This window comes from Nicotiana tabacum, chromosome 6, assembly GCF_000715075.1.
Source record: "Nicotiana tabacum cultivar K326 chromosome 6, ASM71507v2, whole genome shotgun sequence".
NCBI classification, from domain to species: Eukaryota; Viridiplantae; Streptophyta; class Magnoliopsida; order Solanales; family Solanaceae; genus Nicotiana; species Nicotiana tabacum.
The window spans coordinates 207,279,213-207,351,301 of record NC_134085.1 but is presented as its reverse complement, the minus strand read 5'-3'; the positions used below and the strand labels follow the sequence as shown (position 1 = coordinate 207,351,301).

At 39.2% G+C, this 72,089-nt stretch overlaps 1 protein-coding gene and 1 long non-coding RNA gene across 3 annotated transcripts; both read right to left on the bottom strand.

Annotated features, from left to right (window-relative positions):
• Positions 1 to 47,379: 47,379 nt before the first annotated feature.
• LOC142181541 (uncharacterized) lies at positions 47,380 to 48,853 on the bottom strand. The gene is made up of 2 exons (XR_012710191.1): positions 48,486 to 48,853; positions 47,380 to 47,578 (listed from the first exon to the last, which is right to left on the bottom strand). It is a non-coding gene; the product is annotated as an uncharacterized LOC142181541 (long non-coding RNA).
• Positions 48,854 to 51,067: 2,214 nt separating this feature from the next.
• Positions 51,068 to 62,804, bottom strand: LOC107802711 (uncharacterized). 2 transcript variants are annotated; one of them, XM_075256576.1, is made up of 12 exons: positions 61,458 to 62,804; positions 61,094 to 61,228; positions 60,810 to 60,954; positions 59,948 to 60,247; positions 58,534 to 58,792; positions 57,897 to 58,063; positions 57,692 to 57,802; positions 56,707 to 56,758; positions 56,508 to 56,614; positions 56,294 to 56,422; positions 56,028 to 56,117; positions 51,068 to 51,357 (listed from the first exon to the last, which is right to left on the bottom strand). In XM_075256576.1, the coding sequence occupies exons 1-12, from the start codon at positions 62,663 to 62,665 to the stop codon at positions 51,307 to 51,309; spliced, it is 2,754 nt and encodes a 917-aa protein (XP_075112677.1). In that variant the 5' UTR covers positions 62,666 to 62,804; the 3' UTR covers positions 51,068 to 51,306. The 2 variants fall into 2 exon arrangements, with proteins under 2 accessions (XP_075112677.1, XP_075112676.1); XM_075256575.1 differs by lacking the exon at positions 51,068 to 51,357 and adding an exon at positions 54,414 to 55,275.
• Between the last annotated feature and the right edge of the window lie 9,285 nt (positions 62,805 to 72,089).

The window sequence follows — 72,089 nt, the reverse complement described above, 5'->3', positions numbered from 1 at the left end:
CTCCTTTTTTTATTACTTATTCGACCAAAAAATGATATTATAAAATTATTTTTTAACTAATGCAAGACATTAAATCTAGGTAAGTTCATGCTAAACCTTTATGGTATTGGGCCACTTATTTTATCTATCAAAAGACAAACAGTCGATTTTAAAGAAAAGCTCAACTTACTTTCTATTGTCATTATACCACATATTTTAGCTTATTTGACTCATGTTGCTTAAACTAAGTAAACTTGACAGAATAAAATTTCAATCACATACATAAAGAAGAAAAGATAATTTAACTAATTTCTAAAAGATTTACATGATGATAATACTAATATAACATTCATATTGAAACAAAATCAGATTTAACATGTTCCATCAACCCAAACCAAATCAAATCCTTCTTATTATCATCAAGAATCTGCAATATAAGAATTTGAAAGTTACCTAGTTTGTAGAATAATAAAATACAGCAGTGCAGCAACAAAAAAAAAACTCAGCAGCAAATACAGTAGAAAAGGGCAGCAACTCAAGTGTTAAGACAACCCAGAAAACCTTACAGAAAAACCCAGAACCAACTCTAAAGAAGACTTATACTTTTCTAAAAAGTTTGCGCTCTAAGATTCAATCAGAAAGCTCACAATTTCAGCTTGCTATCTTTATGTTCAACTGCTAATTTTTCTCTCAAGTTTTTTTTGTCTGTCTAGATCTCTTGTCTGTAATGTAAGATAGAGTGTCCTCCTTTTTTTAAGGTGGTTTTTTTTGCCGATTGATATAAAGAACCAAAATAGAAAGAAGAAAAACGTGGTAAAGCTACAGTCCAAAAATAATCAAATGTAGGTGCTCCATTTTTCTCCTTCTCAGATTGCTTTTCCAATATTTCAATATTCTTTCCTATTTTTTCAACGTTCTTTTCCTCCTTTTTAAAAGATGCCCCCTTTTTTCTCATGTTGCCCCCCTCTTTCCTCCTCCCTTTTTGACTTTTGTTATTTTCCATCTTTTCAAAAGCAAATCTCTCATTCTTCCGTGTTGTTTTTCCTCCTCCCTTTTGACTTTGTATTGTGATTAGTTTATTTAGTAAGGGAGAGTGGGAAAAGTTCATGCATGGTCAAAAATTAGGCGCTCACAGCATGCCCCTCTTTGCTTGAAAACATGAAAAGTTTTCACGCAAAGACAAGGTGAGCCATGTGGCTTATTTTTAATCAAATCATTATTAAAAAGGAAAAGAAATAAAAGATAAGGTGCAACCGAGTCTTGATTTTGGACGGCCTACATATCCCGGGTTATAAAAGAATTATGTCGCGTGTAGTTCAAGAAAATTTGGTAGCTAAGACTACCGAACACCTGAGTTAATACTGCTGTCGTTGTTGTTGTTGATGTTACCGTCACTTGCTTCTTACATCGAAAGAAAGAAAAAAAGGTAGCTATATAAGTCTAAAATCTAAGAGTTACAAAATTCCTATCTATGCGTCAAATCTTGATTCGTGTCCTGCACGCTTGTGTTGACCTCAGATTGGATCTTGACGCCATTGAAGAAAAGATTATGGCTCATTTTCGATTGCTTGATTTGCTGCTCGGAATTTGGCAAAGTGAAACTTGAGAAGTTGGGTTACTGACACCTTATCAAACCTAACTCCAACTATCTTGTGAACAAAAGACTACTTTCTTCTGGTAAGAAAACTGAAACTTCAATCTTTAATCGTCACATGTGCTTTACTGCGGGGCCTGCAAAGATATCAAAGACGAACAAAACGAACAAAATTTTTCTGCCCCAGTTTGCACTAGAAACATTTTGTGATTATTATAGAAAGTTATAAACTAATCTAACTTATTGAAAGGAAAACAAAGACAACAATTTACCGAAAAAGGAAATGTAACCAAGTGTTGGTGCCCTATATTATTGAAAAGGATGTAACCAGGAGTTGATGTCATGTATTACTGATAGGGAATGTAATCGGGGGTTGGTCCCCTGTATTACTTAAAGAAAATATAACCAAGGGTTGGTGCCCTATATTATTGACAAAGTGCTGAAATCCCTCTAGGCGAAAAGATTCTACCCGAGTTAAACTACATAAAAATAACTTAAGCGAAGACTACTTCTACCCGTAACTATGAGCTGGATCCCTCTAGGCGACAAGGTTTTACCCGAGTTAAGCTACGCAAAAACAACTTGAGCGAAGAGGACTTCTATCCGGAACTATGAGCTGGATCCCCCTAGGCGAAAATGAATCTACCTGGGTTAAGCTGTAGAAACTAAGCCTGGGCGAATAGTACTTCTACCTAGAATAATGAGCTATATCCCCCTAGGCGAAAAAGAATCTACCTGGATTAAGCTGTAGAAACTAAGCCAGGGCGAATAGTACTTCTACCCGGAACTATGAGCTGGATCCCCCTAGACGAAAAGGTTCTACCTGGGTTAAGCTGTAGAAACTAAGCCTGGGCGATGAGTACTTCTACCCGGAACTATGAGCTGGATACCCCTAGGAGAAAAAGTTCTGTCTGGGTTAAGCTACGTAAAAACAACTGGAGCGAAGAGTACTTCTACCCGGAACTATGAGCTGGATCCCTCTAGGCAAAAAGATTCTACCCGAGTTAAGCTACAAAAACTAAGCCTGGGCGAAGAGTACTTCCACCCGGAAATAAGAGCTAGATCCCCCTAGGCAAAAAGGTTTTACCTGGGTTAAGCTACGAAAACTAAACCTGGGCGAAGAGTACTTCTACCCGGAAATATGTGCTGGATCCCCCTAGGTGAAAAGGTTCTACCTGGGTTAAGCTACGTAAAAACATCTTGAGCGAAAAGTACTTCTACCCAAAACTGTGAGCTGGATCTCTCAAGGCGAAAAGATTCTACCCGAGTTAAGCTACGAAAACTAAGCCTGGCGAAGAGTACTTCTACCCAGAAATAAGAGCTAGATCCCCCTAGGAGAAAAGGTTCTACCTGGGTTAAGCTGTAGAAACTAAGCCAAGGCGAATAGTACTTCTACCCGGAACTATGAGCAGGATCCCTCTAGGCGAAAAGGTTCTACCTGGGTTAAGCTGTAGAAACAATCCGAGCGAAGAGTACTTCTACCCAGAACTATAAGCTGGATCACTCTAGGAGAAACAATTCTACCCGAGTTAAGCTACGAAAACTAAGCCTGGGTGAAGAGTACTTCTACCTAGAAATAAGAGCTAGATCCCCCTAGGCAAAAAGGTTCTACCTGGGTTAAGCTATAGAAACAACATGAGTGAAGAGTACTTCTACCCGGAACTATGAGTTGGATCCCTCTAGGCGAAATGATTCTACCCGAGTTAAGCTACGAAAACTAAGCCTGGGCGAAGAGTACTTCCACCCGGAAATAGGAGCTATATCCCCCTAGGCAAAAAGGTTCTACCTGCGTTAAGCTGTGAAAACTAAGCATGGGCGAAAATTACTTCTACCCAGAAATAGGAGCTGGATCCCCCTAGGCGAAAAGGTTCTACCTGGGTTAATCTATGTAAAACAAGCCTCGACGAAAAGTAATTCTACCTGGAACTATAAGCTGGATCCCCCTAGGCGAAAAGGTTCTACCTGAGTTAAGCTGTGAAAACTAAGCTTGGGCAAAGAGTACTTATACATGGAACTATGAGCTGGATCCTCCTAGGCGAAAAGGTTATACCTAGGTTAAGCTGCGTAAAATAACCTGAGCGTAGAGTACTTCTACCCGGAACTATGAGCTGGATCCCCTAGGCGAAAAAGGTTCTACCTGGGTTAAGCTGCGTAAAAACAACCTGAGCGAAGAGTACTTCTACTCGGAACTATGAGCTGGATCCCCCTAGGCGAAAAGGCTCTGCCTGGGTTAAGCTACGTAAAAACAACATGAGAGAAGAGTACTTCTACCCGGAACTATGAGCTGGATCCCCCTGGGTGAAAAGGTTCTACATGGGTTAAGCTGCGTAAAAATAACCTGAGCGAAGAGTACTTCTACCCGGAACTATGAGCTGGATCCCCCTAGGCGAAAAGGTTCTACCTGGGTTAAGCTACGTAAAAACAACCTGAGCAAAGAGTACTTCTACCCGGAACTATGAGCTGGATCCCCTAGGCGAAAAGGTTCTACCTGGGTTAAGCTGCATAAAAATAACATGAGCGAAGAGTACTTCTACCCGGAACTATGAGTTGGATCCCCCTAGGCGAAAAGGTTCTACCTGGGTTAAGCTGCGTAAAAACAACCTGAACGAAGAGTATTTCTACCCGGAACTATGAGTTGGATCCCCCTAGGCAAAACGGTTCCACCGGAGTTAAGCTGCGTAAAAACAACCTGAGCGAAAAGTACTTTTACCCAGAAATATGTGCTGGATCCCCCTAGGCGAAAAGGTTCTACCTGGGTTAAGCTATGAAAAACAACTTGAGCGAAGAGTAGTTCTACCCGGAACTATGAGCTAGATCCCCCTAGGTGAAAATGTTCTACCTGGGTTAAGCTGCGTAAAAATAACCTGAGCGAAGAGTACTTCTACCCGGAACTATGAGCTGGATCCCCCTAGGGGTAAAAGTTCTACCTGGGTTAAGCTGTGAAAACTAAGCTTGGGCGAAGAGTATTTCTACCCGAAAATAAGAGCTAGATCCCCCTAGGCGAAAAGGTTCTACCTGGGTTAAGCTACGAAAAACCTGGGCAAAGAGTACTTGTACCCAGAAATATGTGCTGGATCCCCTAGGTGAAAAGGTTCTACCTGGTATAAGCTACGTAAAAACATCCTGAGCGAAGAGTACTTCTACCCGGAACTATGAGCAGGATCCCCCTAGGCGAAAAGGTTCTACCTGGGTTAAGCTGTAGAAACAATCTGAGCGAAGAGTACTTCTACCCGGAACTATGAGCTGGATCCCTCTAGGAGAAACGATTCTACCCGAGTTAAGCTATGAAAACTAAGCCTGGGTGAAAAGTACTTCTACCTGGAAATAAGAGCTAGATCTCCCTAGGTGAAAAGGTTCTACCTGGGTTAAGCTGTGTAAAACAACCTGAGCGAAGAGTACTTCTACCCGGAATTATGAGCTGGATCCCTCTAGGCGAAACGATTCTACCTGAGTTAAGCTACGAAAACTAAGCCTGGGCGAAGAGTACTTCTACTCGGAAATAGGAGCAGGATCCCCCGAGGGGAAAAGGTTCTACCTGGGTTAAGTTGTGAAAACTAAGCATGGGCGAAAAGTACTTCTACCCAGAAATAAGAGCTGGATACCCCTAGGCGAAAAGGTTCTACCTGGGTTAAGCTATGTAAAACAAGCATGGGCGAAAAGTACTTCTATCCAGAAATAGGAGCTGGATCCCCCTAGGCGAAAGGTTCTATCTGGGTTAAGCTATGTAAAACAAGCCTCGGCAAAAAGTAATTCTACCTGGAACTATAAGCTGGATCCCCCTAGGCGAAAAGGTTCTACCTGGGTTAAGCTTTGAAAACTAAGCCTGGGAAAAGAGTACTTATACCTGGAACTATGAGCTGGATCCCCCTAGGCGAAAAAGGTTTTACCTGGGTTAAGCTGCGTAAAACAACCTGAGTGAAGAGTACTTTTACCCGAAACTATGAGCTGGATCCCCCTAGGCAAAAAGGTTCTACCTGGGTTAAGCTACGTAAAAACAATCTGAGCGAAGAGTACTTCTACCCGGAACTATGAGCTGGATCCCCTAGGCAAAAAGGTTCTACCTGGGTTAAGCTACGTAAAAACAACCTAAGAGAAGAGTACTTCTACCTGGAACTATGAGCTGGATCCCCCTAGGCGAAAAGGTTCTACCTGGGTTAAGCTACATACAAATAGGAGGTGTGAACAATAGTGATGTATACCGAAAGTAAAAGAAAAATGGAGATTTTAAGGAGCTTACATTTGATGACATTCATTCTTTTAGAATCACCATTCTACATGCTTTGTTTCTGCTTCAAACAAAGAAAAATTTGTGAGTTTTCAAAGTGGTGGTTGGTTTGTGGCCTTGATGCCTTGAGTAGTTTGATTCGCGACACTGCCATCGAAAAACCGATTTTGTCAGCATGGCACCGAGATGCTTGACTGCTTTGTATTATTTTCTGGAGACCTTGGCTTTCCAAACTCTTGCTGAGATGGTTGGCCACGTGGGATTCAACCTTTTCAACTTCATTTGCCTTTATAAGCACTTCAATTTGATTTTCTCCTTCCAAGAGTTTTGATTTCAAAGCATCGGCTGCCATGGCCAGTCGAGGCCGACTTATGCCCCCTGACGAGGCTGGGTGCCTTTTTGCATATTAGCTTGTATCAAGTGAGAACCCTATAAATCAGTCTTACCACCCTTTCTTTGTCTTAGTTTCGGAAGAGTTAAACCGAAAGGGATTCAAAGAAAACAAACAATGGAATGTAGAATGAGTTTAAAACAAGAAATGTCCCTTTCGGGGAAAGGAAAGAAAGACATATTTGGAGTATATGCGGACTTCAATGAACATGGCATGCCTTTTGGACTGGATGCCTGATCTGTGTAAACCGTCCGACTCTCAAAAATTCATTACAACTTTTGCCTCAAAATTGAGAAACCTAGCCAGGACTCTGTCGATGCCGATGGCTGTGAGAATCATCTTTTCGATCAGGGGTGCCCTTTGCGGGTTTTCACGAGCTGACCTCTCTCATTTCTCTACCCACCATCGCCTTATAGTGCTCTTTGCAAGTTTTCACTAACAAGACTCTCTCATTTTGACTTCTTTGCTTATTGGTCGCCTCACGGTGCCCGTGTGGGTTTTCACCAATAAGACCTTCTTCTTTTTTTCTTTGCTTATTTTTGCCTCACGTGCCAATGTGGTTTTTCACCAATAAGAGTCTCTCATTTTATTTCTCTCATTTGATTACATCGGATCCAAGTAGTTGTATCCTCCAATTTTGGACATCTTTACCGATTGATCGGAAGGACTTGAACAGGATTTGGGGTAAAAAGAGTTTGGACTGAATTACAACTTTGGAACCTTTCAGGCGAACCATCACCGAACCATTATAACATCTGCCCCAATTTCACTTTTGGGGGAATTTGAATTTTTATTTTGGTGTGACTGAACCCCAAAGAGAGGCTGTCTATGTATCCTTTAGGAATCAAGTCGAACGTAGTTCAGGACGACTTGAACTTGTTTTGATTTTTTTTTCATTTTTCATTTCATTTTTTTGTTTTTGTTTTTTCAATAACACTTTTAAGTTCCAAAGAGGGTAATCAAAGAAAGGTAACCGGCTCAAAGGTTTGGTAAAAAGGATTGATGGTGTTTGGGTAGCGAGAATGAAAGCCTTCGTCATCCCAATCAGAGAATATTAATGTTGCACAGGGAGTTAAACATAATACCTGCATCCGCATTGACAGTTGTATCGAGGACATTTTCTTCGATGTATCCTAAATACAACGCTCATTTTGGCAAGACTCTTGTTATAATATATGGACCTTTTCCAATTTTAGAGCAAACATTTCTCCAGCTTCTTCATGATGCGAGATGATACATCTTAGCATGAGTTGCCCTACTTCAAATTTTCTGCAACACACTTTCTTGTGATAGGCATGAGCCACTCTTTGTTGGTACAACTGCTTGTGGTAGATCGTAACTAACCATTTTTTCAGCCATTCAAATCAACCATTTTAACCAGATTTTGACACAATCTTGATCCTTGATCTCGGCTTCAACAAAGATCCAAAAAGAGGAAATTTCAACTCTTGCTGGTATCATGGCTTCAATGCCATAAACCAATCACGTAAGGGCAGTTTCATTTGGACTTTATTTATGCTTACTATTCCAATTCTCTGTATATTTCATTACAAGCCTTATCTTCAATACATTCTGCTTCGTGATTCATTATTTCGGGGTCTGACAGCATTTTAGGATCTGGGCGTGAAGTCCGCAAGCATGTCATGTCATTAAAATCTGCATTAATAGAACTCAAAAGAGAATAAGAAAAGTGACAAGATTAAGAAAAGAGACATTCCTAGACAATGAAATATTAATTTCATTTTATTTTCTTTTTTAATTTTAAAGATAGAAGGGTTTACGTCAGAAAATAAGACAATAAAGTGAAACATCCGGATTACACCTTGAAATAATCTGAAAGCAGAAAGGATAGCAAGACCGGCTACCGAGACTCCCGTCTGATGGGGACCATTCAGATTTTTTTTGTCTCGGCAATGGTTGTGTTGGCATTTAGTGCCGGATCAAATCCTCATCTTTATAGATCATTCCAACTACTAGTCCATTGGTGTGAGCAGGCAACACATTTGGGTCCCCTTCTCCCCTAAGAACTACTGACTTGGTCCTCTATTTCTCTTTTGAAAGTCCAACAATCTTTAGTATCATGCTACACTGCTCTAGAGTGGTATTCACATTTAGCATCAGCTCGGTGTGAGGGGGACTCGGGGTTCAGCTGGTTCAGGGCCACTAGCTGCAATAGATCTAGCCTGATTAGCTTTTGAAACAAGTTTGAATATGATTCACCAATAGGGGTGAACTAATTCTTTCTGAAAGGATCTCGTGGGCGAGGATTATATTGGGGATCATTTGGTTGAGGATTATATGGAGCTTGGTAAGGATGGGCATTTCTGGGAAGTGAAGCTCGGTTTTGCGGATATTGTTGTGGCTGTGGGTAGGGTTGTGCGTTCATTACTGTATAGGGAGGCGGTTCCATGGCATAAGCAGCATCTTGAAGGGGATAATAGTATGGTGGGACCATATGAGGCACATATGACTGGTTGAATGACCTGCGGGCCCCCCTCGAGCTTGAAACCATCATGGTTGCTTCTTCAAGCCCATTTTTGTTCATCAAACCCTCCAAACCATTCTGAATATCTGGTGATGTAGCTTTGAAAGAAGCATGACTCAAGATTCGACCCATTTTTAGCCCACTTTCTACCATCTCCCTAATTTTGATAGCCTCCGTGAATGGCTTACCTATAGCGGACATCATGTTCTGGAAGTAGTCCGCCTCTTGGGCCTGTAGAAAGATCGTGACCATTTCAATTTCATCCATTCGAGGCTTTACCCTGACAGCTTGCTCACGCCATTTGACAACTTATTCGCGGAAGCTTTCCGCGGTTTTCTTTTTCAAATTGGACAAAGAGTTTCTGTCGAGAGTGATGTCCACATTATACTGGAACTGACGGACAAAATCTCGGGACATATCGTCCCACACGTGCCAATGAATAATGTCCTGATCCATATACCATTCAGAAGCGATTCCGATGAGGCTTTCCCCAAAATAGACCATTAGCAGCTCCTCTTTTTCACTAGCGCCTCTCAACTGGTTACAATATCGTTTCAAGTGAGCGACTGGGTCTCCGTGCCCGTCGTACTTTACAAATTTTGGCATCTTGAAGCCAGCTGGAAAGTGAACATGGGGAAACATACAGAGGTCAGAGTATGAGACACTCTTTTGACCGTTCAGACCTTGCATGTTTTTCAGGCTTTGCTCCAGGCTCTTCATCTTCCGAGCCATTTCCTCTTGCTCGGGATTTTTAACAACTTTTTCTTGCTCCATCAAGAGATCATATTGCGGAGGTTGAGTGAAAGAGTATGCGGTCACATATGTTATTTCTTATTGAAGTCGTGGACCCTGAAAGGTGAACATTGAAGGCTCAATTTACGGTTGTGGTAAAGCTGGTTGTTCTCCGGTGCAAACTGGTGCTGTAGAGAACAATATTGGAGGTGCCCAGGAAACTGCAGCCTGAGGGCGAACCACAGAAGGCATGCCACGATCATTGAACGACATTGGAGGGTGCCCGCATGGGATAAGCAGGTTGGGCACAGGGGCGTTGGTAACCTCACTTGATCTGGGGATCAATTCAGGAACCTAGGGATTGCACTTGGCGGTTCCCTACCATTAGACCAGGCGTCCGACATTTCCAATAAATGGAGATGCAATATCTTATTCTCTTCAGCAACTGTTGATTCTAGCTGCAGAATAGCCGATGTCGGGCTATCCTCGGGACCGATGATTGGTAGATTGCTTGCGGAGGCCATCTGTGCCTTTGGATCTTGTGAATGAGGGGAGGCTAGACTACCAATAAAACCAACCACCAAAACCTTGCTCTAATTTGCAAGCCTAACAACCTTGTTAGTTTTGAGATGCTTAACAGATAGGAAATCGTATATTAGGATGCAATGCACCTAAACAGTTAAATATTTCTACTATGTGTTTGAATGAGTTGCATGTTTCAACTCGGCCTTAATTATCCCTTTTTTTCAATCTGCACCTTTTTTCTTCATTTTTGTTTCTCTCTAATCACTCTTGATTTTTGTTTTGTTTATGTCGCTCTTCTATTTTGGCACTCCCTTTTTTTCTTTTTTTTCACTCTTTTATTTTATATAACTCTCTTTTTTCATTTTTTTTCACTCAAATTTCTTTCTTTTTTTTTTCAGTTTATTTTTCACTCAATTAATTCTATGGCTGTGATCGAATTCAATGGGGATTGCCTACGTATCATGACACCGCAAGAATCAGATTTTGCGTAGTTCGAGAAAATAAAAAATAAAGTAAACAAATTAACTCTCATTTTCTTACTCATATACAAATAACTTCAAAGAAAGCTCCTAACAAGGAAAATATTTTAGTTTTTTTTTGTAGAAAGAAAGGCTTCAAAAGAAAGATTTTTTTTTTGAATTTAATTTTTTTTATTGAATTCTTGAAAAAAAGACTTCTAAAAAAAGATATTTTTCTTTTTTAACATTTTTTGATTTGTTTTTTGAAATTTTTGAGAGAAAGACTTCTAAAGAGAAAAATAAATATTTTTGAATTTTGAAAATTTTTCCTTTCAATTGTGAAAGAAAAAATATATTTTGGAATTCAATCCTTTTTTTGGAATTTTGAAAGAAGTTTTTTTTTATTTAGTTTTGAAAGAAATTATTATTACTATTTTTTGGATTTTTTTCATTTTCTAAGGAAAGATTTCTAAGAAGGAATTTAGGAAAAGGAGAATATGTTTGGATTTTTCTTCATCTTCCTTTTTTTGAAAAATTGGGGGTCGGAACCTATGAGGTTTGCCTACGTATCTCACATCCGGTGAGAATCAGACCCGCGTAGTTCGGTAAAACAGGGTACTTTCTCTTTTGATTTTTATGAAAAATTAATTTTTTACACCTCACGCCAGACTACTACAAAATCTTAATAAAGAAAGGTTTATTTGTGCTAAACTAAGAGAGTTTTTTTAAAAAATAAATCCACTCAATCAATTTTCTAAAGTCGGTCAACAATGCAAGCAAGCCTTCCAAATGATGTAATAAGTAGCATAAAAGTGAACATAATGGTCTCAAAAAGGATACTTGTCTTATACGGACCCGACCCCTGTGCCGAGTTTTGCTAAGTCAAATGCACGTGATGCACATAAAGCGAACCTAATAGGGATATCCAGCATGAGGTTTGTTCTTCTAGGTTTTAATCCTAGTGGAGAGGTATCTAGACTGGCTTACTCGAGCGGACAACTCGAACCGAGGAGGGTTAGCATACCGGTAGCATTGTTTTCCGACTCAACTGGTGGTGCTCCCCGCCTAAAACATGTGTGACTAAAAATCCTTCACCGGATGACAAGCATCTCGACTATCTCAAAGAAAGCGGGCTATGTCAAGCAGATACCCAATTTTTAATTTCAAGAAGACTCAGAGGGGGCGCGTGAGAAAATAATTTATATGTACAGTTCAACAATATCAAAGCGGTAAAAAGCGAATAGGTAGCACATTAGGCACAAACAAATCACAATATATACAAAAATTAATAAAGCCAAATAAAAAGTTAACATGTACAAGCTCGAATTCTTGAAAATCCTCAGCAGAGTCGCCAGAGCTGTCATACCCCTTTTTTACCCCCTCCAAAAAGATATGTGTGTTATGGATCGTGGGTTAAAGGGTTTTTCCAATTAAAGTGACAAACTTGAGTACGGATTATTTTATTTACAGAGTCGCCACTTGAAATTGATTTTTGGGTGTTCCAAGTCACCTTTTTATTTGAATCCCTAGTCAAAGGAAGGTTTGACTCTATTTTTATCGGTCTGTGAAAATAAAGTTCGGGTAAGGAATTCTGTTGATCGGGGAGAAGGTGTAAGGCATTCACCGAGTCTTGTGGTTCTAGCACGGTCGCTTTATTGACTACATTTGGCTTAAATTAATTTTGGATAAAATTGTGATTTATTTGATTTTTATGCTTTTCTTATGTCCGCTTTTATTTATAAAAATAAAATAAAAAATAAAAATATTTTAATAATATTAAATTGTCAACAACGCGCCTAGTAGTTGCCTAGTGTTAAAAAAAATTAAGAAGTGCTTAAACTCCTTTTTTTATTACTTATTCGACAAAAAAATGATATTATAAAATTATTTTTTAACTAATGCAAGACATTAAATCTAGGTAAGTTCATGCTAAACTTTTATGGTATTAGGTCACTTATTTTATCTAACAAAAGACAAACTGTCGATTTTAAAGAAAAGCTCAACTTACTTTCTAAGAAAAATTGGTTGAAGTTGTACGAACGCATCCCTCGTGTTGTTTTTAAGATCGTAACCATGTCACGCGAACGTGTCCACGACCACGATAATCTATTAAACGTGCCTAAAGCAAACTACGATAATTGGTTATCTGTTGTATCTAAATCATAAGAAATTAGTAGAGGGCCATGCATTTGTAATTTTATTTGGCACAACATACCTTGATTTGTTCTAACTTCTAGACTTAACTGTGAGAGTCATAACTATTTATGTTAAATGTGGAACGCCTCAACTAATTAATGAGCATAACTAGTTGATTAAAAGACGTAAGATGATTTCTACTTATTTTTATGTTAATGTTTAAGCTAAAATTTAAATATCAACGAACTAGTAATAGACGATCCATATTTGATTACGAAAAGGCCCAGGCTGGTTAGAGGCCCAACGGCCAACTGCCAGTTACTACAGGACCAGCGAAAGAAGCAGTTGGGCTTGACGTGAACCCAGATGAAAATCCCATCGCTGAAAAGAATTTCGGCATAACTGGGCCAAAGAAGGCAGCCCAGTTTCACGATTCAGCGCCAATGTTTGAGGCAAATTGCATCATTCAAGAAAATCTGAGTTTGAACCAATTCTGATAATCCTTGACTCAAATGCAAAGCATATTTTAATGCTAACATCTTCTAAAGTGAATATGCAATTCCTAGTGAGATTTATTTCAACAAAACTCAACAGGCGATCTCCCTATCTTGCCAAAATAGAACATTCCATGCCCAAATAACAACAGACCCATTACCAATCATTACTGAAATTGAAACACTGAATGAATCTTCCCTAGAACATCATTATCGTTCACACAACTAGCCTAGCTATCAAACACAACCAATTCTTATTTCAATTTCCATCAAAATACCTGAAAGGACCTCGAAACACATGTATATGTTTGACAATATGGCTTCAACAAGAAATTTCACTCTATACCCTCGAAATCCCTTTTAAAAATGCAAGAAGCTCATACACAAGTAGAAGCAGAACTAAGTGACACTTTGACATCATTGGACTAACACATATTACACTGATTAGACTAAGGATCACGATCCTCAACTAACACATATTACACTAAGTCTAAATAAATACTCCTGAATCAACTACATTCAGATAAGGTTCAGATTCATTACTTAAAACAAATGTAATATCAAGGAATGGAGTATGCAAAATAAGCTAGACTAGGCAAACATGAAATAAATAAAGAAAAATGACAGAATCAAGCAGTAATCAACACTAATGTTTGTCATTTAACTTCAACTCGGTTTACAGATCTTCACACAGAGACTCAATCAGGCATCATTTCCAGTCATAGTTCAAAAGAGTACCTGATGCAATTAGAGCAAAAGAAAAGGTGAGAAGATCAGCAGTAGAAGTGGATGCACTTCAGAATTTCAACAACAGCAAATCCAGCTTCTTTAAACCATTTCGAACCCAGAATGAATCAGAGATTACTTCAAAACTTGAAAACCCCAAGAATTGCAGAAAAACTTCAATGTAATAGTGATTTTGTGATTTTTCTTTGTATTTTTTCTGATTATTCAAACCCTTTCAGTATTTTTCAGCAGTTTCCAATGTTCTCTACTTTTCAGTTCTTAATCCCTACCTTCTAAGGCAAGTAAGAATGCCTTTATAGGCCAGCAAATAGGGCAGACACAAAAGTTTTCCTTTGCACTTCTAGTCCCTCCCTGATTTTCATTTTTGCCAGTTAGTCCTCCATTTTCTGACTTGTTACCCAAGCTAAAATCTGAAATTCCATAAAAGACCCCTACTAGAAGCTTCTAAGTTAGTTACCCAAAAGATTCTTTAGCTAGATTACCTACACTACCCTTTAAAAACTCTGAAATTACCTTAGCACCACCCGGGTCAACTGGTCAAGCTAATTGGGTCAAGCTGATTGGGTCAACTGAAACCTAGTTCAACTCTCTATTGGGCTTTTTAATCTTGTGAACCCAATCAATACTAGATAAAAAACCCAAAACCCAAACGATTAAATTAAGAACCCTAATGACTCGGAACAAAGTTAAGCCCAAAACGATACAAATTCAAACTATCCGAACTTGAACACGAGACCCAACTTACAATCACACACATCCTAAATCTAACATGCAGATACGGAAGATAAAGAAGAATGATAAATAAAGAAACAGAACGAAAATCAAAAAAAAAATAAGATAAAGAGTAGAAGAAAGTGAGGATGAGGAGACAAAATACCAAAGGGTAAAGACAAAATACCTAGGGATCTCGGACAAACAAGAACTATCGTTTACGCCTTGAAATCTTCAATTTCCGGCCCTGTCCGAGATTAATCATATGTTCTTTGTCAAAAACACGCGATTAAAGTCGGACTGAGCCTTAAAGTCTTCAACGAACCCTTGATTTGAAACCTGGGATTTTACGGTTCAATTTCTGATCTAATATTCGCGAGGATTGGGTGACATTCGAGGGAAACGGAGTTGGGATTTGGAACGAGGGGATCAGGGTGGTTCTATGGTGCGTTTTTGGTGAGGATTGGAGCCGGCGCCGTCGGGCTATGGCGGTGGGAGTTAGGGCGGCGTTGCTAGGGTTTGTTAGGGGTAAGGGAGTTCTGAGGGGTGAGGAAGATGAGTGAGGGGTAGGGGTGTTTTGGACACTTATATATAAAAAAACTCACTTTCCAGCCGTTGGATCGAGCCAACCTCGACGGCTCGGATGAGTTATAACATAAACGGGGTCGTTTGGTGTTACTGGGGTGACCGGACGGGTATGGCGCGGGTTTGGGCCGGGTTTCATGGGTTTGGATGGGTACGGCGGGGGAGACTTGGGCCTGGGCATATTTTCACTGAAGGTAGCCTAAATTTGGGTCTTCTTCCAACTCTTTTCATTTTTCCTTTCTTTTGATTTTTCCTTTTCCCTTTTTTTCCTTCCTAATTTCTTTTTTTTTAAATCAAATTAAAAAATTAAAAATAAGACCTAAATTAATTTCTAATCAAATTATCCTATCAAATTGAATTAACTAACTCTAAATAATGCTCACCACCACTAATTAAATGCCAAGTTAAAGGAAACCAACAAAAATTCAAAAAATTACAATTAAAGTGCGAAAATGAACTATTTTTTTTTGTGATTTTTCTCATTTTTATAAAACACTAAATTAATATTTAATTCAAAACTACAAAAATTAAATCCTAAATGCTAATGCAGCGTATTTTTTTTGTATTTTTCATTAATTAAACAAAATAAAAATGCGCAGACAAATGCAAGCAATTACCAGAAAGTGCCACGAAAATCCCCAAAATTGCAAACACTGAAAGAAATTGTTTTGTTTTGAATTTATGGGAGTAATTCATATGGGGCAAAAATCACGTGCTCACAGCTGCCCCTCTTTGCCCAGAAACACGAAGAGTTTTCGTGCACAGATAAAGTGAGCGGATACGAGCGATTTTTGCCCGTCTGAATACTCTGTGGGAAGCATTTTAAAAGATTTGACCGCACCTTGCTTCCGAGGTTGCCTACATATCCTTGGATAAAAAGGAATCAGGTTAGTGTAGTTCAGGAATGTTTGGTAGCTTGGACTACCAGGAAGCTGTGATTTCGTTGTTGCTGCTACTATTGTTACTGCTTACTGAACCCCCTTATTACACCATGTCAAATAAAATAAGAAGCTAGACTAAACTATGGTCTATGGATTACAAAAGTCCTATCTATATCTTCAAACTTGCTCTTGTGTTTCTTGTTGCCTTGTTGTCCTCCATTCTCCCGGAGACATCCATTTGTTGCCACCTTGAATTGTAAACTGAGATATTTTTCCCTTCTTCAGTTGGGCCTGACTGCTGAACTTGATATGTATTCCCATGCTATCCAGGTGGCTCCTGACTGCTGACTTGAAATGCATTCCCTGCTCTTCAGGCGGGCTCCTGACTTCAACATAAACAAAGCAAAGAATTTGAAAGCTAAAACTTAAATGGTACTCCTTTGTTCTCCAGGCGGGATTCTGATTGCTGACTTGAAAGTATTCCCTGCTCTCCAGGCGGGCTCCTGACTTCAACTTGAAAGTGCTCCCTACTCTCCAAGCGGGCTCCTGACTTCAAGATAGACAAAACAAAGAATTGGAAAGCTAAAATTTAAATGGTACTCCCTTGTTCTCCAGGCAGGATCTTGATTGCTGACTTGAAAGTATTCCCTGCTCTCCAGGCGGGCTCCTGACTTCAACTTAAAATGTATTCCCTACTCTCCAGGCGGGCTCCTGACTTCAAAATGAACAAAGCAAAGAATTTGAAAACTAAAACTTAAATTGTACTCCCTTGTTCTCCAAGCGGGATCCTGATTGCTGTCTTGAAAGTATTCTCTACTCTCCAGGCGGGATCCTCACTTCAACTTGAAATGTATTCCCTGCTCTCCAGGCGCGCTCCTAACTTTAACAAAACAGACAAAAACAAAGAAAATTTCTGCCCCAGTTTGGCAGCTGGGGACAGATGTGATTGTAAAACTAAATCATATTACCAAGTGTTACTAAGGATTTGAAAGCTAGGTCCCATTATTCAGGGGTGTCCTGACAACTCTCAACTAAACGACAATTTAAAATCTAAGTTATATCTTTTACAGGTGTGACTTCTGCTAAAACTTGCTATCTAAGAGGATCTTTAAACTACTCCCCACTATCCAGGAGGGTCCTGAAAATCAAAGGTCAAATTTTATCTTACGGGTGATAACTTTCATGTCTGAATTATACTACCCTACAGTAGAATTTATGCTAAATGTTGTTATCTAATCGAAATCTTAAAGCTAAGTTCCATTATTCAGGAGGGTCCTGGAAACTCCTAATTGAATCCTATCTCGAACATGCAAATTTCTAAGCTAACTTATATTCCTTCGGGATACATTTATGCTAGATTATGCTATTTCTAAACTTTAAACTAGGTCTCATTTTCTAGGAGGGTCCTAAAAATCAAAAATCAAACCTGTTTGGTGACTGCCTTTCTCCACGGAGAGTTTCTCCGAATCCAACAAATTTTCTGCCCCTATTTCAATCAAAAAAAAATTTGTCAGTTTAAAGTGGTGGTTAGCTGATGGCATTCTTGCTAAAGATCTTTCTACTGCAATGTTTTGTTCTGGCTGGCTTCTCTGAACTGGCCCTGAATCGCTTTGACTTTCTGACTGACTCTCACATCCCATGACCTTTGACGAACTGAGTGTTCTATACCCATGCTGTTACTTTACCTCTGACCTTTTTATCTGAGACTTTGCATCTCCCATGACATTACCAATCCATTCCACCGATGAAACTTTCGATGATTCCTTGTACCCCTCTCTTACATCATGTTATCCTTAGTATGCTTTGACCACTCCGTGCTTGCAATTTTGGGAGTTGGTAGTGAGCTTTGAAACTCTTTTCCATTTACTTGGGACAAGACTGACACTAAAACCTCTTAGACAAATAAACCCAAAGGAAAGTGAAATGCAATGACTTTGCGGGTTAAGGATGAGAAGAATCCAAAACCAAATAACTGCTACAAAGGGAAAAAGAAAAAGAAAAAGAAAAAGAAAAAGAAACTTATCTGAGTGGAACAGCTGGTACCAATGATCATGACATGCATTTCGGATTAATCGGCCCAATTTGTCCAACCAATCAACTTTCAGTTATCGTACTTCGTTGCCCCGGAATTTCCATGACCTGATTACTTTACCCAAACCTTGACCTTGTTCATCCTGCAGCACCTTGAAAGGTTTTCACCAGCAGACCTCTTTTATTCGTTCATCTCTCAACTCACTATGGTGCCCGCGAGGGTTTTCACCAATAAGACTTTCTCATTTTAATCTCTCTCAATTCCCATCGCCTTACGGTGCCCGTGAGCGTTTTCACCAATAAGACTCTCTCATTTTTACTTCTCTCAACTCCCATCACCTTACGATACCTGTGAAGGTTTTCACCAATAAGACTCTCTCCTTTTCATTTTTCCTGCTTGAACCAGAGTGTTGCCCCTGACATGACTTACGTTTTATCTAATTGACTTGGCATTTCTCAAAGACTGATCAGAAGGTCTTTCTTTGGATTGTAATGTAGGCTTCTGGACAGGGTTAGAAAGAAAGGGTATAAGAGGCTCAAGGCAATACAAATGGGTTAAAATTACAACTTTCAGAATCAAGTTTCTCACAACAACCACAACTTCTGCCCCAGTTTCTTGCATGGGGACTTTTGGATTTTGTTTTGATGGGACCGAACCGTGAGGCTGCCTACGTATCCTTAAAAGGAATCAGATCGAACGTAGTTCATGACATAAATTATTGCTTTGTTGTTGTGATTTTTCCTTTTTCTTCTTTTCTTTTTTTCTCTTTTTGCTTTTCTCTTTTCTTTTCTTTTCTTTTCTTTCTCTTTCTTTTTCATTTTTCTTCTCCTTTTCTTTTCTTTTCATTCTTTCTTTTTCTTTTCACTTACTTATCCTCCGCACTTGCGTTTCTGAATTGTGCCGTTAATTCCGAAAGAGGGGTATGAAAGAAAATAAATAAGGCTCAAAAGGGGTGACAAGGGATAAAGTGTTTAGATAGTAGAACAAAAATGCCTTCGTCATTTTAATCTTCAAATTATGCCAAATACAAACAAGTACAATCAAATAAAGAAATCATACATAGTATCTCTTGACTGCATCAGAATTGATATTCATTTCTACACATTTCCCTTCTACATCTGTCAAATATAACGCGCTGTTGGACAACACTCTTGTTACAACAAATGGCCCCTACCAGTTTGGGGCAAACTTTCCTTTTGCTTCAGCCTGATGAGGCAAGATACATCTCAACACTAATTGACCCACTTCGAACTTCCGTGGACGTACCTTCTTATTATACGCTCTCGCCATTCTCTGTTGGTACAATTGGCCATGACACACTGCTGCCAATCTCTTTTCATCAATCAGACTTAATTGCTCCAAGCGGGTTTTGACCCATTCAACGTCATCAATTTCTGCCTCAGCGACAATCCGAAGAGATGGGATTTCAATTTCTGCGGGTATTGCTGCCTCCGTGCCATACACCAACAAATAAGGAGTGGCCCCTATCGAAGTGCGAATAGTAGTGCGATAACCCAGAAATGCAAACGGAAACTTTTCATGTCACTGTCTAGAACCTTCCACCATTTTTCGAAGTATCTTCTTTATATTCTTGTTGGCTGCCTCGACCGCTCCATTCGCCTTAGGGCGGTATAGGTTGGAATTGCAATGTATAATCTTAAACTGTTGACATGTCTCTGTCATCAAATGACTGTTGAGATTAGCGCCATTGTCTGTGATGATTACCTTCGGAATCCCAAACCGACAGATGATATTTGAATGCACAAAATCGACCACTTCTTTCTTGGTCACAAATTTGAACATTTTCGCTTCAACCCACTTAGTGAAATAATCGATGTCTACCAGAATAAATCTATGTCCGTTTGATGCTGCTGGCTCGATTGGCCCAATGACATACATGCCCCAAGCAACAAAAGGCCATGGTGCAGACATTGTATGTAATTCAGATGGTGGAGAATGAATCAAATCTCCATGCACTTGGCACTGATGACATTTACGCACAAAACTAATGCAATCCCGTTCCATAGTGAGCCAGTAATAACCTACTCGGAGAATCTTCTTTGCCAGAACGTACCCACTCATATGCGGTCCACAAACTCCGGAGTGTACCTCAGTCATGATTGTTGTGGCTTGTCTGGCATCTATGCATCTTAACAATCCCAGATCTGGAGTTCTCTTGCACAATACCCCTCAACTAAAGAAAAATCAACTTGCCAATCGTCGAATTGTTCTTTTCTGATCACCAGTGGCTTGTACCAGATATACCCCTATCCTAATGTATTCTTTGATATCATGGAACCATGGCTCCCCATCCAGTTCTTCTTCCACCATATTACAGTAAGCATGCTGATCACGAACCTGAATCTGCAAAGGGTCCACATAAGCCTTATCTGGATGATGTAACATTAACGCCAGAGTGGCCAAAGCATCGGCGACTTCATTATGGATCCTCGGGTTATGCCTGAATTCTATCGACTGAAACTGCTGACAAAGATCATGCAAACATTGTCTGTACGGTATGAGTTTCAAATCCCATGTTTCCCATTCTCCCTGAATATGGTGCACCAGAAGGTCCGAGTCACCCAAGACCAAGACTCCTTGGACACCCATATCCATAGCTAACCTCAAACCCAGAATACATGCCTCGTACTCAGCCATGTTGTTGGTACAATAAAAACGAAGCCGAGCCATAACAGGGTAATGTTGCCCTATTTCAGAAATAAGTACTGCTCCTATCCCCACGCCCTTCATGTTTGCGGCTCTATCAAAGAAAAGCTTCCATCCCGGCTTCTCGACTTGTTCCAACTCATCAATGTGCATCACCTCTTCATCAGGGAAATAAGTTTTCAAAGGTTCATAATCTTCATCGACCGGGTTCTCAGCCAAATGGTCCACCAAGGCTTATGCTTTCATTGCAGTTCAAGTCACGTAGACAATGTCAAACTCTGTGAGCAGGATCTGCCACTTTGCAAGCCTCCCTGTAGGCATAGGCTTCTGAAAGATATACTTCAATGGATCCAAGCGAGATATGAGATAGGTAGTGTAGGATGACAAATAATGTTTCATCTTCTGCGCCACCCAGGTTAGGGCGCAACATGTCCTCTCAAGATGAGTGTACTTGACCTCGTACGGTGTGAATTTCTTGCTGAGATAATATATGGCCTGCTCCTTCCTACCAGTGATATCATGTTGACCCAATACACAACCGAATGAATTGTCCAATACTATCAAATATAGAATCAAAGGTCGCTCTGGTTCTGGCGGGACCAACACGGGTGGGTTTGACAAATACCCTTTTATCTTATCAAACGCCTCCTGATATTCATCCGTCCACTTGAACGCGGCGTCTTTCTTTAACAGTTTGAAGATAGGCTCACAAGTTGTTGTGAGCTGAGCGATGAACCTGCTGATATAATTCAATCTCCCCAACAAACTCATCACCTCGGTCTTGTTTTTCGGAGGTGGCAATTCTTGGATGGCCTTGATTTTTGATGGGTCCAGTTCAATACCCTGGCGACTGACTACGAACCCCAACAACTTTCCAGACGGCACCCCAAAAGCACACTTTGCAGGATTAAGCTTGAGATTGTACCTGCGAAGCCTTCGGAAGAACTTCTTCAGATCCCTGACATGGTCGGACTGCTTTCTAGACTTCACGATCACATCGTCCACGTACACCTCGATTTCTTGGTGTATCATATCATGGAATATTGTTGTCATTGCCCTCATGTAGGTTTCTCTAGCATTTTTCAAACCGAATGGCATGACCCGATAGCAGTACGTTCCCCATGGCGTGATAAATGCCGTCTTTTCTGCATCTTCCTCATCCATTAAGATCTGAGGATAACCCACGTGACAATCCACAAAAGAACCAATCTCATGTTTGGTGCAATTGTCAATCAAGATATGGATGTTCGGCAAGGGAAATTGTCTTTTGGACTTGCCTTGTTGAGATCCCGATAGTCAACACACACCCTGATCTTGCCATCCTTCTTCGATACATGCATAACATTGGCTAACTAGGTGGGATACCGGGTGACCCGAATGACTTTGGCATCGAACTGCTTGGTGACCTCTTCCTTGATCTTTACACTCATATCCATTTTGAATTTTCTCAGCTTCTGTTTGATAGGAGGGAATGCTGAGTCAGTGGGCAACTTGTGAACCACTAAATCAGTGCTTAGACCCGTCATGTCGTCATAGGACCATGCAAAAACATCTTTATATTCGAACAGTACTTTAATGATCTCTTCCCTGAGTTGAGGTTCCAGATGGACACTTATTTTAGTTTCACGGACATTTTCTTGGTCCCCTAGATTAACTGCTTCTGTGTCATTCAAATTAGGTTTGGTCTTTTCCTAAAATGACTTAGTTCCTTACTAGTTTCTTCATAGGCCTCATCATCCTCAAATTCCAACTCGTCATCACACTCAATTTCTTGTATTATTATTTCAGAGTTAGATTGGCTTTTAAAACTAGGCCGAAGATTCCTCACGCATGTCATGTCATTGATATCAGCATAAAAAGAACTGTACAAAAGAAGAAAACAAAATAAAATTAGAAAAAAATGAAGTAAAAGGAACAATTGCATTTCATTAAATATAAAGATAACATGGTTTTAACACATCCAACTGGATGGAACATAATATCTGAATTACAGACCCTGGAATAATCCAGACAACTAAAGAAAATCAAAGCCCACTACCAAGACTCCCCCCGTATAGGAAGAGGAGTAGTTTCCTAGTTGTTGATTTTTGCACGTGGTCCCACAAATTGCACATCTGCCTTGCTGGACCCTTCCCCAGCCTGAACCATGTTGACCTCTGCGAATAACCTTTCGAACCCCTTCTCCAAGTCCCCATCGACCCCAATCAGTGGTCCAGGGACCTTTGACAACGGTTGCTTTCTGATATCCGGCCTGACGAATGACCTAGACAGACGCGGGATTGGTTTTGGCAATGCCCATGCTTTCTGTTTCATTATTCTGGCTCTTTTCACGTCTGCAACGGTAGGCTTGAACCCCAGACCAAAAGTATCCAGTTTCTTTGGAAGAGAAACTGGCTACACAATACCCTGCAGAGATGCACATAAACCCTTGCCCCGTACGAAACCATTTTTCAACATTTCAACAGCCATCATAACTGATGTCGCAGCCATCTTTGGAGTTGGAGCGCATTTTCCTTCCGGAATTTTCTCTACCGATACTGTGTCGAAAACCTGATAAACCCATGGTCCCTTGCCATCGTCAACCTCTATGAACGGAACAATGTCACCATTGGGCACACATAAATTATCTTCGTCATGTACAACGATTTCCTGTCTATCCCATTCAAACTTGACCATTTGATGCAAAGTAGACGAGACTGCTTTGGCAACATGGATCCAGGGTCGTCCCAACAACAGATTGTACGAAACAGCCACATCGAGCACCTGAAATTCCATAGTAAATTCAACTGGCCCTATTGTCAGCTCAAGCACTATGTCCCCGACTGAATCCTTCCCTCCACCGTCGAATCCCCGGATGCAAATATTGTTCTTGTGAATCCTTTCATCCTCCACTTGCAATTTGTTCAATGTGTAGAGAGGATAGATGTTCGCACTAGACCTGTTATCAACCAGCACCCGAGTAACCACAGAATCTTCGCATTTCACCGTCAGATAGAGGGCCCTATTGTGCTCGGTACCCTCCATGGCTAACTCATCATCAGAAAAAGTGACTCGGTTTACCTCGAATATCTTGTTAGCTATCTTTTCCAAGTGGTTTACTAAGATTTTGTCAGGAACGTGGGCTTCGTTCAAGATCTTCATCAAAGCACGACGGTGTTCGTCTGAATGGATCAGTAATGACAAGAGCGAGATCTGAGCTGGTGTCTTCCTTAACTACTCCACAATGGAATAGTCTTGCGCTTTCATCTTTCTCAGAAATTCTTCTGCTTCTTCCTCAGTCACTGCTTTCTTCACCAACACTGGATTATCCTTTGAGGTCTTAGCTTTTCTCAACTCTTCGGGGGCAAAGAACCTCCCCTATCGAGTCAAGCCATGGGTCTCACACACTTTTTCTCTGACCTCTTCCCCCTTGTAAGTTACTGTCACTCGTTCATAGTTCCACGGGACCGCCTTGCTGCTGATCATTGGAAGCTGAGTTACTAGTTTTATGATAACAGGCTCTGCTCGAGCACCCTTCACGACCACAACAGGTTTACTTGTAACCCCTGGTACCACCACTTTAGCTTTCTCTGGTTTCACTGCAACGGTACTGTCACACCTCCTTTTTCCGCACCCGCGAGGGCGCAGGGGGAGTTTTTTCCAATTAAAGGACAATCGAAACGGGATTTATTTATTAATTTCAGAGTCGCCACTTGGGAGATTTAGGGTGTCCCAAGTCACCAATTTTAATCCCGAATCAAGGAAAATAATGACTCTATATTACAGTCTGCGTACCAGAAATCTAGATAAGGAATTCTGTTAACCCGGGAGAAGGTGTTAGGCATTCCCGAGTTCCGTGGTTCTAGAACGGTCGCTCAACTGTTATATTTGGCTTGACTATCTGATTTTAAATACAATATGAACTTATGTGCAAATTTTATCTTTTAACCGCTTTATTATTATTGTTTTTACGAGAATGTGAACGTCGCTTAAAACATATGTCTTTGGACTGCGTCACATGAAATGCACCCACAATCCGGAACATATTTTATTTGACGTTTTGGGATTTGGATTTGGGTCGCATGAAATGCACACCCCAAGTTTTAAGAAAGTAAATCATTAAACACGTGCCTAAAAAGACTATCGCGTCATTATTTTGCGGAGGCCGTGAAATTCGCTAAACGACCCTCCTGAATTCTAAGTAATTTTAAACAAGTATTTACTGAGGGCCCCGCAATTTGCATTTTTGTTTGTCGAGGCTCGTCTCATTCTATTTATTTAAAGGAATTTGCAACGTCATGGAAATGCATCTCAAACCACGTCACAATCAATGCACCCGTGATTAGAGACATATTTCGATTTCGTTGAGATTTGGATTTGGGTCACATAAATGTGCACCCGAGTTTAGGGAGATACATTATTAAGACGCGCCTAAAGCAATTAGCGCATTATTATATTGGGTAGGGCCGTGAATTTTGTTAAACGGCCCGTCCCGGAATCTAAATATTTCATACATATATTTTGTGAGGGCTTCGCAATCTGTACATTTTTATTTGGCGAAGCTAGTCTCGTTTTCTATTTATTATTTACAAAGGCAAAACTAATGGCAGCTACATTTTTCTATTTTTTGCGAGGGCTACGGAAAACCCAACCAATGGCACACCTCTATTTCTAAAGAGTTGAAATTTAATTAAGGTCCATGAGTTATGGAAAATCCTTACAAAAGGGAATGAACGACTTAACTGTTAAAACCCAAAAGACCTATCGTAAATAAAATCTTTCAAAAAAAAAATTCTTCCCTACAAGTTACTTTACAAATCACAATGAAACAGAAACGGAAATTAATTTATTCGAATCATCATTCCATACCCAAGATGCATGCCTTAAACAGATTATTTGCCAAAAATATAATTATAATATGAGTGATTTTTCTCGCCTGCACCAACGATTCTTAATACTTGACTATCCTAATAATTAAGAATTAAACCCTATTGAATATCCATCACAACAAACTACAAGTAAGATAGCATTTGAATATAGTAACAACACTTATAAGAAAATAACTTTATTCAACTGTCATTCATCAATTTTAGGAGAATAAGATGTCAAGAGAAGGATTAGAAGCGGACCTTACTTTGTCCTCAACGTAACGGACAACGACGACCTCAACGGAACCGACGACTCGAACCAAGATTGTCAATGACCTCGACACTCACCTTCTCTCTTTCGACGACCTTGACAGGCTGTGGGTTGTTTGGGTGATGCGACGCAGCAAACGCAGCCACAACTGCTGCTCGAAAGGAGACGATTAAGCTACTGTTTTTTCGGGCAACGGCAGTCGAAGGGCAGCGACGACGGGGCTGGTGCGTTGGGGGTGGTTTGCGACTGGTTTGGGTAGTGTAGATGAAGAAGAACGTGAAGCAGCAGCAGCAGCGACAGCTGCTGCTCGACGGGGACGTTTGGAAGGGTTTTGGTTGCGACAGTAGGGGTGGTTGCAGATAGGTTTCGGGCCGTAGGGTTTGGTTGATTGGTTGACGGACCGGTTGCAAAACGACGAAAGAGATGGTGTCGTCGGAGCAGGTGGTCGTTTGGACGTGGTGTTTGGGGCAGTAGTCGACGGGCTTGGGTTGTCGCGTCGATGGAGGTCAGCTGGGGAGGGTTTGGAGGTGGAACGAGGGTGGTTTCATGGTGGACTGGGAGGAGGAGGGTGGTTCGTTTGGACATGAGGCTAGTGAAGCTGATGGAGGTGGCGTTTGGGTGGTGATGGAGTGGTTGCCGACGAGCAATGGCGGGTGCGTGGGGGTGCGACTGGTTTCAGTCGGTGTTTGGACGTGGGGGGTGGTGGTTATGGCGTTCGTTTGGGTGGTGGTTATGGACGGAGGGAAGCTGGGGGAAGGTGACGGGGTCCTCCCTTCTTTGTAGGGTTTTTCTTCTTCTTCTTTATGAAGAAGAAGATGATGAACAGTACTATTTTTCAAAATTCCCCAGTCTGTTTGTTCCCCCCTTGTCAAATGTGTTTGTCCGTGTTTTGTAATGTTTTTGCCAAGAAAAATGAGCCCCACGCGTGGTGGGGTTCAAGGTTTATGTCCCCCACGCGTGGTGGGGTTCCCCATGTGTCCTGGACACGGTTTATTATGGGTTAGGTCCGAAATTAGGCCTAAAACCGGGTAGTTTGAACCCGAATATTATTCTTTTGCCCGGACCCGAGAAATAGAAAACGTTGCTTAACTAGTCCTACGTAAACAAAATAACTACCAAAAATAAGACTAGTATTTAAACAAAACTATATCTTTTTTTAAAAATATTTTTCAAGATTCAAAATAGCTACAAAATATTAATAAAACTATTTTTTTGTAATTTTCGTAAATATTAAGATAAAATATGAAGTAATATTTTTGTATTTTTTTCAAAGTTAAAATGACTATAAAATATTAATAAAACTATTTTTTGTAACTTTCGTTTTTTAATAAAGACAAAATATAAAATAATATTTTTTGGTATTAAAACGACTACAAAACATTAATAGAATTATATATATATTTTTTTTAATTTTCGAATTTATATAAAGTACCAAAATAAAGTGCAATTTTTGATTTTTTCAAGTTTATAAGGGATACATAAACTAAAATTTATATATATATTTTTTGTAATTTTTTCTTTTGCGAGAAAAATAAAGTAAAAATAGTCAAAATAGCTATATTAGTCCTAAATTAAATATTTAAGCTAAGAATGTAAAAATTCCCGGGGAGGGTCAAAAATCACGTGCTTACAGCTGCCCCTCTTTGACTGGAAACACGAAGAGTTTTCCGACAAAGAACGACTAGACGTGTTTTTGACCCGACCATTACTTGGACGGACTACACTTAAGGAAAAGGAGGGAATGTGACAGAGCCCTGGTATCTGAGCTGCCTACATATCCTTGGTTATACAGGAATCAGGCCACGTGTAGTTCGAGATATGAGAGAGATAGTGAAGTGTACCGAGGTGAAGAGCCGATCGAGGTGCCGTTCCGTTGAGGTTCCGATCCGCGGTCCTGTCATTACAACAAAAATGAAAAATGAAAAAGACTAACTAAGCCTATCAGTTACTAGTTACAAGGATTCCTATCTCTTAAGTCTTCTGAAACTTGGTCTTGAGTCTTGAATGGTGCTTCATACAGACTTTGGATTTGAACCTTGATACTTGCTAGTTGTAGGCGCTAGTTCTTGAGCAGATCACATCTGTTCTCCACTTCCGTGCTTTGGATTCATTCATTTTTCTTCTTTTTCCTTCTTTTTTTTTGTTTTTGTGACTAGCTTTTGTTGACCCTCTCAGACTGTTGACTCGCATTCTTGGGGCGAGCTTCTTGTTGCTTCTATCTTGGATTGAGTGCTGGGGATTTTTGTTGTAGCCTTCTGCCTTCCAATGGGTTACGGCTTGACTTTGAACGATCCCGCTGTTCTACAGGCGGACCCCTAATTTCTTCAATCTTTGACATATAACAATCTTCTGCTCTACAGGCAGGCCCCTGACAATCAAAACAAACAAAACAAACAAAATTTCCTAACCCAGTTTGCACTGGGAAGGTTTGTGAGTCGTTAGCAAAATCGTAGCCCACTGATACTACTGATGCAGTGTTGAGAGTGAACTAAACACTAGATTAGTATGTATTCCCTTGTTATACAGGTGGGCGCCTAACTTCAATGCTTGAAATGTAAGGACTGAAATGTATTCCTCTGTTCTATGGGCGGGCTCCCAACTTCAACTCTTGTAATGAAAAAGACTGAAATGTATTCCTCTCGTTATACAGGTGGGTGTCTGGCAAGAAATTTAAAGACTGGAATGTATGCCTCTGTTCTTTGGGCGGGCTCCCAATTTCAACACCCTAAAAGTAAAGACTGAATGTATTCCTCTCGTTATACAGGTGGGCGCCTGGAACATGAAATGCAAATATTGGGCGCCTGGATTAAGGAAAATGACTCTTTTTCAAAATGTTTTTTTTTAGCATCTTAGGAGAAAGATTCATCGGACTAAGATTTTGATCCTAGGAGAAGGTTCGTCCGACTAGGTCTCCATCTTAGGAGAAAGATTCATCAGACTAAGATTTTGATCCTAGGAGAAGGTTCATCAGACTAGGTCTTTTCTTTTTGGTATCTTAGGAGAAATATTCATCAGACTAAGATTTTGATCCTAGGAGAAGGTTCGTCAGACTAGGTCTCTATCTTAGGAGAAAAAATTCGTCAGACTAAGATTTTGATCCTAGGAGAAGGTTCATCAGACTAGGTCATTTTTTGTTTTTTGGTTATCTTAGGAGAAAGATTCATCAGACTAAGATTTTGATCCTAGGAGAAGGTTCGTCAGACTAGGTCTCTATCTTAGGAGAAAAATTCGTCAGACTAAGATTTTGATCCTAGGAGAAGGTTCATCAGACTAGGTCTTTTCTTTTTGGTATCTTAGGAGAAAGATTCATCAGACTAAGATTTTGATCCTAGGAGAAGGTTCGTCAGACTAGGTCTCTATCTTAGGAGAAAAATTCGTCAGACTAAGATTTTGATCCTAGGAGAAGGTTCATCAGACTAGGTCATTTTTTGTTTTTTGGTTATCTTAGGAGAAAGATTCATCAGACTAAGATTTTGATCCTAGGAGAAGGTTCGTCAGACTAGGTCTCTATCTTAGGAGAAAAAATCGTCAGACTAAGATTTGGATCCTAGGAGAAGGTTCACCAGACTAGGTCATTTTTTTTTTTTATCTTTAACAACCACTTAGGAGGAAATGCATCTCCTACGGGTGAACTGAAACTAAAACTTAGGAGGAAATGTGTCTCCTAGGGGGTAAAACTTAAATTAGGAGGAAATGCGTCTCCTATGGGTAAAACATAAACTTAGGAGGAAATGCGTCTCCTATGGGTAAAACTAACTTAGGAGGAAATGCATCTCCTATGGGTAAGACTCAAACAAACTTAGGAGGAAATGCGTCTCCTATGGGTAAAAACTAAACTTAGGAGGAAATGCATCTCCTATGGGTAAGACTCAAACAAACTTAGGAGGAAATGCGTCTCCTATGGGTAAAAACTAAACTTAGGAGGAAATGCATCTCCTATGGGTAAAACTAAAACAACCTTAGGAGGAAATGCATCTCCTATGGGGTGAAACTAAAACAATCTTAGGAGGAAATGCATCTCCTATGGGTGAAACTAAATGAATCTTAGGAGGAAATGCATCTCCTATGGGTGAAACTAAAACGAACTTAGGAGGAAATGCATCTCCTATGGGTAGAACTCTAATGATTTCAAACTAGGAAGTGCGTCTCCTATTAATGAAACCTTCGCTTTCTTTTTTTTTGAATTATTTACTTACCTGTGTTGTCTTCCCTCGAAACTGTTGGGGATTATTTAGACTGGGATGACTTTCCTTTTCTTTTTGTTTTGTTTTCATTATTATCTTTTTATTCTTTTTTTTTGTTTTTGCATAGCTTCTTCCTTCGAAGACTACCTCCCTTGAGAGTCGTTTTACCTTTCCCCGAAAGGAACCGCTGAGGATACCGACTTTCCAACCTTGTGTTGGACCCCTCGCAACTGCTAGGGATAACACTGTTGAGGAATTATTTACATACCTGTTGGGGGTAAAATGTTATCAGCTGAGGGTACCTGACTTCCAGAAAAATTTCTAAATGGAAGGAAAATTTTCTGCCCCAGTTTGATAATATCCCTTGTGGCATGCGTTTCTGCATCAATGCCATTTCCTTTACCTGTTTCAAATCAAACAAAATCTGTTAGTTTAAAACGTGGTGGTTGGTTGTGATACTCCTACTGGGATGGCTTTCCCTTTCTCCTTCCTTGCTCTGCGTTCAACAACTTGTTGGGGATGATATTATGTGTTGGGGATAATCCCTTACTGCTGGGGGATATCCCTCTTCTTTTGTGGCCTAGCTTGGAAACTGGCATTTCCCCGACCTTTTAGTCTAGTATGGATTTCGCCAAATCATGCTCACTGCTCTCCTTGCTCTGTTCATGGGCCTTGGCCTTTGAGGTTTATAACCTTGGTTTTGGCAAGGATATCTCTCTTGACGCTCGTCAATCCTTTTGTCAATTCCCTTTGCTGGGGATATCTTTTTTGACACTGGCCTCGCGCTTGTTCCTCGCTGACTATACCATTTGGATATACTAGTCAGATCTCATCTTGGAAAGCTGATGGCATATTTTGAAGTCATTTCATACTTGTTCTGACCGGACAGACTCTATTGGGGAAATTTTTTATGAAAGGAGAAAGATAACAGAAACAAAATAAAAGACAAAGGAAACGATGACTCTTTTACAAAAGAAACTATAAATAAAAATATATCAAATGCAGATACCGACTCTAATGGCCATGACATGCGTATGTGGCCTATCCTTTACCGTCAATCATCTTTCAAGATCTTCAATTGGTGATTCCACATCTGATTCTTGATCTTATTCGACTTGCAGTGCCCGAAGGGTTTTCACTATCAAGTCTCTCTCATTTTTGGCATTTCTCTCAGCTTTCATCGCCTTATGGTGCCTGTGAAGGTTTTCACCGATAAGACTCTCTCATTTGTATCACTTTCCAGCTGGGGATTTGGAGTGTCGTCGGTATGACTCTTTCTGCTGGAGATTAGAGTCCTTTCTGCTGTGGAACAGAATGTTATGTTTGCCGGTAAGACTCTTCATTTGTCTGACTTGGCATCTTTTGAAGACTGATCGGAAGGTCTTTCTTTGGACCGTAATGTGGGTTTTGGATAGGGTTAGAAAAAAAGGTATTAAAGGCTCAAAAATGCATTAATTTTGGGTTATTAATTACAACCTTCGGAATTAGATTTATTTACAACAAACGCAACTTTTGCCCCAGTTTCTTGCTTGGGGATATTTTAATTGATTTTTTTTCATTTTTCAAAACTATGACCGAGCCGTGAGGCGCCTACGTATCCTCTTTGAGGAATCAGGTCAAACGTAGTTCCCAATTCCTTTTTTTCATTATTTGACTTTCCTTTGTTTTTTTTTTGTTATCATTTTCTTTTCTTTTTTTTCTCTTTTTTTTCGTTTTGTTGTTTTCTTTCTTTCTCTCTTTTTTTTCGTTGCTACTGATTCCGAACGAGGGGTATGAAAGAAAATAAATAAGGCTCAAAAAGGGGTAACGAAGGATAAAGTGTTTAGGTAGCAGAATAAATGCCTTCGTCGTTCCAGTCTTCAAAACATGCTAAGTGCAAACAACACAATTAAACAAAAGATTTATAGTCTCTTCCGATGGTGCTGGACTTGACAATTATATTCAACATCTGTTTGTTCATTTGTCACTTCTAAAGCACCGTTGGGCGACACTCTCTTTCTCATTATTATGAACGATCCTCATGCCAATTTGGCGAATCTTGCTTTTAACTGTTTTCTTTGTGTTTCACTTGCCCCTAGTTCCACATGACTCGGGCTCTGAATAATCTCAAACCGTCCTTATTTTCTTTAAATGGTCTGATCGCCTTTCCAGGGTTTTATGATTAACTTTAAAGACTAGGCCCAAAGTGTGTGTGCATGTCATGTCCCTAGAATCGGCATTGAACGAAATGATAAAAGGACTAAACAAAAGACGACTGGAACTAACAAAGACCGACTTTATATTAGACTACCGGCGAAATGGTTCGAATAACAAAACAAACAAAACAATCCCGAACAAAATCCTAAAAACAAACTGGATAAGACAACATCCGACTCATAACCCTAATAATCCGAACAACAGAAATGACAACAAAATGAGCCACCACAAGCTTCTCTCTTGCTGACCAAGGAACAAAACGTCCTCCCACTTTATCAAAATTGGCATTTTAGCCACTGACCTTTGCATCAATATTACCAGCTTCAACATCGTCACCCTCTGTCAACAAGTTCTCGATAGGGTTCGAGTGCTCCATGTCACTGTTATTGATCACAATCCGCCCTTCTTGGATCATTTTTTCTATTTCTCTTTTCAAATCCCGACAGCTTTCAACATTGTGCCCCTGGGCATTGGAATGGTATTCATATCTTTTAGAAGGGTCAAAGCTTCTTGCACGTGGGTCCACACGATTTGGAGGAATAGGTGCAATCATGTCATGATTCTTTAATTTCTCAAATAAGCTTTCATAGGACTCTCCTATTGGTGTAAAATTATCTTTCAACCTTTGTTCCCCTTTATACCACTGGCTTGGCTGTGGGTTATAGGGCATCTGAAAATTTTGTGGAGACTTCTGGAGATTTTGTGATGCTCGTGCTCGCCTCCTGGGGTGTTTTGGTGGCTGGACAACATACTGAGGTGGAGCGACAGAGTATTGAGCGTCCTGAGGTGGATAATACTGCTCAGGGGAGCCATAAAAAATTTGAGGAGGCTGCTCATACCCTCGAGATGTTCTCCTGGGACCTCTTCTAGACCCTGATGTCATCATGATTTCTTCAATCTCCTCATTTGTGTCGCTAAGATTATCTGACTCAACCCGGACAGCCTGAGTTGCGGCTTTAAGAACAGCTTGACTTATAATTTTGCCTGTCTTAAGACCATTCTCTACCATTTCTCCAATTTTGATTGCTTCCGAGAAGGTTTTGCCAACTGCGGACACCATGTTTTGAAAGTAATCTGGCTCTTGCGCCTGAAGGAAGACAGTAATTAGCTCGTGGTCATCCATGGGTGGCTTAACTCGAGCTGCTTGCTCTCTCCATTTTATGGCATATTCCCTGAAACTTTCACTTGGTTTCTTCTTCAGGTTTGAAAGGGACATGCGGTCTGGGGGAATGTCGATGTTGTATTGGAACTGTCTGACAAAGGCTTGTGCCATGTCATCCCAGACATACCAGCGAGACGTGTCTTGATCCATAAACCATTCGGAGGCTACTCCCGTAAGGCTTTCCACAAAATAAGCCATCAACAATTTTTCGTTTCTTCCTGCCCCTCTCAGTTGATTGCAATACCTTTTCAGGTGGGCTATGGGATCTCCATGTCCATCGTACTTTTCAAATTTGGGGGTCTTGAAACCAGGCGGCAAGTGGACATCGGGGAACATACATAGATCTTTGAAGGCAACACTCTTTTGGCCTGCTAGCCCTTGCATGTTTTCCAACCATTGTTCTAAGCTTTTCACTCGTTGGGTCATTTCTTCCTGTACCATCTTTCGGGCAGGCTTCTCAGCTTTTGCAGCAAGATCAAACGAGTACGAGTGATACTCAGGAGAGTGGTACTGCTCTTGTTGTGTCGCAAATTGTGACTCATGACGAGGAACCTTCCCACTCTGAGTCTCTGGAGCACTTGTAGCAGCTTCGACGTTAGTTGTCATTTTTCTTTGAGGCACAAACCAACCACCTCAACTTTCTTCACAATTCAAAACCAAATATGTTAGAATGGACTCAGTCGGTCCTTATTATTATCAATATATATATATATATTTATTACCTTTGTTTTTCCTTTTTTCTTTTTTTTTTTTTCTCTTTTTCATCATTTTTTGTGTGTGTGGTCGAATCTTATGGAGATTGCCTACGTATCATGACCCCGCATGAATCAGACCTTGCGTAGTTCGGACCAATAAAAGATAAACAATAATGAACATTTTTTTTCCAATTTTCATATTGAAACAAACTGGGTTTCAAGGATTTAAAGATGACCCGCAAACTTGAAAATCAAACAACCCGCATGTTCTAATCAAAAGATTGGTAGACTCAAAAACAAAATTCCAGCTCCCTTTCTCTGTTCGACAAATGCAACCAAATGGTTATTTTTTGCAAATGTGGCTCCTTCCAAGTTTCACATGAATTTTTAGGCCGGGGAGGATTATTTCGACACTTTACAAACTTGTCCATTCTTTTACGAAAATAACCTTTCGACAACTGAAAGATACTCTAAGGCTATTTCGGCAAGAACAGTTTAAGATGCGGCCGAAGCTGGCTCGGCTCATTATGACAAAAGACGGTATTCACATGACCGCTGACTCTTTGAATTTTTTTTTCTTTTCAAATTACAATAAAAGACTTGGCGTTGTAAACACGGCCCTTCAGCGCCTCGGGGACGAAGATTTATAAGGCTGTGTGGGTCAACTTGGACCAAAAATTCTAAACATGACCCGAAGGTGGCTATTTATGCAAAGTCAGCCTTCCGGCGTCCCTTTCGGGAACATTCGACTATTTATGACAAAACAGCATCACCTGACTTATTTATGACTCTTTTGTCGTTTTTCAAATTAGAAAACTCAATATTGCAAGCACGGCCTTTCAACGTCCCGGGGACGAAGATTTTTAAGGCTGTGTGGGTCAACTGGACCAAATCTTTTTAAAAAATGACCTAAAAAGGTGGTTGTTTACGCAAAGTCAGCCTTTCGGCGTCCCTTTCGGGAACATTCGGCTATTTATGACAAAACAACATCACCTGACTTATTTACGACTCTTTTAAAATTCGACATGTTTTTCATTATTTGTTTGTTTTTGACTTTTTTAGCAAAAGGTGGGGTTGGACCCGATGAGGGTTGCCTACGTATCTCACATCCGGCGAGAATCAAACCCGCGTAGTTCGGGCAAAAGAACTACTTTAAAAGAAGAAAGGAAGCATTTTTTTTGATTGATTTTCTTTTTAAAAGAAACACTTCTAAGATATATTTTTTGAATTTTCATTTGCTCTTTTTTTTTTCTTTATTCTAAAGAAGAAGAAGAAAATATTTTTCGGAATTTTGCTTTTAATAAAAGAAATGCTTCTCAAAATGTTTTTTTTGAATTTTGAATCTTCTTTTCAATTTTGAAAAAAGAATCAAAATATTTTCGGATTTGTTTTTTTTTTATTTTTTATTTTTTTATATTATATTATTTTTTGAAAACAATTAGAAAGATTTCCTAAAGAAGCCAGTAATGGAGAAAATATTTTTGGATTATTTTAATTAAATAACACATATTTTAAAAACAAGACTTTTTTTCGTTTTTATGGCAAGACAAACTATTTTCTTTTCTATTAATGTTTTTTTAAAAAAAAAAGAAAAAAAATAAGACAAAACAATGATTATTTTTTCTACTTTTCCTTTGCTTTAATAAAACAAACTAATAAGACATATATATTTTTTTATTTTATATCCTCAAAATTTCGGCAGAGTTTCGACACTACTTGGACATTTGTTTTTTCTAACAATAAGTAGTTATATCTCTACACTGTTATTTTCTCCTCTTTTCCACTATTTTCTAATTTGTGGATGATGATGAAAACATACACAATCTTTTCTTCGAATTTTCAATGTTTTTTTTTTTATATTTTTTATATATATACATATATATTTTATTTTTTATATTCTTTATGTTTTCAAAAATGTGGCATGGGGGACATAGGGAATTTCAAGACTTCTTGGATTCCGCAAATGTTCCCTATGTACTTTTCCCAAAATGAAGCGTGGGGGACATAGGGAATTCCAAGATTTCTTGGATTCCACAAATGTTCCCTAGGTGCTTTTCCCAAAAATGAAGCGTGGGGACATAGGGAATTCCAAGGCTCCTTGGATTCCACAAATGTTCCCCATGCCTTGATTAAAATAACACCATGCTGGAAATGACCAAATGACCCATTCGCCCTTGACTAAATACAACATGTAGCACATAGGATGCCAAAAGCTGGTCTATTATTTTCAGGTTGCTTGTCCTAGACGGACCCAACCCCTGTGTTGAGTCCCCTAAGTCAAATGCACATGATGCAAATAAACGTTCCTACTAGGGATCCGACATGTGGCTTTGTCATACTAGGTTCAGACCTGGGTGTTTGTTCTAGACCTGGCTTACCCGAGCGGACAGCTCGAGCCGAGGGGGGGCAGCGTACCGGGAATACAGAAGCTTCACCGGCTTAGCAACTTGTCCGAACCTCGTTCTAAATTGGGATTTGACACTATACAGAAAAGAAGTCGTACGAAGTACACCCTTCTTCATGATTTAGAAGACTCAGAAAGGATATGGGTTTCGGCACAGTTTATATACAGTTCAAATAATATCAAAGCGGTAAAAGCAACATTTAACACATTAGGCTCAAACATGTAAAAATCAGATAATAGATAAAGCCAAATAATAATTATTTTAAGCTCGAATTCTTAACCCTGAACCAGTGGTTCTAGGTCCAAATCCCCAGCAGAGTCGCCAGAGCTGTCACACCTCCTTTTTCCGCACCCGCGAGGGCGCAGGGGGAGTTTTTTTCCAATTAAAAGGACAATCGAAACGGGATTTATTTATTAATTTCAGAGTCGCCACTTGGAATATTTAGGGTGTCCCAAGTTACCAATTTTAATCCCGAATCGAGGAAAATAATGACTCTATATTACAGTCTGCGTACCAGAAATCTAGATAAGGAATTCTGTTAACCCGGGAGAAGGAGTTAGGCATTCTCGAGTTCCGTGGTTCTAGCACGGTCGCTCAACTGTTATATTTGGCTTGACTATCTGATTTTAAATACAATATGAACTTATGTGCAAATTTTATCTTTTAACCGCTTTATTATTATTGTTTTTACGAGAATGTGAACGTCGCTTAAAACATATGTCTTTGGACTGCGTCACATGAAATGCACCCACAATCCGGAACATATTTTATTTGACGTTTTGGGATTTGGATTTGGGTCGCATGAAATGCACACCCCAAGTTTTAAGAAAGTAAATCATTAAACACGCGCCTAAAAAGACTATCGCGTCATTATTTTGCGGAGGCCGTGAAATTCGCTAAACGACCCTCCTGAATTCTAAGTAATTTTAAACAAGTATTTACTGAGGGCCCCGCAATTTGCATTTTTGTTTGTCGAGGCTCGTCTCATTCTATTTATTTAAAGGAATTTGCAACGTCATGGAAATGCATCTCAAACCACGTCACAATCAATGCACCCGTGATTAGAGACATATTTCGATTTCGTTGAGATTTGGATTTGGGTCACATAAATGTGCACCCGAGTTTAGGGAGATACATTATTAAGACGCGCCTAAAGCAATTAGCGCATTATTATATTGGGTAGGGCCGTGAATTTTGTTAAACGGCCCGTCCCGGAATCTAAATATTTCATACATATATTTTGTGAGGGCTTCGCAATCTGTACATTTTTATTTGGTGAAGCTAGTCTCGTTTTCTATTTATTATTTACAAAGGCAAAACTAATGGCAGCTACATTTTTCTATTTTTTGCGAGGGCTACGGAAAACCCAACCAATGGCACACCTCTATTTCTAAAGAGTTGAAATTTAATTAAGGGCCATGAGTTATGGAAAATCCTTACAAAAGGGAATGAACGACTTAACTGTTAAAACCCAAAAGACCTATCGTAAATAAAATCTTTCAAAAAAAAAATTCTTCCCTACAAGTTACTTTACAAATCACAACGAAACATAAACGGAAATTAATTTATTCGAATCATCATTCCATACCCAAGATGCATGCCTTAAACAGATTATTTGCCAAACATATAATTATAATATGAGTGATTTTTCTCGCCTGCACCAACGATTCTTAATACTTGACTATCCTAATAATTAAGAATTAAACCCTATTGAATATCCATCACAACAAACTACAAGTAAGATAGCATTTGAATACAGTAACAACACTTATAAGAAAATAACTTTATTCAACTGTCATTCATCAATTTTAGGAGAATAAGATGTCAAGAGAAGGATTAGAAGCGGACCTTACTTTGTCCTCAACGTAACGGACCTCGACGAACAACGACGACCTCAACGGAACCGACGACTCGAACCAAGATTGTCAATGACCTCGACACTCACCTTCTCTCTTTCGACGACCTTGACGGGCTGTGGGTTGTTTGGGTGATGCGACGCAGCAAACGCAGCCACAACTGCTGCTCGAAAGGAGACGATTAAGCTACTATTTTTTCGGGCAACGGCAGTCGAAGGGCAGCGACGACGGGGCTGGTGCGTTGGGGGTGGTTTGTGACTGGTTTGGGTAGTGTAGATGAAGAAGAATGTGAAGCAGCAGCAGCAGCGACAGCTGCTGCTCGACGGGGACGTTTGGAAGGGTTTTGGTTGCGACAGTAGGGGTGGTTGCAGATAGGTTTCGGGCCGTAGGGTTTGGTTGATTGGTTGACGGACCGGTTGCGAAACGACGAAAGAGATGGTGTCGTCGGAGCAGGTGGTCGTTTGGACGTGGTGTTTGGGGCAGTGGTCGACGGGCTTGGGTTGTCGCGTCGATGGAGGTCAGCTGGGGAGGGTTTGGAGGTGGAACGAGGGTGGTTTCATGGTGGACTGGGAGGAGGAGGGTGGTTCGTTTGGACATGAGGCTAGTGAAGCTGATGGAGGTGGTGTTTGGGTGGTGATGGAGTGGTTGCCGACGAGCAATGGCGGGTGCGTGGGGGTGCGACTGGTTTCAGTCGGTGTTTGGACGTGGGGGGTGGTGGTTATGGCGTTCGTTTGGGTGGTGGTTATGGACGGAGGGAAGCTGGGGGAAGGTGACGGGGTCCTCCCTTCTTTGTAGGGTTTTTCTTCTTCTTCTTCTTTATGAAGAAGAAGATGATGAACAGTACTATTTTTCAAAATTCCCCAGTCTGTTTGTTCCCCCCCTTGTCAAATGTGTTTGTCCGTGTTTTGTAATGTTTTTGCCAAGAAAAATGAGCCCCACGCGTGGTGGGGTTCAAGGTTTATGTCCCCCACGCGTGGTGGGGTTTCCCATGTGTCCTGGACACGGTTTATTATGGGTTAGGTCCGAAATTAGGCCTAAAACCGGGTAGTTTGAACCCGAATATTATTCTTTTGCCCGGACCCGAGAAATAGAAAACGTTGCTTAACTAGTCCTACGTAAACAAAATAACTACCAAAAATAAGACTAGTATTTAAACAAAACTATATCTTTTTTTAAAAATATTTTTCAAGATTCAAAATAGCTACAAAATATTAATAAAACTATTTTTTTGTAATTTTCGTAAATATTAAGATAAAATATGAAGTAATATTTTTGTATTTTTTTCAAAGTTAAAATGACTATAAAATATTAATAAAACTATTTTTTGTAACTTTCGTTTTTTAATAAAGACAAAATATAAAATAATATTTTTTGGTATTAAAACGACTACAAAACATTAATAGAATTATATATTTTTTTTTTAATTTTCGAATTTATATAAAGTACCAAAATAAAGTGCAATTTTTGATTTTTTCAAGTTTATGAGGGATACATAAACTAAAATTTATATATATACTTTTTTTTGTAATTTTTTCTTTTGCGAGAAAAATAAAGTAAAAATAGTCAAAATAGCTATATTAGTCCTAAATTAAATATTTAAGCTAAGAATGTAAAAATTCACGGGGAGGGTCAAAAATCACGTGCTTACAGGTACTTGACGACCCTTTCTTGGCTACCACAACTGGCTTGTTGTATACCTTTTTCAACTGAACCACTGATTTCCCACTGGTAACTGTCTGCGAGGGTTTCTTAGGCTCCCCTCCCTTGTGTATCAACTCAATCATATGGGCCTCATGGTGAGCTGGTAGCGGATTCTGGTTGATATTTGGTGTTTTTGGGGCCTGAACCTCGATCCGATGAGTATCAATGAGTTCTTATACAGTTGTTTTTAGTTTCCAGCATTTCTCTGTGCCATGGCCCAGGGCCCCTGAACAATACTCACAACTCACCGAGCGATCAAGATTTCTAGGAAAGGGATTCGGCATTTTTGCCTCGATCGGATTCAACATACCCAACTGTCTCAGTTTGTGGAACAGGCTGGTATATGATTCTCCCAATGGAGTGAAAGTCTTCTGCTTCTGCAACCTCTCATTCTTAAAGGCTTGATTGGGTCAAAAACCTGTTCCAGGAGGGGTTTTGTAGGCTTTTGGGGGTGGATGGTATTTTGTGGAGCTTGGTAGGGACTCTGTGGAGCTGGCGCACGCCATTGTGCGTGAGCGGGAGGTTGGGTATAAGTTTGTGCGTGATAGACAGAAAAATGGGGATCTGGCGGTGGGTAGTAGTGTTGTGGTGGGCTATATGGAGTGTGGGGGTATGTTTGGGGATAGGGTCGAGGCTGGTTGTAGAACGATGGAAGGTTCCTGGATCCACCCCAAGCTGCCGACTCGATCGTTGCAACATCCTCTTTCTTCTTCTTTCCAAGTACACCCCCAGTACCGTTTTGAATGGCCTGGGTAGTTGTTTTGATTGCTGAGTAACTCATGATCTTATTGGACTTGAGTCCCTCCTCAACCATGCCTCCCATTTTCACAACTTCATTAAAGGACTTGCCCACTGCTGACACCAAGCGGCCAAAATAAGTGGGCTCCAAAGCCTACAAGAAATAATCAACCATCTCGCTTTCTTTCATTGGAGGGTCAACCCTCGCTGCTTGATCTCTCCAACGGAAACCATATTCTCGGAAACTCTCACCGAGCTTCTTCTTAATCTTCGTCAATGATAGACGGTTTGGGATGATTTCAAGATTATACTGAAAATGACAGGCAAAAGCTTGGTCCAAATCGTCCCATGTGTACCACCTGCTATGATCTTGTCTGGTGTACCATTCTAGTGTCGACCCACTCAAACTTTGGCTGAAATATGCCATCAACAATTCGTCTCTTCCACCTGCTCCTCTCATCTTGCTACAGAATCCTCTTAAGTGTGCTACCGGGTCGCCATGCCCATCGTACAGATCAAACCTGGGTATTTTGAACACTGTTGGCAACTGAACATCTGGGAACAAACATAAGTCTTTATAGGCTACACTCACTTGGCCTCTCAGCCCCCTCATATCTTGGATCAATTGCTCTAAGCTTTTGACCTTTCTGATCATCTCTTCATGCTCGGGATTTTTGGGCGGCTTCTCGGTCTCTATCGGGATATCAAGATGAGGAGTGTAAGGATACGGTTCTGGAACTTTGAAGGTGGGTTCAGGGGGATAGTACTGGTTGTCATGAGTTTGGAATAGGGGTTCACTGGAAGATCGGTGTAATGTAGCAGTTGGAGGTGCCACAAAAACAGGTGTAATTGGTGGAGGAGGGTATGAGACTTTTTTGGGTGGTGGAGCTTGAGAAGTATGGGAAGTGGTGACATGGCATTGTTGGTATAAGGGGAAGACTAGAGATGAGTTCACAGTGGGAGGCTCTGGAGGTTGGGCTGATGGTGGGATAGAAGCAGGATTGGCCGGAATTAACCGGTGGTGGATGGCCATTCGCCCAAGCTTAGTACATTTCAGGCATCTGCTGCTTCAGCTTATACATTTCTTCCCTCATTGCATTAACGTCCATTTCTTCCACCTCTTTCGATGGGTCGACAATACTTGTTTCAGGTTCCTGGTCGACCATATTCAGCCTGTCTTTCGATCGGGTGTTGTAGGAGTGAGTTTCCAGAATGCCAGTGAACTAACCACCTGCCTGGACTGATATATCAAACAACAACCTTGTTAGTGAATAGGCTTTAACAGATTGGTAACCGCACATTGGGCATGAATGCACCTAAACAGTTAACCATCTCTATTATGTATTTGATCGGTTGCATGCGTCATCCCGGCCTTTTCTTTATTTTAATTGCAAACTTCCCCTTTTCTTTCTTTTACTTTCCCGTCCTTTCATTCTCTCTTTGTTTTTATTCTCCCTTGATTTTTATTTTCTCTCTTTTCTTTCTTATTTTTCCGCTCTTTCTTTCTCTCTTTTATTTAGTATCGGTCGAATCCTATGGAGATCGCCTACGTATCATGACCCCGCATGAATCAGACCAAGCATAGTTCTTGGGGATAAGTGTAAAATAAAGTAGAAACAGTTTGGGATTTTCAATTTTCATATAAAAAACGCTATTACAAAGACTGAAACTAACAGACTCGAAATACAGACTTAAAAACAAACAGCCCACATGCTCTGATAACAGAAATACAGACTCCAAAACAACTGGCAGACTTTAACGGAAAGAAAGCACAGACTCAAGAAATCACGAATACATCAATGCCTCAATTGTCCCTGGGACCCGCGGGGCATCATTTGGCCTTGCTGCGGGCCGACTTGCTAAATCCCCCTGAAGGTGGTAGAGATCTTCCATTACCCGGCGAACAAAAATCATCACAGTAGTGAAGAACATAGATCTTGTCATATCCTCACAGCTACTACACTTCATTGCGATATAGTTGGCGACCCTTTTGACTCGCTCTTTTATGACGCCCTTCTCTTGCAACAAACGCCCAATTTGTTCGGTTCTGGCTTCCAAAGTTTGTTCGGCTACCTGGTTCTGCTCTTGGAGTTGTTGCAAGTCCCTTTCTAGCCGTGCCATTAAGGCGTAACAATGTTCTCTTTCAACCTTAAATTTTTTGGCTTGTTTAGCCATTTCACCCTCGAGGTTGCCGATTGCCTTTTCCCAACCTGTGACCCCTCTTTCATATCTTTCTTTCATCTGGTGAATGAAAGTTGCACGCCCTTTGGCGGTTTTAGCCAACATTGCCCGTGCTTTTGCTAGTTCAGACTCAGCTTTCTGCAGGTCATCTTCGTAGTCACGTACCTTTTGAGTGAGGTTGTAAATGAGCCTCTCGTCTTTCCTGCTTCGGCCTGGGTTCTTGGCTTCAATTTTCAACTGCCAAACCTGAGCTCTGAGGGCCTCATTTTCTCGCACCAATCTTCTCCTTTCACCTTCGGCCTCTTATGCCTGCAAATCATTATTGAAGGTGATATTTCTCAATTCTTCTCGCAGACCATGGATAATGGCCTTATATTCCTTTTCCTTCTCCCCCCAAGCTAACCTCTCCTGAATTTTATCATCAAAGGCTTGAACATGAGGCCTTTTGGCGGGCCTCTCGGACTCTGGATCATTGTTTACATAAGACATTTTCTCAAACCAAGAAGCATAATATGGATCTACTTCCCCCTTAGCGATATCTGGTACCTGGGTGCTATTTTTTTTATACCGACAACTATTCCAATCCTGCTGAACTACAGCCTCAGGCAATGCAGCTTCTGGATGCAACTCTATGACCTGGGTGCTTAGATCTTCATCTTCAGGCATGACCTGATACCTTCCCAATTGCCTCAAGACCCTCTGCAGTGCATATGGCTGAATACTCCTTACGCCCATTATCCTTAGGTATCCTTTGGTAGCAGTCATATAGATGGCTTCTGTCCTCGGGAGCCATCCTATAGTCCACTCAACCTGACCTGCTTCAAGAGATTTCAAATGCGAAACCCATGCTTCGAATCCTTCTAGTGCATTGTAATCTTTTACCCTCTCCTCATAACTAATGATGAAGTTATTTGGGCTTGAACCGTAACTCATGAATCTGGGATGATGGCGAAGATGCTCGATCTACCACATTTGCAGAATGATGCTGCAACCCTCAAAAACTGAGCCCCTGCTTTGGATAAAGTTAATGCGTGATAGATATCTGCTAGCATCAACGGGGAAAGTGTATGATCTTCCTTGGTACTGAGGATTTGTGCAATTCTAGCCATACGAATATCCACCGTTCCTTTCTCATTTGGAAAAACCATGATCCCCAAGAATGCCACAATAAATGCGAACCGACAATGAATTTGCCAAAGGCCCTTGTTTTATTTGTTGCTCAGACCCTTTTCATGCGTTTCAAAACCAGCAGAATGCCCGAACCTGAAGTATAAGAAATGGAAAGCACAACACCCATTGCTCACACGTTCCTTATCCGTCTGTTTACTAATATTCAGGAGGTCAAAGAACTTGTGCATCGATGGAGCCCTTGGAAATATAAGTTGTTGCTTCCTCAAATCCCGTCCGAATTCAATGTACTCGGCTATCTCCTCCAAAGTAGGGGTGATTTCAAAATCTGAGAAACGAAAGATATTGTGGACAGAATCCTAGAGCGTTACCAAAGCTTTGATCAGATCTTCCCGTGGTTTGATTTCAAAGATGTCTATAAGAGCACCCAAGTGCTTTTTCACCCATTTTTGACCATCTTCGTCTAGATCATTCCACCACATACGCAAGTGTAGCCGAGCCTGTTCCCAGACCACTTCTGGCGGTTCCTGGATGGTATTCATTTGTTCCTGTGGAAGATTAAGGTTAGGGTTGACTCGAGTGGACCTTTTTGTAAACAATTTTTGAAGAAAAAAAGAAAAATAAAGGGAAAAGAAAGAAGAAAAGAACCATAATTTCTTCCCCTATGTGCCAACTTTAGCCAAGTGACTGTTTTTGTAAATGTGGCCCCTTCCCAATTTCACGCGAATTTTGAAGCTGGGGGGAATTATTTTATGACCCTTCCCAAACTTGTCCATTCTTTTACGAAAATAACCTTTCGACAACTGAAGAATACTCTGAGGCTATCTCGACAAGAACGGTTTAAGACATTGTCGAAGCTGGATCGGCTTATTTCGACCAAACATCAAGATTGCATTCACTCAACCACCGACTCTCTTTTCTTATTTTTCTTTCTCTTTTTTTCAAAAATAAGGCCGAACCTTACGTAGGTTGCCTACGTATCCCACATCCGGTGAGAATCATACCTGCGTAGTTCGGTCAGTTTCGACACATTTGAAAGAACACAGTGTTTGACCCTTTTCGAAAAAAAATTGGGCTTTCAAATACCGGGATGTTTAGAACCGGGTTTTATTTCCTTCCCTATATCACTCTTGGTTTTCCTCTCTTTTTTTTTCTTTTTTTTCCCTAGCCGGTCAGCATGCAAGCCAACAAATAAATGTTCACGTAGCACATAGGATGCATCAGGATGGTCTGTTATTTCGGGCACACCTGTCCTAGACGGACCCAACCCCTGTGTTGAGTCCCCTAAGTCAAATGCACATGATGCAAACAAACGTTCCTACTAGGGATCCGGCATGGGGCTATGTTTTTCTAGGTTTAAATCCTGGGGTTTTGGTCTAGACATGGGGTACCCGAGCGGACAACTGGGGCCGGGGAGGGGGCGACGTACCGGAAGCACTGAAGTCTACCCGGCCTTGTCGCTTGCCCAGTCTCGCTCTACTTGGTATAATTTCTACAGAAAAAGCGGGTCACGCGAACGTGTGCACCATTTTCAGAAGACTCAGAGGGGGTGGCGTAAGAAGACAGTTATATACAATTCAAACGATATTAAAGTGGTAAACATATAGCATTTAACACAAAGGTTCACAAAACACAGTATTATGAATAATAAATAAAGCCAAGTAAAAATCATTAAACAAGTTCGAATTCTTGAACACTGAACCAGAGATTCTGGGTTTGATCCCCAGCAGAGTCGCCAGAGCTGTCACACCTCCTTTTTACCTACACCCCGTAAAGGGTATAAATACAAGGGAGTTTTTCCAATTAAAGGACAATCGAAACGGGATCGTTTATTTATTAAAAATCAGAGTCGCCACTTGGGATAATTTAGGGTGTCCCAGGTCACCGGTTAAAGATCCTGAATCGAGGAAGTTGACTCTGTTCTACAACCTGCGAACACAGAAATCCAGGTAATAAATTCTGTTAACCCGGGAGAAGGTGTTAGGCACTTCCGAGTTCCGTGGTTCTAGCACGGTCGCTTTGATCGTACTTGGCTTATTGAAATTATTTAATTACTGATTTTAGATCCTATGTGCATTTGTCTATTAACCGCTTTTAAATCACTTGATTATTCGTAAAGGATTGAGTTACGCGTACGTATACTCTTTCCTTTGGCGCGTCAAAAATCATGTCACGCGAACGTGTCCATAATTAATAACGCCTTGTTTATTTAATTAAGAAAAATTGGTTGAAGTTGCGCGAACGCATCCCTCGTGTTGTTTTTAAGATCGTAATCATATCACGCGAACGTGTCCACGACCACGATAATCTATTAAACGTGCCTAAAGCAAACTACGATAATTGGTTATTTGTTGTATCTAAATCATAAGAAATTAGTAGAGGGCCATGCAATTGTAATTTTGTTTGGCACAGCATACCTCGATTTGTTCTAACTTCTAAACTTAACTGTGAGAGCCATAATTATTTATGTTAAATGTGGAACGCCTAAACTAATTAATGAGCATAACTAGTTGATTAAAAGTCGTAAGAGGATTTCTACTTATTTTTATGCTAATGTTTAAGCTAAAATTTAAATATCAACGAACTAGTAATAGACGATCCATATTTGATTACGAAAAGGCCCATGCTGGTTAGAGGCCCAACGGCCAACTGGCAGTTACTACATGACCAGCGAAAGAAGCAGTTGGGCTTGACGTGAACCCAGATGAAAATCCCATCGCTGAAAAGAATTTCGGCATAACTGGGCCAAAGAAGGCAACCCAGTTTCACGATTCAGCGCCAATGTTTGAGGCAAATTACATCATTCAAGAAAATCTGAGTTTGAACCAATTCTGATAATCCTTGACTCAAATGCAAAGCATATTTTAATGTTAACATCTTCTGAAGTGAATATGCAATTCCTAGTGAGATTTATTTCAACAAAACTCAACAGGCGATCTCCCTATCTTGCCAAAATAGAACATTCCATGCCCAAATAACAACAGACCCATTACCAATCATTACTGAAATTGAAACACTGAATGAATCTTCCCTAGAACATCATTATCGTTCACATAACTAGCCTAGCTATCAAACACAACCAATTCTTATTTCAGTTTCCATCAAAATACCTGAAAGGACCTCGAACACATGTATATGTTTGACAATATGGCTTCAACAAGAAATTTTCACTCTATACCCAGTCGAAAGCCCTTTTAAAAATGCAAGAAGCTCATACACAGGCAGAAGCAGAACTAAGTGACACTTTGACATCATTGGACTAACACATATTACACTGATTAGACTAATGATCACGATCCTCAACTAACACATATTACACTAAGTCTAAATAAATACTCCTGAATCAACTACATTCAGACAAGGTCCCGATCCATCACTTAAAACAAATGTAATATCAAGGAATGGAGTATGCAAAATAAGCTAGACTAGGCAAACATGAAATAAATAAAGAAAAATGGCAGAATCAAGCAGTAATCAACACTAATGTTTGTCATTTAACTTCAACTCGATTTACAGATCTTCACACAGAGACTCAATCAGGCATCATTTCCAGTCACAGTTCAAAAGAGTACCTGATGCAATTAGAGCAAAAGAAAAGGTGAGAAGATCAGCAGTAGAAATGGATGCACTTCAGCATTTCAACAACAGCAAATCCAGCTTCTTTAAACCATTTCGAACCCAGAATGAATCAGAGATTACTTCAAAACTTGAAAACCCCAAGAATTGCAGAAAAACTTCAATGTAACAGTGATTTTGTGATTTTTCTTTGTATTTTTTCTGATTATTCAAACCCTTTCAGTATTTTTCAGCAGTTTCCAATGTTCTCTACTTTAAAGTTCTTAATCCCTACCTTCTAAGGCTAGTAAGAATGCCTTTATAGGCCAGCAAATAGGGCAGACACAAAAGTTTTCCTTTGCACTTCTAGTCGCTCCCTGATTTTCATTTTTGCCAGTTAATCCTCCATTTTCTGACTTGTTACCCAAGCTAAAATCTGAAATTCCATAAAAGACCCCTACTAGAAGCTTCTAAGTCAGTTACCCAAAAGATTCTTTAGCTAGATTACCTACACTACCCTTTAAAAACTCTGAAACTACCTCAACACCACCCGGGTCAACTGGTCAAGCTAATTGGGTCAAGCTGATTGGGTCAACTGAAACCTAGTTCAACTCTCTATTAGGCTTTTTAATCTTGTGAACCCAATCAATACTAGAAAAAAAACCCAAAACCCAAACGATTAAATTAAGAACCCTAAAGACTCGGAACAAAGTTAAGCCCAAAACGATGCAAATTCAAACTATCTGAACTTGAACACGAGGCCCAACTTACAATCACACACATCCTAAATCTAACATGCAGATACGGAAGATAAAGAAGAATGATAAATAAAGAAACAGAACGAAAATCAAAAAAAAAATAAGAGAAAGAGTAGAAGAAAGTGAGGATGAGGAGACAAAATACCAAAGGGTAAAGACAAAATACCTAGGGATCTCGGACAAACAAGAACTATCGTTTACGCCTCGAAATCTCCAATTTTCGGTCCAGTCCGAGATTAATCATATGTTCTTTGTCAAAGACACGCGATTAAAGTCGGACTGAGCCTTAAAGTCTTCAACGAACCCTTGATTTGAGACCTAGGGATTTTACGGTTCAATTTCTGATCTAATATTCGCGAGGATTGGGTGACACTCGAGGGAAACGGAGTTGGTATTTGGAACGAGGGGATTAGGGTGGTTCTATTGTGTGTTTTTGGTAAGGATTGGAGTCGGCGCCGCCGGGCTATGGCGGTAGGAGTTAGGGCGGTGTTGCTAGGGTTTGTTAGGGGTAACGAAGTTCTGAGGGGTGAGGAAGATGAATGAGGGGTAGGGGTGTTTTGGACACTTATATATAAAAACAACTCACTTCCCAGTCGTTGGATCGAGCCAACTTTGACACCTCGGATGAGTTATAACATAAACGGGGTCGTTTGGTGTTACTGGGGTGACCGGACCGGGTATGGTGAGGGTTTGGGCCGGGTTTCATGGGTTTGGATGGGTACGGCGGGGGAGACTTGGGCCTGGGCATATTTTCACTGAAGGTAGCCTAAATTTGGATCTTCTTCCAACTCTTTTCATTTTTCCTTTCTTTTGATTTTTCCTTTTCCCTTTTTTTCCTTCCTAATTTCTTTTTTTTAAAATCAAATTAAAAAATTAAAAATAAGACCTAAATTAATTCCTAATCAAATTATCCTATCAAATTGAATTAACTAACTCTAAATAATGCTCACCACCACTAATTAAATGCCAAGTTAAAGGAAACCAACAAAAATTCAAAAAATTACAATTAAAGTGCGAAAATGAACTATTTTTTTTGTATTTTTCTCATTTTTATAAAACACTAAATTACTAATTAATTCAAAACTAAAAAAATTAAATCCTAAATGTTAATGCAGCGTATTTTTTTTTGTATTTTTTATTAATTAAACAAAATAAAAATGCGCAGATAAATGCAAGTAATTACCAGAAAGTGCCACGAAAATCCCCAAAATTGCAAACACTGAAAGAAATTGTTTGTTTTGAATTTATGGGAGTAATTCATATGGGGCAAAAATCATGTGCTCACACAAATATCCCATTCTTCCGTGTTGTTTTTCCTCCTCCCTTTTTGACTTTGTATTGTGATTAGTTTATTTAGTAAGGGAGAGTGGGAAAAGTTCATGCATGGTCAAAAATTAGGCGTTCACACCTATCATGACGAACTACAGCTGGGGCACAGGTACCAGAATAATGGCCAAACTCTCGAGATCTCTTGGCCTCTCTCTCCTCCCTATCCCGACAAGCATGCCCTCCACTCTCCTAGCAATACGCACCACCTGCTGATACGAGATATCCATCTCCAGCTCCCGGGCCATGCTAGTCCTGATGCTAGGAATGAGTCCCTCAATAAACCGACGGACCCTCTTTCGAACTGTAGAAACCAAGGTCGGTGCATGTCTAGCCAAGTCACTGAAACGGACTGCATACTGTGAAACGGTCATAGTACCCCGGTGCAACTGCTCAAACTCTGCGTGTCATGCATCCATGAGGCTTTGAGAGACAATACTCTCTCAAAAATATGTCCGAGAACTAAGAACATGTAAGGGAAGCTGCCTCAGCGGGACTGTCCAACTCATAAGTACGCCACCACTGATAGGCTGCTCCTCGAAGCTAAAAAGCAATGAAAGAAACCCCACTCGACTCTGCTATGCCCATAGTGCGGAGGATGCAGTGGCACTCCTCCAAAAATCCCTGAGCATCCTCTTACGCTAGACCACTAAAAGTAGGAGGGTCGTACTTCTTGTACCTCTCGAGCCTACGCTGCTCCTCCTCTGAAACTGCTGCCCTACCCTCGGGCTGAACCGGGGCTACAGGTGGTACCGGTATAACCTCTAGAATCTGATCGCCCTGAACTCGCTGCTTTGGGGTGCGGGTGGCAAGAGTCTGTGCTGCTCTCCCGGCTTGAGATGTGGTTGGAGCAAGAGGAATCAACCTTGCCTGAGCTAGGCTACCAAACATGCTCAGGAACTGTGCAAGGGTCTCTTGAAAAGCTGGTGTAGTAGTAGTAGGCACCTCAGGTGTCAGCACTCCAATTAGAGCTACTGGTGGCTCCTCTGTAGCAGCTCGCTCGGGTGCTCTGGCTACACCACGTGAGCGTCCTCGGCCTCTACCCTAGCCCCGGCCTCAGGCGGTTCTAGTAGGAGGCGCGGGTGCCTAGTCATCTCCGGTTGCGCTTGCCCTCACCATCTGTGAGAAAATAGAAGAAAGAAGTTTAGAATTTCGAAGTCAATAATCTCGCACTACAAGGAATCAAATGAAGTGGAATTTTCCTAACAGTTCCATAGCCCCCCAAAGATAAGTACAGATGTCTCCGTACCGATCCGTTAGATACTAATGAACCGGCTTGTGACTCACGACTCCTATGAACCTAGAACTCTGATACCAACTTGTCAGGATCCAAGTTCTCCCTCCGTAAACCATCGTGACGACACCTAGTCCCTACAATTAGGTAAGCCTAACATTTTGCGGAATAGATCTAAAACATAAAGCTAACAACTAACAGGTAACTTTAAATAAGAAATTAAGATGTTGCTCGGCATATAACCATTCTCGAAGGGTACATAAACTCTCCCAAAATCCGGAATATCATAAGTCACAAGCTATAGAAAGAAACAATACTTCTACACTCCGAGTCTAACAAAAGAAGAAAATACAAGAAGTGTTTAACATAGGGAGGAGTAGATAGGGACTCCAAGGTCTGCGGATGCGACATATGTATCTTGAAGTCTCTACAGCTGTCTAGCCTCACTAGTAATGCGGCTGATAAGTGGTACCTGGATCTGCACGTGAAAAAATATACAGGGTAGGGCATGAGTACACCACAATGGTACTCAGTAAGTACCAAGCCTAACCTCAGTCGAGTAGTGACGATATCAGGTTAGGGTCCTACTGATATAAATATAATGAAATAAAACAGAATGAAATATCTCCGTAAAATTAAATATGAAAATCTAACAAGAATAAAATCATAGAAAGACAACAGCTCAGAGTACAGGGTTAACAATAGGGGATCTCCCAAGGTATCGTCTCGTAGTCTCAAACGTAAATGTGTAGGGGGATCTCCCGGAATACCGTTTCGTAGTCCCAAAGTAAATACACAAAACAGGGAAATCTCCCGGAATATCGTTCTGTAGTCCCAAAATAAATATGCAGCTCAACCAACAGAAATAACATTTACAGCAAGAAAACCTAAAGTTAAGACTAAGTCCAGGTCAAGGAAAAAGGGGAGATTTCACTAAACATGTTGCACAGAGTTCATATAGGCAGTTAAAATACGTAAGCATGATATTCTAGACTAAACAGGATAGTTTTACATATGCTAGTATAGTTCAACTAAGGAGAAAACAGGTTATGACTTAGTGAAACGGAGTTTTACAATAAATAGCCCGTGTACGTACTCGTCACCTCACGTATACGACGCTCATATATCAAAACAGTACCAAGTCCTAAGGGGAGTTCCCCTACACAAGATTAGGCAAGCCACTTACCTCGAACCAAACTCAATCAATCCGTAACAATGCTCTTTCCACGTATATCCGGCTCCGGATGGCCCAAATCTAGCCAAATCAATTACATAACATAAATATAACTACAAGAAACTAATCTAGCTAATGAAATCAAGGCTAAAGCAAGTAATTAGAAAATCGCCCTAAAAAGCCTCCCCGAGCCTCTCGGAAACGGGTAAAGGTCACAAATTATGAACATTCATTCACTAACGAGTCTAACCATACCAAATTCAATACCAAAATCTCGATCAAAACCCCAAAATTCGGCCTAAGAACTTTTCTCCAATTTCTCACCCAAATTCATTAATTACATGAAGAATTCAACTATAGATTAATGTAATACAACCAAAATCAAGTTAGGAATCGTTACCCCAAAACTTCCTCTGAAAATCCCTCCAAAAATCGCCATTCCGAATTCTCAAGTCCAAAAATGAAGAATGAAATCAAACCCTCGATTTTGCCCTTTTTCTGCCAGTTAAGCCGCACCTACGGTCAATTACCCGCTTCTGCGGTACTGCATTTGCGGCTAAAACTCCGCATCTGTGGAATCTCATTAAACTACCAGGTTCCGCACTTGCGCACATATATCCGCATCTGCGGATACGCTTCTGCCTCCATCGCCCGCTTCTGCGGAAACTTGTCTTCCTTCCCAAATCCGCTTCTGCAACCACTTCACCCGCAGATGCAGCCCTCATCTGGCATCTGTGCTCACAGGCTCTTATGACCAAAAGCGCACTTGCGACCTTCTCCTTGTTTCTGCGGGGCCGCAACTGTGGACTTCCCACCGCAGGTGCGAAAACACCAAAAAACCAACAACTTCAGAATATGCACAAGTCCAATTTTCCATTCGTTAAGCACCCGAAACTCACCTGAACCCTCGGGACCTCAACCAAACATACCAACCAGTCCTAAAATACCATACGAACTTAGTCAGGCCCTCAAACTAACTCAAACAACGCTAAAATCACGAATCATCCTCCGATTCAAACTTAAAGAACTTAGAATCTCCAAATTTGACATCCGATGCTGAAACCTATCAAACAACATCCGATTGACCCCAAATTTTGCACACAAGTCATATTTAACACTACGGACCTACTCCAACTTCTGGAATCAGAATCCAACCTCGATATCAAAAATTCCACTACCGGTCCAAATCTCCAAAAAATTAATTTTCGCCATTTCAAGTCTAAATGAGTTACAGACCTCCAAAACACAATCCGGACACGCCCCTAAGCCCAAAATCACCCAACTGAGCTAACGGAATCGACGGAACTCCATTCTAGAGTCGTCTTCACACAGTTCCGACTATGGTTCAAATCCTAAGGCTTAAACCTCCATTTAGGGACTAAGTGTCCCAAACACTTCCAAAAACCAAAATGAAACCTCCCGGCAAGTCAAAATAGCAGAAATAGGTATGGGAAGGCAGTTAATAGGGGATCGGGGCTCTAACTCTCAAAACGACTGGCCGGGTCGTTACACCCTTGTAGTCCGGCTCTTTCCCGAACCCCGGACATAAAGGAAACTTATAGCCTGTATGGCCAAGCTGCAAAAATCAGCTTATTTTGAGAAGTGCTTTTTTTCAAAAGTGTTTTTCTCAAAAGAACTTTTGGTGAGAAATAGTTTGTGTTTGGCTAATTAGTTTGAAAAGCACTTCTGAGCAGCAATTAGTGTTTGGCCAAGCTTTTTTTTTTTTGGCCAAGCTTAAAAACTGCTTCTAGGTGTATTTTTCTCAAAAGTGCTTCTCAAAAAAGTGCTTTTGGAGAGAAGCTACTTTTTTCTGCTTCTCCAAAACTGCTTCTGCTTCTACTCAAAAGCATTTTTTTTCCTTCCAAAAGCTTGGCCAAACACCTTAATTTTTGGTCAAAAGTGCTTTTGGCAAAAAAAAAAATATTTTGACGAAAAATAAACTTGGCCAAACAGGCTATTAGTGTATGGGGTTGCATAAGTACTTTTTGTACCGCTCTAAAGTTTTGACTTTATATTTTAAGACCATAAACTTTTCCATCTATTAATTGCACATACCGTCGACTTGCCCAAATTCCTTTACGTCTTAGACCATTCCACTCGCTTGCCACAAGGATCTTTTCCTATTCATTTCTTTTGGTCACTGAGGAAAGCAACTAAAATCCGAGTTTGTTTCTTATACTATATCACTGGTGCTGAAAGTTAACTGTAGCGAACCAGTTCAAGAAGCTAAAAACACTAGTCGTATAAAATATCTCCATGTTTTTAATGTTACTGAAATAACGAGTTCTGAAGGATCAACCTAACCAAGCAATGTGCCATATTTTTATTTGACAACCCAAGTCAATGGTAGAACAATCAAAAGAAAGAAGTTGATGTCTCATCTTCCACGAGATTCTTATCTCCTGTTCATAAATGACTTGTACATTGTCCTTTTCTTTACCTTTACAAATTACAATGATACATACATTATCACCAAATCATCGAAACTATATTTCTATAAAACTAAAAGACTCTTCTTTTCGACTATAATCACACAACATTTTAAAACCACACCAATGCCGGACCCCCTAAATTAATGAGGGCGCCGTCAACCTTCGGCATCATCAGAATCATTTGCACCAAATTTAGAAAGGCTGTCCCAGTATATCTACTCCTACATTATTCTACTTGAATGTGTTTTCCTATTGGATTCTAACAGTTCTCCGAGGAATCAACTTGATTCCATAGTTTCTCCGCATAAGCCTTCTCATCTTCTCTCTCCTTAACAACATAGTCAGTAGCCTCAATTACTTCCTCTTCCTCCACAGGTATTTCTTCCTGTATCCACTCATCCGCCTCTTTTGCTGCTGCATTTACCTCTCTCCCCCTCTCAGTTTGCTCAAGTAAGGCCTCCCTCATCTCCTGAGCGGTAGCAGGTTTGTCTGCTGGTCTATATTTTGGTGCAGGCACAACGAAGGGTAAAACAATATCATCTAAGTTTGTCTGCTGGTTTGTTTTGCAATGAGCATCTGGAGGGGGAGTAATAAATAAGATACCTAGTTCATAATTAGAGACATGAAGTCTCAAACCTAAACTAGAATAACTTGTATTTCCGTTGATTTTCTTGTCTTGTAAACCAGAAACAGGACGCCCCCATGCAGCTTCACTGAAGTTGTGTGATCCACAATAAACCCATCCAAAGGGGGACGCATCTTTCTTCGACTGAAATCTTCTTCGAGCAACCTGCTCACCTCACACATTTTCTTTTTGTCATTAGGACTTCTAAGTGAGATACTAAACATGAATAAGAACTCATTATCTATGTCATGACTTTGACGCTGTTCTGAACCAGAGAAATTAAGGGAGAGCAAGAGAGAGTAATCAAAGGTATGAGTCTCTGACAGATAAGGATGATTAGCAACAACAACAACAGCCCAGTGAGATCCCACTTGTGGGATCTGGGAAAATGATGCATGAAAAAGAAAAGCACTCAAAAATATTTTGCAGTTTCCACTACAGTATTTGTACCGGAAAAAAACAACGTTGATTAACAGTGACAAGATAAGATCAGCATAAACATCACGTAGAAAATCGGTGACGGCACATGAACCTCCATAAGGCAATAAAATCACCAAAGGAGAGTTAAGAATGCAATTAGCGTCAGGATTTTCCAAGAAAGTCAGCACGCGAGACAAGCAAATAAAAGCTTATGACCTCCAAAAGCAATTTAAAAGTTGGGCATGAAACAAATTAACTCAGTTCTATATCTCAAAAGAATTTATCCGGAAAGCAGCAAATTGGATCATTTGTATAGAATAGTAACTGATATCCACATTGTTAAAACAGAGGCAAACACTATCCGTACTCAACTCATCACATAGCATGTTAAAGCAGACACCGAGTTTTGATAAGAACCCTTATCATAGGACTTAACAAAATTAAATGCCAGACCGTGTAGTAGAAGACTTATGCAACTATGTTCTGACAGCTTTTACCTTGGCATGCATGGGATAACCAATTCTGTTGCCAGGAAAAGGAACTGCATCATGTAGAATGCCCATAGTTTTCAACCGATGCCAAGTTTTCTGAGAAACGGAATATTGGGTAAAACTTTTTTAGTTAAATTGCAGTAAATGATTTCTCAAGAACTTGATAAGAAAGAGGGAATCCATTCTTCCAGTCGTCAAACACAGTCAGTTTTTTTTTTAAACTCAAGGACAAATATTTTTCAAGAATTAAAGGAGAGAACAAATTAATCTACCTGTGAAAAGCACAATATACGCCTGGATGCCAAAATTCCACTGCTCGCATTTTTCACTCTTTCAATGGTAGGAAAAATAATTCTAATGGAAGGGTTCCTCAGCTCTTGGCTCACACTCCAGCAGCCCCACTGCCAGAAAAAGTAAGGGCAAAACTTGAACTTAGCAATAACATATTACTCAGCTAAATCATAAAATTTAGTGGCAGCTACTCACATCTGGATCAGATTCCTCTGATTCAGAGAGCCTCAATGACCGCTTCCCACCTGCTGCTGAAAATGCAGCTAAAAATTTTGCATTGATGGACCCAATTGAGGATGCACCTTAACAGAACGGCAACAATAATCATAAATGATAATTCTCAATATATTTTGAAGACAGCCTGATAATCATCAAGTATTCATAGAACACTCACCAAATACAAAATCAGTTTCTAAATGTTCCGGCCATTTGAACTGACCCAAAACCTGAACAAGGTGCAATTGAACGAAAAAAGTCAGGATTCCAATAACTTTTATAAATAAAAATGTTATTTATCAGAAAAATGAAGTCTGTAGAACTTTCTGCTCTGGCTGGTTGTTCCAACTTACACATAACATACATTTTGAATCACTACTATGACTCTTTTGCATGCTTCTTGGTAGTGCTCCAGTAACCAAGAAGCTACTGCTCTTAACGGTGGTGTCCGGGTCACTTGCGCGCACCTCGACTCCACCGGGTACCTGGTACCTCCCACCAACATAGGTACCAAGTAACCCTATCAACCAAGGCTAGAAATCACCTTAGCATCAAACTCACTTAGGAACCACAAGATAGTTCGAAGAAAATTTGAAAAAATTGTGAAAGTGATGGACAATGCATTAAGAATAAAATTGGCTTTTTCGAAAAATTGGTGAAAGTGATGGATAATGCATTAAGAATAAAATTTCCAATCTCGTGTCTAAGCCTCATAAGCTTTTAGACCGTGCTATCCAAGGTAAACCATCACTTGAATCAATCCATGGTTCAAACAGAACAAGATAGTGTACACAGAAAATATTCTGTTTAGTGAAGTTAATCATAATTGTTTTATACTCCAACTTTGATTGAGATCTACACAATTGCTACACTCAAATACAACTGAGAATAATTGGCCTGTATTACTGTGGATATCTCAAGTCTTCTCTCTGCTTTTAGGCTGACAACATGAGAGGGCTACAAAGCATGGCTCTTAAAGGTAAGAATTTGCCACAACTGAAACGCAGTGCCCATAAGCCCACAGCTGAGAATTCTATGGTCTGACACCAAAAAATGGTGACTAGTAGTCCACAGGCCCAAGACATAGTCATTATTCTTAATTGCACCAATATGAAAATCAGTTTAGGTTTGAAAAATATGTCCAACTGTTTCAGAAAAATTACCTCTTGAATCCGCCAAATTCCCCAACACCTCTGAAGCGATGCAATGAGTGTGCAAATTGCAGAAACATGTTCACCTCTAATAATTTCTGAAATGGCTGAAAAGGATGGACCCTGCAAGGTTATGATCTCAATATGACTACTAGACACAAAGACAAATATGTTCAACAGCATTGTCACAGATGAATCCTACTAGTGGTAGGCATACCTGTGATACATGCAGTACTAACTGTACCTTGCTGCTGCTTCCCTCTAAAGCAGCACTAAGAACTTCACTTGGGAAAATATAAGCAGAAAACACGAAAAGACCACTGTCCGAGAGTGGAGCAACCCACTTCGCAAAATTCTTTGGAAGAAACCCAAGTTGAACACATTCTTAGCACACAAAGCAAAAGAATTGGTTCAAAATAAATAAAAAGAAGAATGATTTTGGCAAGCAGAAGAATGCAAATGAATATTCATGTATACTTATTTTAGTATATGATTTAATAGTCTACCACTCTTACAAAGTGGACAAAAAAGCAAGATGTTAACAAGAACAAGACTGAGCTCCTTTTCATTGGGATTAAGTAAAATACAAAATTCAGCTCTTACTAAACTGTTATCATAATGTTGAGATTACGATTTCATCCTCCAAGCTGCTATGACCATTCGTATGTCACAGCCACCACCACTGACATTTATAGTAAACTCTCCTCTAATTAAGGAGTCCGAAAATGCATCAAATCAAACTGACCCTAGTAAAGAGACTTATCATTACATTTCAATACGGATATTATAGATTATAGTTTAAATAGCCAATCTTCCTATTCAAATATGTATATTTGAAGTGGAAAGTACTTTACCCCCCAAAGAGAGATTCTCAGGATTAGGTACGAGAATGCTAACAGCATTTGCATCGGCTTGTATATTTGAGTCTCTCTTTAGAATAACCTCTGATATTCCAAATACATTTTCACCGCTTTTGCGAAGGTAAGCGGCAAGCTTCTTCAGCCGTGCTCCATTATGATCCACTGAAGTACGGAAGAGATGACTTAGACCAGCCACTGATGCTTCAACAGAACCCACTGACTTAAAGTGACATAACTCTGGCACACAATCACCCTACAGCAGTAGTAATAGTGCACTTCAAACTTCAACATTACCAACCACACCCCAAGAAAATGCCTCCAGGCTGTCCCTTACTAATAGAAGTGAAAAAAGAGAGAAAACAATGAAAGAATACACAACTATTTGACCATATAAAAGAGGGTATTCACAAAGCTGCACAGCTCTTCAGATATGAAAACTCACAAGAACAGACGTTAAGTCTCCTATTATTAGAATTTTAAGGGTGGTTTTACTCAGACAACTGGAAGATACATCTTCTTAACATAAAATCAGAATGTAATGGGTGGGATTATTCAGATAATCTTCAAATAAATACCTTTTTCACCCTGGTTTTAGGCCTTCATGGCTTTTTACAATGTTGAATTTAAGAAAATGTCTTTTTTAGATCTCTTACGTGTAAAAGATAGATCTCTCATGTGTAAAAGCAAATCTCTCATGTGTAAAAAAAGAGATGTGGTCATAAAACTAAATACAAGTTTGTAATGGGTCACAAAACCAATTGACCCCAATCAACAGGTAGTTGTTCCAAATTTAAGATAATAGAACAAGTAAAGTCTCAACACAATTGTCGGGAATATATAGCTGAGAAACTCAGACAACTCTAGAAATATCTGTTCATTCCCCAAGGCAGATGAGAAAACTACCCGTCTTTCTACAGATTTTTTGTAACAGCTCTTTATTTGAGATACTTCATATTTCTCAAATCTCAGCCTTAAGATGTACTTTCAAGTTGTTCTTACACCAGAATTCCTACAAAAGCTAGAACACAGACAGTCACAGTTACATCATTTTTGGGGTAAAAAGAAAAGAGATTTTGTTGCTATTCAAGCAAAAACATCAGTAATTGAATTTCTTAATTTCATTTCCATATTGATGTGCATAGATATGTAAGTGCATGCACTTCTACTTGCAATATTTTCTCTTACTGGTACTGTTTGATAACACCACAAAGTGTAGTTTAAATTAGGTGCAACTGTGCAAGCTGACAGATCACTGTACTGAGGCGTTTATCTTTAAACAAACAGGTAATTCCTTTAGAATCCAATGCAACACTAGGAAAATATCATCAGTTTGACTAAAAATAACCGTTCGAATAGGCAACTGTATCAGGCATGACATCACGAATTCACAAGGACAGAGGTTACTGACCCCTAAGAAATGTTTTGGTTTTGATATAAAAGGAATGCGACTTGAGTGGATTCCAGGTACAGAAGCTACCAGATAGCCATCACTTTCTTTAAAATCATAGTTTGTCAGCTCCAGGATCCAATGGGCCTGACTAGGTACATCAGCTACCAAGGAGGCCATAAATCCAGCTAGCTGAGCAGCAAAATCAGATACCAAATGTCCATTTTCCTCTCCAGATATTGCTGTGAAAAGTGAGAAGTAGTCTGGTACATCCAGGCGAGGAAAATCCTGCCACCATATTGTATTTGTCACTCTGCACCACTGCAGCATTTGAGGAGCAGAAAACATTAATACATCTGGACAGAAACTGTACCTAGTACTAACAGATAGATGATTAACAAATTCATATAAAATATTGGGTCTTCCTAACCTACTACTTTAAACCTCATAAGGGATGAATCATGAGAAATCCTGATTACTCCTCTCCATTCCAAAGTTGTGGACCATGTCTAATCTACTTTTTTCTTGTTCACAAGAATATCTCACGGACTCTTAACTTCTACTTGCAGCAGAACACGACGTTGCAGGTGTCAAAAAAATACTATATGCTCTATCAGGCAAACATTTAGCAATCAACCTTACTGCGAGCACCACGATCTTGTCCTTTTCTCAAATTTTTAACAGGTTATCAAGATTAATAAGTATGCTGAGGAAATGGGAAACACGAAGAGAAAAAAAAATTAATAGTTCAGTGCATGATTCCAAAAAGGAAACGTGTTTCTTTCAAGTTCACAAATTAATGAATATAATTTAAAAAAAGATCCAGAGAGAGAAAATGAGCTTCATACAAGACTAGAGAGAGAAAAGGTGATTCAACAAGCACCTGTCCTGCCACCAAATTAGCAGATGTGACCACGACACGGAGACTATCTCTCCTTTGCAACACAAGCAACTTTGGGTGATGGCAACCAATGCCTGATTTCCTCAGGTCTTGACCAAATGCTATCACCTCAGGAAATGGAGGGTAACTGTTACCATGAATTCACTTGATCAAAAAGTTGTTAATTGTTCCATTCCGAAGCAGTTTGAGAAAATCAACCATTTCAAGTACATGCTCGTGACCATTTGGCAAAACAGAGTGAAAAGGGGTGAAATATGTCAACTTACACAACAACAAGGTTTGGAAAATCTGGGTAAGGCTTTGAGGTTCTTTTATCAGGGCTGGAACTCCAACACCGTTCAGCATTGTGGCAAGCGATGGTAACAGGCAGATCAGCTGGAATCTCACAGTAGGACAGAAACCTATAAGAAAAACTCCATTCAGAATAAAATAAAAGCACAAAAGCTACATATAGACATAGACATTTTGGACTATGTAATTGACTATCTTGACTTTATTAGTGAATCTTCAGTTTTTTCATAAGGTCATTTTAGACTTGTTAGTTACCTTATCAGCTTCAAGAATGTCCAGCTTTTAGGAAAGTAATAAAAAAGAAGCTAATCAAAATGCAACCAAACAAATCTGACCTACCATGGTATGTCAGCAGTAAATGTTGCAATAAATAGCTGTTCAAGATTCTCAATTGGATAAAGAAGCTCTGGCAATGATACAACATTAGGATCTTCTGAAAATTTTGGCCCTTCACATGCCAGTCGATTCAAAACGAACTTCTTTCCTGGAGGTGGAACAACGCCGATTCTATTCTTTTCTTTCATTACATCATCAATTTGACCAACAACCTCCTTCCTCATACATCCAAGAGATAAAACTTCTTCACTGCCATTAGCGTCGAACCCATTCTCATGAGATGCCCCATCGTTATTGACTTGTTCTGCACCCTTCCCATCGAGATGACATGTTTCCACCTCAATAGCAAGTGCAGCATCATTGGGGAAATCACATTCCTGATTCTGACCAGGTGCATCCTCAACAATCGATACCTCTTTCCTACAAGCTTTTTCACCAGAATGTACTCCAAGAACACTAGCCACTGGAAACTTAAAATCCTCATTGACTCCAATTTTACCATGACATCTAACTCCCTTTCCATATTCAAGAATAACACATTTTTGGATACACGACACAGGATGATTGCTACATAATACCTCCCTACACATATTTAACAACACATTTGCTTTAGCAATACACTTATAACTTACATATCCAAGTGGAACACAATCTATGGGTGTAACATCATTATCTCCAACTATATTTTTATCAACAACCTCCTGAACAAAGACAGCCTTTTGCAAACAAAATCCTAACCGTAACCCCATACAACAGGTCCTTTGACTTCCACAGCCAAGCGAAACTTCGTCACCGACATAGATATCCACAACCTCGCCTTTTGCAACTTTAACCCCATTAACAAACACCCCATTCAGCGAAACCCTAGATTTACTTGAACTAAAAAATAACCCGTCAGACAAGTACAATTTATTGTTCAAGGGGTCAAAAAGAATCTGGCAATGAATATTACTGACTCGACAGTCTTCAAATATGAAATCACAGCGGCTGCAATTACGACCAATAGAGTATGGTTTATAGGGTTGAAGATGTATAGTATCACAGGAAGAACCAGTACTTTTTCGGATTAGAGGAATTCCAAGAGGTTTTATTTGTAAATATGCTGTATTTAACACATTTGATCTAGGTTTCTTGCATGGAAGAAGAGAACAATCGAGTCTGTGGCGTTTGGAATTTGTAATGTGACGACAAGAATCTGAATACAATTTCATGAATGAATATACGATAAATAGTTACATAAATTATAAGAAAAAACATGGAAGGGAGACGAAACGAATTAAGAGTATACAGAATTAGAAAGGAAGAATTGCAAAAGAATCGAAAAAATGCTGAAACCTGAGGAGTACAGAAGAAGCCAGGAAGCTGTTCTTCCTTGAAATGCTGTCATTGAAAATTTTCCCTCCAATTTGATATATATAGATAGGTTTTGGGCTTTCCTCCAATTACTGGGCCTTCAACTGCTTTTAACTTGGGCTTTGTGAACGTAATACCGAGTATATTTCTTCGGGATTTTTACATAGTTATACTATAATGGAAATCTATTTACCACATTTACTTAGTCTTTTAAGAAAAATTGGCATTTTATAACAACTCATAATAGGAATTGGTAATTTTTTAGCCTTATATTAGGTTTGGTAAAAATAGCCCCAAACAATTGGCATTATATAGCCAAATCCTAAAAAAACCTACTCTCTTTATACACTCTCTAAAAAAAAACTACATGCTTATTTTGGCTTCCCTCCCCCTTTCTCTCCTTGTACTTCTTCTATCTCTTCTCTTTTGCTCTCATAGTTTAGTAAAAATTCTTGCAAATTATGCAAAAAAGTCAGTGGGGTGAAAAGATAAGGTTAATATCACATCAGAGAAAATCAGAAGCAAAAACTAAGAGAGAAAAAATATATTTCAACTTTATTTTTCTTCTCTTTTTTTTTTGTTGAATTGAATGAGTGGGTGCGATTGAAATTTGTTGAAAATACCTAAATGAGGCTATATACAAAATTCGAGCAAGATTAGCAAAATCTAAGAGAGAAAAAATATATTTCAACTTTGTTTTTCTTCTCTCTTCCTTTTTTTTTTTGGTTGGATTGAATGAGTGGGTGTGATTGAAATTGGTTGAAAATACTAAACGAGGCTATATACAAAATTTGAGCAATATTAGAAGTAATTTAGACTGGTTTCAGGCAAAAAATCAGGCCTAAAAATCCAACTACGACATGTGTATATCATGTTGTATATCATGTACATCAGTGTATATCACACGTAAATTACCAATTTTTAAGGACGTCTGTATATATCACTTTGTATATCGATATACAATACGATTTTTTCATGGACGCTCATGTATATCACATTGTATATCGTATATATAACATAAATTTTCATGGATATACACATATACACATAATATACATGAGATATTTACAATAGGGGATACACATGTGGAGTCGTCTTGAACTTGAGTTTTCAATCTTAAATGTGTACAAAGAAGGAAAATAAAATTTTAATATTTTTTTATATACATATTATTGTTATGTTATACACTGTGATATTATTAATTATTGATCAAAAAAGGAAAATAAATTTTTGATATAGCATGTTTAAGAAAGTTCTAAAATATAAAAATAATAAATATAATTATCGGAGTAAATAATATTTTAGTATACAACGAAAATTAATTTTTGATGTACACAAAGAAGAAAAATAAACTTATGATATTTATTTTGGTATACATATGTCCGATGTGTTATACACTGTAACATACAAATAATATAATATTTTTATTCTGACATACATTGATATAAATGCAGCAATAACTATACATATAATTTTATATTATTGATATACAAAGAATAATATTATTTATATACAAAGAATGAAAATAAAATTTTAATATACATGTTGGTAGAGACAAAGAAGAAGAAAAAGTTGTGATATACATATTATTATTGTGATATACATTTATTGGCTATTCGATGCCAATATCTGTAACTAGGGCTATTTTCTAGCAATTACATGAGTATGTTGTTATACCATGCCAAAACTCCTTTTATTAATTACTTTATATGTCTATATTTACATGTTATATGCAAAACCATAAAAAAAGAAGAAAAAAATCAAGATCCTTTAATTTTAACGTGTATTAACCAACTCCCATTTCCAATCAATAACCCTCCCTTACACTTTAAGATTCTTTTCCTTTTTCAAAAATTTTCAAATTTCAATCTCTTTCTTTCTTACTAATCACCCAAAACTTTTATTTTTTTTATTAATACAATGCAGATAAAATTCGGAATATTGCTCTAGAATCATAGGTCGAGTAGACTCTTAGGTAGGCAACTATTTCATGCCCTTTATTATTTGATATAATCATATTTAAATAAACAAGCTGAGTTTATGAAACATATTTTTAATCAGATAAGCATGAGATAATATGGCCTGAATAGGAATGACACTTGTCAAGTAGTGTCAATACTCAAAATTTCCAACGGTCCACTACTTGTCAATACTCAAAATTATCAACCAGATGGGACATGTAGTAAGGAGAAATTCCAGTAGTGTGAACACTTATCTTTCTTATCTTTTGCTTTTGAAAAGCTCTTATAGTTTTTGCTTCAACTTCATCTGCATTATTAAAAAGTGCTCCTTTTGGATAAAACATGTGCTTAGTTTATCGCTACGTAATGTAGCAGAAATTACCGAACAACGTCTGTACTAGTTTGTTCAGAAAATAAAATGTTTTCCACCAGCTTTTGTCCTTCAAATTAACCATCTATCGTCCAACAAAAACACATGTATTTGTACCTTTGGATCGATATTGTGAGTCACCTAGCAGTACGTCATAGTCAGGGCTAATGTAGAGTATTCGTTAAGTGTTAAAAAATTAATTAATAAGTACAAATAATAAATTTTAAACCAGTAATCAAATCAGCTGTAATAGAACTATTAATCTCGAATTAATAAAGGCAAAATCATGGATCGGCATCTGATTATACAGTACATGATCTTGTTATCAAACTGTATTTGTTAACTAATTTTGGAAAAAATAGAATAACGTATAAACAGAAAATGTAAATGAAACAAAAGTTAATCCGAGCACAGTGTTTCCTTAAGGAATTTAATCCCCTCCTAGTACCCCAAGGTTGTGGATTATTTTCTCTCAAGATAGAACGAATGACACACTTGTGTAGTGGTACTTCAAACCCAGTGTTTTCAGTGAACACAAAGTTCGGTAGCAAATCACACAATAAGTAGCTTTCTTTGAAGATAAAACAATGCAGAAGAAAGGAGGAGAACTCAGAAAATCGTTTTCAAATTCTGAGAGAATGGACTTGTATTTATAGCCAAGGTTGGGCTGAAAACTGAAGAGGTGCAACTCTTCAGAATGGTTGTTTATGCAAAACAACCATAGCATAAATGTCATAACAAAAACGGATAACAGACAAACTTTTAATATTCGAAGCCGAAGCCGAAGCCGAGCGAGCGACAACGACGACGGCGCGAGGCTTGCCTTCTTCTAAACTTTTAAGAGCTAGAAGAAGAGCAATTGCTTGTATACCCATCAAAACTCTCTTCCTCTTCCAATATGGGACAATGTCCCTTTGTCAACGGGAGAAACTTAAAATTTCACTTAAAATTTTCATTTCCTTACATTTCCCATTCACCCTCTTTTAAGCCATATTAATGCTTAAAATCTCAACAATCCCCCACATGAATGGGGAATGGCTATATCACGGAAATATGCATAAAAAATTGTGTGATTCGCAAGCAAGGATTAGTTGCATCTGGATAAGTAGGTTTCCCTTTGAACTTTCCGTAGTGAACTTTTGTCGGATATACTCAGTCAATCGGTAGATTTGATATCTTTGAACCGTCGAACTTTGGTGTATACTCAGACAACCATAAGTCACACAATCAACCCTTAACCGTCTTTGGTTCTCATTGTTGTGTTCGTTTCAACCATGTTTCATAAGTGCGTAGAGAACTGGACTTACAAAATTCTCCTTGAAGCGGCTAACACTTTACACTTACATAGGTGATTCCTAAATGTGTCATCCTGTGGATACACTATTTGATATACCCGTATCAAATTAAGAAATCATTAAAAAGCCTTAATGCTTTATCCTTGGTACTGAACATTGTCTCATCACGATAATGGACCAAAATTTTAGTTGACAATGTTGAACTGTCATTAATGACTTTGTTTGATCTCCTTGAACCTAGATCTTGGAATCTCCAGTCTTCTAGGTAGAGTTATCTCAAAATAACTTGTTCTCGGCCATAGTCCCATTTCTCTTGATGATTTCTCAACTACCTCTCTAGTTACGCCTTTTGTAAGTGGATCCGACACATTATCACTTGACTTTACATAGTCAATCGTGATAATTCCTCTAGAGAGTAATTGCCTAACGGTTTTATGTCTTCGTCGTATATGAAGATTTACCGTTATACATAACTCTTCCAGCCCTTCCAATTGCCGCTTGACTATCGCAATGTATGCACATTGGTGCCAGTGGTTTGGGCAAAAATGGAATGTCTTCCAAGAAATTCCGGAGCCATTCATCTTCTTCACCAGCTTTATCTAAGACTATGAATTCAGCCTCCATTGTAGAGCGGGCAATACAAGTTTGTTTGGATGACTTCCAAGATACCCTTCCTCTACCAATAGTGAATACATATCCACTTGTGGACTTAGAATAAGTTAAACTGGTGATCCAATTTGCATCACAGTATCCCTCAATCACTGCAGGATATTTACTGTAGTGCAAAGTAAAGCCATGTGTATGTTCTAAATATCCCAAAACTTGTTTCATTGTCGTCCAATGAGATTGACCTGGATTGCTCGTGTATCGACTCAATTTACTTATAACACAAGCTATATCTGGTCTTGTACAATTAAGCATCCCAACACACGAGCATAATCCAATTGTGATATGCTTTGGTCTTTGTTCTTTGCTAATGCAAGATTCACGTCAATTAGAGTCTTTGCAACTCTAAACCCTAAGTGCTTGAATTTTTCAAGTATTGTCGTAATATAATGAGATTGTGACAATTCCAGACCTCTAGGAGTCTTATGGATCTTAATCCCCAGAATTAAATCAGCAACTTCCAAGTCATTTATATCAAACTTGCTAGTTAGAATACGCTTAGTAGCATTTATGTTGGAAACGTCATTACTCATTATCAGCATATCGTTCACATATAAGCAAACAATGACTATGTGATTTGAAATATTTTTAATGTACACACATTTATCACATTTATTTATCTTAAAACCATTTGACAATACTGTTTGGTCAAATTTCGCATGTCATTGTTTGGGTGCTTGTTTTAGTCCGTAAAAGGACTTAACAAGTCTACATGTCTTATTTTCTTTACCTGGAACCACAAACCCCTCAGGTTGTTCCATGTATATTTCTTCCTCCAAATCTCTATTCAAGAAGGTTGTCTTAACGTCCATTTGATGAATTTCAAGATCATACACTGCAGCTAATGCTACTAACATCCGTATGGACGTAATTCTTGTAACTTGGGAGTATGTATCAAAGTAGTCAAGACCTTCTCACTGTCTATACCCTTTGACTACAAGTCTTACCTTAAATTTATTAATAGTGCCATCATCTTTCATTTTTCTCGTAAAAATCCATTTAGAACCCAAAGGTTTATTTCCAGGAGGAAGATCAACCAATTCCCAGGTATGGTTATTCAATATGGATTCTATTTCACTATTGACTGCCTCTTTCCAAAATAATAATTCCGAAGAAGACATAGCTTCTTTAAATGTTCGAGGATTATTTTCCAATAAGAAAGTCACAAAATCTAGTCCAAATGAAGTAGACGTTATTTGACGTTTACTACGTCTTGGATCCTCCTGATTAAATGTACTTTCTTTTGTTTCTTTTCGAGGTCGTTTAGATCCTTCACCAATCGACTCACATTCTTTTCTACACAGATATATATTTTCAAAGAACTTAGCATTATCTGATTCTATAACCGTATTATTATCAATGTCAGGATTTTCTGATTTATGAACCAAAAATCGATATGCTTTACTATTGGTCGCATATCCTATGAAAATACAATCAACGGTTTTCGATCCTATTTTAATCCTTTTGGGTTTATGAACTTACACTTTTACCAAACACCCCCACCTTTAAAATAATTCAAAATGGGCTTCCTTCCTTTTCATTTTTCATATGGAATGGATTGTGTTTTGCTATGGAGTACTCGATTTAGTATCCGGTTAGCCGTAAGAACGGCTTCCCCCACAAGTTTTGTGGCAAATCAGAACTTATCAACAATGCGTTCATTATCTCCTTTAATGAATGATTCTTTCTTTTCGTAATCCCGTTGGATTGGGGGCGTGTAAGGGGCTGTTGTTTGATGAATAATTCAATATTCTAAATATATTTGTTCAATAGGAGATTCATATTCACCACCTCTATCACTTCTTATCATTTTGATTTTCTTGTTAAGTTGCATTTCAACTTCATTTTTGTATTGCTTGAATGCGTCTATTGCTTGATTTTTACTATTAAGTAAGTAAACATAGCAATATCGAGTACTATCATCAATAAAAGTTATGAAGTACTTCTTTCCACCGCGAGATGGAATTGGCTTCATGTCGCAAATATCTGTACGAATTAAGTCTAAAGGATTTGAATTTCTTTTAACTGACTTATACGAATGTTTAACATACTTAAATTCCACACATATTTGATATTTTGATTTGTCGCATTCAAATTTAGGCAATACTTCCAAGTTAATCATTTTTCGCAAAGTTTTATAATTGACATGACCCAAACGTATATGCCATAATTCATTTGACTAAAGTAAGTAAAACGAAGCTGAAATTTTATTATTATTCTCAACAATCATTACATTCAGCTTGAAAATGCCCTTAATGAGGTAACCTTTTCCTACAAACATTTCGTTCTTACTTATTATAACCTTATTGGATACAAAAACACACTTAAAACCATTCTTAACAGGAAGTCCAGCAGAGACTAAATTCTTCCTAATCCCGGAAACATGAAGGACGTTGTTCAAAGTCACCACATTGCCATAAGTCATTTTCAGAAATATCTTCCCATATCCTTCAATTTTGGCCGTTGCAACATTTCTCATAGAAAGCATCTCTTCGGGTCCAACAGGATCATATGTAGCAAAAGCTTCCCTAACAACACAAGCATGGCGAGTGGTTCCAGAATCAATCCACCACTCCTTAGAATTTCCCACCAGGTTGCATTCAGAAAGCATAGCACACAAGTCATCAACATCTTTATGCTTTTCAACCAAGTTTGCTTGACCCTTCTTCTTGTATTTCTTCGGAGCACGACACTCCGTAGATTTGTGTCCAGCTTTCCCACAGTTGTAGTAATTTCTGTTGAACCGATTCTTGCTTGGGTTGCTTTTTGGTCCAGAAACTTGCTTCCTCTTTCTCTTATTTTGAGAAGTATCCTCAACAATGTTTGCTCCCATTATTGTTGAGTTTCCACGACCTTTCTTTTCAACAGCTTTATTATCCTCTTCAATTTTTAACCGAACAATGAGATCTTCAAGCGACATCTCCTTGCATTTGTGTTTCAAGTAGTTTTTGAAGTCCTTCCACAAAGGAGACAACTTCTCAATCATCGTTGTTACTTGGAATGCTTCATTGATGACAAGACCTTCAATGAAAATTCTATTAGTAATAATACTAAAATTACTACTTTCAGTATCAGCATTAATTCAATTTATACCTTCGGTAAGGAGATCGTGAATAATTACTTGCAATTTCTGGATTTGAGTAATAACAGACTTACTATCTACCATTTTGTAGTCCAAAACCTTAGCGGCAACGATTTTTTTCAACCAGGCATCTTCAGTTTTATATTTCTTTTCAAGCGCAGTCCACATTTTTTTTGACTTTTTCACGCCACTGTAGACGTTATATAGATCATCCTCCAGTCCGCTAAGAACATAATTCTTGCACGGAAAATCAAAATGTTTACATGCCTCAATCACGAGAAAGCGTTCATTCTTTGGAGTTTCATCGGGCAAAACAAAAACACCTTCCTTGATGAACTTCTGTAGACTTAAAGTAGTCAGGTAGAAGAACATCTTCTGCTGCCACCGCTTGAAATCAATCCAGGATTTTTTTTTGGGGTTTTCCGTTGGTGCCAATGCCGGTGTTCGGCTTGTCGGCGCATTAGCAGTCGCCATTGGAACAACTTGGTTTATGTTATCATTAGTCATCTCTGTAAAAGAATGACACAAGCAAACGTTAAAATCATATAGATTTTAATCTCCAACGTAGTAGAAAACCACAAAGGTTTTAATCTCCAGAGCAGTGAATATGACTAAAATACAAAAATAAATTAAATTCCTTAAGCTTGTTATAAAACTGTATTTGTAAACTAATTATGGAAAAATAGAATAACATATAAACAGAAAATGTGAATGGAACAAAAGTTAATCTGAACCCACTGAATTCATAGTGTTTCCTTAAGGAATTTAATTCCCTCCTAGTACCCAAGGTTAAGGATTATTTACTCCCATGATAGAACGAATTACACATTGGTGTAGTGGTACTTCAAACCCCAGTGTTTCAGTGAACACAAAGTTCAGTAGCAAATCACACTTACTGATGCTTTCTTTGAAGATAAAACAATGCAGAAGAAATGAGGAGAATTTAGAAAATCGTTTTCAAATTTTGAGAGAATGGACGGCCATAGTATAAATGCCATAACATAAATGGCTAATTTATGCAATAATAAACCGGGAATTGAAGAGGGAGGTTAATTTTCAGACAACTAAAAAACAGAAAACAGATAATAAACAAACTTTTAATATTCCGTTGGATTTAATATTAATATTAATATTAATATTCTGTATTAAAATGGATATTTAATAACATTTCTGTTAATATTTACTATTAACAAATAAATTTGGTCTAAAAAGCTGAAGCCGGGCGACGACGGCACGAGACTTACCTTCTTCTCAACTCTTTAAGAGCTAGAAGAAGAGGAATTGCTTATATACCCATCAAAACGTCTTCTTCTTCCAATATGGGATAATGGCCGATTGTCAAGAGGAAAAACTTAAAATTTTCATTTCCCTCCATTTCTCATTCACCCTCCTTTAAGCCATATTAATGCTTAAAATCCCAACAATAGTTATATTGAAAATTCTTTTAAGCCGTATATATCCATATAGTATTAGTTATGCATATATTGATTGGTTCTCAAGAGTTGGTATAAAGAGTAAACTACATCTATAATTGTGCCTGTTGACACGGTCACATCATGCAATGAGCGTTAATTAACGTCATCACTCCGAAAAGAAAATGAGAACATTATTTTTCCCCTACAAAATTAAATTACTAGACTAATGGAACTGTTCAAAGAAGAATCCTTTAGAGTCACTCAGCATGAATGGCGGGATCGAAATCCTTATAATCTTAAATGCAAATAGACCAGAGACATAGAGCATTAATTGCAGGCAGAAGCTCTGATCCAGTCTAATAGAGCAAATTGACCCCTAACATTCAAATATTTTTCCTCCCACTGATTTCTTCTCCTCGCAATTTCAAAATTTTAGCTATTAAATGCATAGTATCACTATACTTTCTATTCTTTCTATATTTTTGTCTAAATA

Coding starts and splice junctions, on each gene's coding strand:
- LOC107802711 (XM_075256575.1), bottom strand. CDS start 62,665: ATGAAATTGTATTCAGATTCTTGTCGTCACATTACAAATTCCAAACGC. Junction 58,793..59,947: donor AACCAAAACATTTCTTAGGG/GTCAGTAACCTC, acceptor CTACTGCTGTAG/GGTGATTGTGTGCCAGAGTT. Junction 56,423..56,507: donor CAGAGGAATCTGATCCAGAT/GTGAGTAGCTGC, acceptor TTTTTCTGGCAG/TGGGGCTGCTGGAGTGTGAG.